This window comes from Tasmannia lanceolata, unplaced genomic scaffold, assembly GCF_043159265.1.
Source record: "Tasmannia lanceolata isolate RefF3 unplaced genomic scaffold, GAP_Taslan_0.1 ptg000002l, whole genome shotgun sequence".
NCBI classification, from domain to species: domain Eukaryota; kingdom Viridiplantae; phylum Streptophyta; class Magnoliopsida; order Canellales; family Winteraceae; genus Tasmannia; species Tasmannia lanceolata.
Genome location: NW_027518679.1, coordinates 28660307 through 28732395, shown reverse-complemented (window position 1 = coordinate 28732395; position 72089 = coordinate 28660307). Strand labels below are relative to the sequence as shown.

Genomic DNA, 72089 nt, shown 5'->3' with positions numbered 1-72089 from the left:
ACCTGCAATTAAAAAATGTCTCAGATATTATCATGTAAAAGCTCTTCTCTAGTATAAAATTGAATCTACGCATTTTATTTACCACATGGATTTCAAATATTTCAAAAGGGCAAGGGAGTGAGATAATTAGTGGCTACCAGGGATGATGATATCAGTACTAGAGTCACTGGCCAATTTTTGAAGCTCTTTTTGAACCTCAAAGACTTCCCTTCCTTCATTGAAACTACTACCAAAGGCAGTATGACAGATTATGTCTACCGTAAGCTCTTGAAATTCGATATTCATCTCTATTTCTTTACATTGTCCCTTGTCTTGAATCACCAGATCCTGCCAACGATCAATCATCGATAAAGTGCATGATGCCATTCTCTTAGTCATCACCTATCAAATGAAAATCCGTGGAGGATTAAATATCATGAAGGTGGGTCTCACTTCTTATTACCATCCGATCAAAGGTCAGATGAATTATCATTTCCCATTTCAAAATCATTTTTAATCAATTAATTCATCCTTATCAATCAAGCCATAAAAAATTGTAAATACAAGCCCAACTCCTCAAGGAAATTCACTAGTGTTTTAATGACAGTCATGAAAAGGGTTAAGTTTTTAGATCACCTCTGGGCTTTAGTTTTAATACCACACCTCTGTTCCTGTAAGGACAAATTTTTGGCCCACAGACAAAAAGAGTGATATAGAAAGAGACAGTGAGAAAAAGCATCATTCCTAAGTTACTCATCTGGAAGGACGGAATTCTCAATAATATGTTTCTAGAAGATTGGTAGTACATGCAGTCAAAATAACACATAGTTGGACCCACAGTTAGCAAAACATCATCTTAAACGAGATTTTTCCAAAGGAAAACACTTCAAAACGGGATCCCATTTAGAAAATAGAGAAGATGATTGAAAGACCTAAGATTTTGTCAAATTCAAATTGATTTTTTGCTTCTGTGGGGATTCATGACCTCTTGTCTTTTCCTCCTTACTGGGTTCCCGTTTTGTCACCCATCTAGGAGGCCAGAATCTCAATAAAATGTTTCGGTTGTCACCCATCTAAGCGAAACTGCATTTCATACAACAATTTTCGAAAGGAGAACACTTTTAAAACCGGATCCCGTTAAGAAAATAAAGAAAATGGTGAAATTGACCAATGATTTGGTCGATTTCATAATGATTTTTCGCTTTTGTGCGGATTTGCCCCACTTCTTTGTCTTCTTGCCCACGTGTCATGAGAAAGGCTCTTGTCTTTGAATACTTGGGACACCCAGTGCCACTGTACATGGCAATCAGGCCCACTGAATTCTTCTGACATCAAGTACTTCAGCCCCATTTTAGTCTTCGATACAGTAGCTCTGGGTGTCCCCGGTAATCAAAAGGGGCGGATATATCACTTCCCAATTTTAAACGTATTAAATGCATTTTTTTTGTTCTTTTTATTTATTTGACCAGTTTTTACAAAATGTTTTTAAGCCAATAGCGTATTAAACTTGAATTTTACTATCCCGGCTTTTTCCTTACATGATTTGCCAACTTTGGTTGGACCCACATTATTGGGTGATCTAAGCCATTCGTTTGTTGGTGTAGATAGGCCTGCCCCAAAAATCTTCTCAATAGGATGTTTCTGACCCTCTATCCTGCAAATGTTTCCATGAGTCATCCATTTTAACCTTCAAAGATCATAGGGTTAAGATCATCCTATAGCGAAGAATTTTCAAGGTAAGGACCTGTAAGTCCTGGCCCAGGCGTGTGTTTAGCATTGTGTGTTAGGAATGTAGTGTGTTAGGAATGACGCAATGTAGAGAAACAAAAAAAAAAAATTAAGTTAAAAGTTGAGACAAAGATTTACATGATTCGGTTTATGACCTTTAAACCTATATCCGCAAAGTGTGAAACTCTCTATCCTCAATGGTGAATGAAAAAACTCTCTTCTTTCTTATAGATACGGGTGCAATTTGGGTCGGGCTGAGTTGAGATTCTCTAAGAAATTGATTTGGAACCAACCCAAATCGGACCCCATTTTATTATAAAAGCTCAATCAAAATTCCCACAAATCGAACCGAGTTGCACCCCTATAATGATAGAGAAGTTCATGTGACGGTGGGTCCACATCAGGGTCTCATGTGGAAAACACTATATTAGTGAGATTCAATCTTTCTCTACATGCATCGAACCGAGTTGCACCCCTAGAACTAAAACACTATATTTGTGAGATTCAATCTTTCTCTACATGCATACAGGAAATGACATATCTGGGCCACCCCTTGTAGTGCAAAAAGAGTAGTCCATGGGAAGAAAAGGGGGCAAATATATCACTTTCCAAGCACCTACTGCTAAGTTAGATATAAGAACTGGAACATGTTACTAAAACAAGCACATGGTCCTAAGGTAGTTATAGTACATTGTTCTGTCCATGGTAAACCAAGGGGGAGTAGGGAATGTGAAGTATATAAATATACAACAAATAAAAAAATCTAAGATAGATTTGAAATAATGATTCATTAGATAATCAAATCTTATCAGAGTTTAAACATGCAATTACATAGTGAATAGTCAAAAGATCAACTGATGTCGGGTACTCTATTAGTAAATCCAGCGTTAGGGGTAAAATCCACTTCTCCCTTAGATTAATGATACGTGGAAATGAACCTAAATGAGGAAACCAAACTCGCCCGCTAAAGGGATGCGAGAAGGATTCTCTATTTCTCCAACTTAGCAAAGTCCTCATGAAGGAAAGAACTTCATAGGGAAAGTCCCCTATGAGCATGGCAACTCTCCAAAGGACAGTGAACCCATATAAAAGTCAATTCCCATGAGGAAACCGGGTGTTTATCTCCAAACGAAATCGCCCAATAGGAAAAGACTCCTAATCAAAGCAAGTCTCCTAAACTATTGTGAAGTCCTCCTCTATAAAAGCACCCCCAAGCTCAAAGGTACACATCTGCAGTATCCTGAATTACTAGAAAGAGGCACTCTCGAGTTCACCTGTTGCTTGTTTTCTCTCCTGTTGTGCCGATTTCTGACTTGACTGCCGGAGTGGTCTCCCGGAGTCACAACTCAAAGACCCCTAACGTGTTTTCTGTGAGAGCAGATCAATCACAGGTTGAAGCTGAACCAGCCACTGATCATGCGTAACAAATTTCTGCATCATCAGATTGGCGCTGACCGTTGGAATATTCTTCTAAATTTGAAAGATGAAGAATACCACAAACCCTCAACAAAGCGATAGGGTCACTCGAAGCAGTGTCAACCCAGACTCTACCTCAAACCAAGATCCTGTGTTGGACGAAATTAGCTTCCCCGCATAGAAGAATCCCTGGTGTCTACTATGCCCCCTCTGACTAGTCCCACGATGGACCAGCTCAATGGTTTGACTCAATAAGTAGCAGATATGCCAGGTAAACTACCAGTACTTGTTTGTAACCTGTCCCCTCCCCTCAGCCGGTTGTCACGATGGCCAATGCTAAACCCTCCTCCTCTACCCTCCCACCCCCGAGTTACTAATGTCCAAGCCAACCCCATCGACGACGAGAAGGGTGAATCACCCTCTGGAAGTAAACAACCCTTTTTGCTTCACCACAAAAAAGCCTTCCAAGAGCCTTGGAGAAAACCCCTCTTTTTTGCCCTAAACCTTCTCCTCAACCTTGAGGAGATGAACCTTACTTTTGCTTCACCACAAAAACTCTTCTAGAGCCCCCAAGTGAAAACCCCTCTTGCCTTGCCCTAGCTTTCTCCTCAAGAATAACCTTGCTTTTGCTCCACCACAAAAGCTCTCCTAGAGCCCCCAAGAGAAAACCCTCTTGCCTTGCCCTAGCTTTTTCCTCAAGAAGAAGAACCTTGCTTTTGTTTCACCACAAAAGCCCACATAGAGCCCCAGAGAAAACCCTCTTGCCTTGCCCAAGCCTTTTCTCCCCTTCTCTCCACATTTTCCTTTTTTCTTCAACACCTCTCGTTCATATACAAATCATATATAGATAGAGAGAGAGACACATCCCACTTAAAAGGGCCAAGTGGGATCCACTCCCAGAATGAAATACAACATATGATTTTGTATCACTAACTCAACAGCGAGAGAGAGGGGGGAAGCGTCAAATGAAACCCATACACAGAGAATGGAGGTCAGAGAGAGAGAGAGAGAGAGAGACCGTACCTAGAGATGGCTAGCACGATGACAATCTGAGGAGGACGGCGAGGAAAACACCCAAAAATGCATTTATGCCAAAAAAGGTGAGGTCTACACGGAAAATAAGCGAAAAAAGAAATCAAAAGAACACTGCCTAGGTGATATTGTTGGGAAAAGACCCGTGGTACCCCTCCTATTAGGCGTGCAACTCAGGTCGGGTTGGGTCGGGTTGAGGCCAACTCAAACCCGACCAGAGGTTCAACCCGACCCGACCCAAGTTCCAACCCAATGAGGTTCAACCCGACCCGACCTGATGAACCCATTTTTATCAACCTTAACCCGAACCGACCCGAGTCAACCTGAACCAACCAGACATTTTAAGCTTACTAAAATAAAAAAAGGTCGGGTATCACTCGGGTCGGGTTGCCCAAGCCCTCAACCTGAACCTGACCCGAACTCAACCCGGGTTGGGAAAACTCAACCAGAACCCGAACCCGACCTGACCTAACTTTTTTCCGGGTTGAACCCAACCCGAATTGCACGCCTACCTCCTATAACCTAAGAAAGTTAAATACACCTGGAAAATACTTAAAACTTAAAATATGGGCCTTAGAATGGTCTCCATCACTCCGTATTCTTAATAACATAGCAGGAGTCAAGAGAGTCGACAAGAGGTGTCTGAGCAATCTCTCTATCAAAGAAGTTATGCCTAAAATTAAGCTTCCATGTTACAATTTGCTACTCCCTCGCTCTGAATTCTTCATTTGCCTGAGTAGCCTTGGTATGGCTAGATTGAGCTATCTAGAAAAATTGAAACTATTTTGGCCATGGCCACTTCAAGATAATTTTTGAAAAATAATGCTATCTTGAAAGCCGTTACATATCTTTGGCTATCCATTGTTATAAATCTTCATAAATAAAGTTGCGAAATGTAATTCCTTCCATTGGGGAAGTTTGATACTTTTTTAAAAACCACAGATTGCTTTAGAAACTATAAATACCATGTCCTAAAATCCACAGCATATTTCATCACATGGAGCTAAAGGCTATTCCGGGACATGATTCTCTAAGAGTTTTCATCCATTAAACAAGCAAAATTTATTTGAATACACTATCAAATTGCTTCATTATAGAGCAGACCACATTTCAATTGCATTTAACAGGATAGCCCAGCCAACTGGTAAGACCTTTAAGATAACTAATGACATGTAGAAAAGGATGACAAAGTACATATACTACGAATGCAACTTAAAACTGAAGAGTCTGTTCCTGTTTTATACACCCAAAGGTCTAAGATGAATAGGAAGGCCAAACTCTGGCTGAAGAGTGAGTTTCTCTGCTGGCGCGTGTTTATACTGTGGGGAGAGGGTGAAGGAGAACCTCTGAAGGGTCATGGCTAGCACCATCTTTGCTTCCAACATTGCGAAATTCTGCCCAATGCAGGTTCTTGGACCAAGAGAGAATGGCATTAGAGCATTAGGATGTTTTGCTGCTTTTGAGACCCCATCTGTGAATCTCAATGGCTTGAATTCATTTGCATCCTCACCCCAATATTTCTTGTTGGTGTGGATTATTTGCAACGGAATTGTTATAACTGTGCCCTTTGGGATCATCAACTTTCCCAACATCATATCACTGGATGCCTTTCTGGTCATATAAATCGCCGGACCATAGAGCCTCAGGGTTTCCATAATTACCATGTTCACCTACAAAATTTATCAACATTGTGCTTAATATAAAATAAACAAAACTATTGTAAGTCTGTAATTTGTAAAGTGTATTGATATTGTTTTCCATCCCTTTCTTCTTATTAGTTTGTGCTTTAGGTATGTGGAAAAATAAAAAAAATCTAAAATCATCTTACCAATTTTAATTTGTTGAGCTTATCTGCATCTGGAATTTCCATACCACATTCCCTCAATACCTCCTCTCTGAGTCTCTCCTGCCATTCTGGGTATAAGCTTAACAAGAACATAGTCCAAGTTAGTAAATTAGCTGTGGTATCATGCCCTGCAAAGAAGAATGTCTTGCACTCATCCATGATTTCCTTCATGTTTAGCTTCGGGTCCCCTTTCTGCCTATCAGAGCCGGACTCTGACATTCCCATCATCAACCCAAGTAGATCATTCCCATAGCTTCCATCCTTGGAATTTAGCCTACTCTCTATTATATGTGCAAGTGTATTCCTCATTCTTCTATTGAGTTTCCATATATGAAGGTTCCACCTAGTAGGAAGATACCTGCAATTAAAAAATGTCGATATTATCATGTAAAGTTCTTCTCTAGTATAAAATTGAATCTACGGATTCTGTTTACCACGCGGATTTGAAATATTTAAAAAGAGGAAGGGACTGAGGTAATTACTGGCTACCAGGGATGATGATATCATTACTAGAATCTGTGGCCAATTGTTGAAGCTCTTTTTGCACCTCAAAGACTTCCCTTCCTTCATTGAAACTACTACCAAAGGCAGTATGACAGATTATGTCTGCAGTCAGCTCCTGAAACTCGATATTCATCTCTATTTCTTTACATTGTCCCTTGTCTTGAATCACCAAATCTTGCCACCGATCAAGCATCGATAAAGCGCAAGACGCCATTCTCTTGGTCATCACCTATCAAATGAAAAGCAATAGCCATGGAGGATTAAACTTGGTTTTTTATATCATCTCAGACTCTGAGCTTTAGTTTTAATACCACAACTACATCCCAGTCTATGTTTTCTAAGAGTCATGAAACAGATTTAAAGAGGTAATTTTGTGAAAAAAGAAGATGGATATCTGACATTGAGGTTAAATTCAGTACACAAGTTAATACTAATGGAATCTATTTTTTATCTGTTTCAACTTCAAGATGTTAAACATAAAAAAATGTCATAGAAAGGGAAATATATTGAAAATGAAAAACCCAACATCTAAGGCAACAGACAAGTGACTCAACCATCGTGTAAATGGTGCAGAAAGAGTGACTATAAGACCAAAGAAAATTGGTACCTATGTTCTCTTGAGCTTAAGATCATAATAGACTTTACAAGTCTTATAAGGCAAAAACTGGGTACCAATCTGACATTGAGCTTAACATGTTGATGAAATGTACAAGTATTTTAACAGTCACGAGAAAAAAAACTTTTGAAGGGAAATAGGCTCACGAGGAAAAAAAACTTTAGAAGGGAAATAGGCATCTCACCTTGAGCTTGTCTATGTTGAAAGCAGGGTTGACAGCCCTTCTATGCTTAACCCATTCCGATCCCTCAACCATAACCAATCCCTTCCCCATCAGGGCTGATATTGAAGGCCTTGGCTTAGGTTTGGTGAAAAAACCAAACTTGGTTGACAGTATTTCTTTGGCAAGATCAGGTTCAGTTATGCAGATCCTTGGTTCTGTCCCAAAAAAGTAAAAAAACTTCTCTCCTGCATGGTAAATTAAACTACAGTCAATCTCAAAGAATAATCATATTCATTTATCTAACCCAAATCCTCTAGAGATTAGCACAAATATAAGAGTACCATGTAATTTCACACACAAAAACCATGTAGAAAAAAGCATTTGGATGTTTAATGTTGGGTGGAGTAGAAGAAAGCAATTACTGTATATAATTACCATTATATTAAGTTAATTGGCAACGTTTCATAAATAGCTGGCTTTTGACAAATGGTCAATGAGCTTGGCCTTAGCCAACTTTTCAAATACAGATTGACTGGCCCGTTGACACACTCATGGCCCCAACAAAGGTTTATATTTTGAATTTTGATAAGTTGACTACACAAATCTAGAAGATTTACTTTTTTTTTACATGATTGTAAATTTGGAATAGCCTTTAGCAGCTGGTTAAAACAAACGAGGTGAGTTCGTCCCATTATCAAAACATGGTTAATTAAGCAGATATCAGCTCCCTGTTTTGATTTATTATGTTTAAAGTTTTGGGCATTTTTTGATTTTTTTAGTCTGATACGCCTTTCTAAGAACTTAACCCCATTTCACCTTGGCCGCGTTCTTTATCTTGGTCCGTGTTTTGCCTTACAAAGTCAATCAAAAGTCTTTGACACCAAATCTATTATGATTGGGTTTGGCCGTGTTTTGGAAAGCATCCGCATTTTTAATGTACAAAAAGAGGGGGAAAAACAGAGAGAGATGATGCCCACCATTCGTTTTTGATAGGCGTAAAACCAACCATTTTGTAACATGATAAGAGAATAGAAGAGAAGAGAGTATGACCATACCATATTGTGAGGACCATTTCGAGTAGTGGGGTGAGACCCTAGGTGTGATGTCATGACAATGAGTATCCATTACCATCTCCTCTGCATTCTTCTTCAGGCTCTTGATTTCCTCTAAAGAACCTGACATGAATGAGTATTGGGGTCCTCTTACTCCTTGCTTTGCAAATGATTTTGTTAAGGAATAAGGCCTCCATAAGAGAACTTTGAAGAGTCTCCACAGCCTTGATATCAGCAACACTACGAAAACCGCTTGAAATATGCCAACAAAACCCATCTCTATAGAGTGAGAGATGTTCTCAATTGTTTGATGGATTATATGAAGTATTGCTAGTATTTATAGGCAGGATTTCATGCTTGGCTGTCTATGTAAGGACGGTAGTGATGTTTGAATGACAAATTTTTGGCCCACAGACAAAAAGAGAGACATAGAAAGAGACAGTGTGAGAGGGAGCACCATTCCTAAGTTGTCAAACTAATCTTTTCCTGTGTCACACATCTAGAAGGACGGAATCTCAATAATATATTTCTAGAAGATTGGTAATACATGCAGGCAAAAGAAACACATAGTTGGACCCATAGCTAGCAAAACTTCATTTCAAACAACATGTTTTTCAGGGGAAAAAGATCCGGTTTAGAAAATAAAGAAAATGGTGAAATTGACCATGATTTGGTCAATTTCAAATTGATTTTTGCAATCTGGAGTTTCATGCCCTCTATCTTCTTGCCCGCTTGTCACTAGAGAGCTCTCGTCTTTTTTCCAAATAAAAAAAAAATCTCGTCCTTCTATTAGTCAAGTGATAGAGAAGTTCCTGTGAGGGTGGGTCCACATGTCTCAATGAAACTTATGTCTACAGTCTACCTAGTACTTCCGTGCTTCGTTCTCCCTTCTAGAGAAAAAAGAAAGAGAGAGATGGAGAGAGACCATACGCGGGGCTCTAAGGATTAGACAGTTGGCTTGCACATGTGGTCATGATTGTTTTAGTACTGTAAAAACTCGTGGGGACAAGGGATATTTGGGTTTACCTGCTCTTCTAGAACTAGAACACTATATTAGTGAGATTCATTCATTCACTACATCATATACGGAATTGATATATCCACGCCCTTTTCTTCCTTGTGCCACCCCTTGTAGTGTAAAAAGAGTAGTACCTGGCAAGAAATGGGGGCGGATGTATCACTATCCATGCACATGCTACCAAGGTAAATATAATAAGTGGGCCATGATACTAAAACAAGTACATGGTCATAAGGTTAGAGTACAATGTGTTAAACCATAAATTACTATGTAATTAATGCGGAACTTACCTCTGGCCATGGCGATTAGATCTTATGATTGTGAATTCCCTTGAACCGACGGTTGAAACCACAAACTTCAATGCGCCACCAACAATGAAAGAGTTTTCTTATAATCTGTAGAAGATCTTAGGGCTCGATCGTTGGAATCGTAGGAACAATTTTCCTCTCAGAGTATGGAAACTTCAGTTATAAACTACGCATGTTCTTCCATAAAGAACAACACATATTTGTAGGATTTGGGACTGTGTGTTTTTTGCTTCCCACCACACCTCAAACACTTAGTCTTTTATTAATTAAAATCACTTTGGGACTTATCTATAGACTCCCTTTGTAAATACAACTTTAGTGGATAAGCCCTCTAGTAGAATCCAAAACGTTTTTCCTGTGTGGGTCCCAACGTGGGCCACACAAAAAATGCCAACATTCTCCCACTTGGTCCACATTGGTATATATTCACAAAGCAACTTAGAGTCTTAAATACTTATTTTGAAAACTTTATGGCCACAGTTTTAGAAAATCTTCAATCCAAAATATCTTTAACTTTATCTTTATTGTACACCCTTATAGTGTATCTCAAATGTACGAATCATAGCGGCATACACCTCCAACAGGAAATGATACCTTCAATGTATCACATACACCGATTCACACTAATGCACACTTTATGTGTGGTTTGAAACTTTATTTAATAGGCTCGCGAATGGCCATGTCCACCTTTATCTGTCATTAGGGAGAGTCTGTTTTATCAAACCTTAATGCGTACACACTTTATGTATTTTATATGTATAAAACATGTAAACAGAATCATCCACTTTATGTTGCAGCTAAAAGTGACAAAATGTAATTAATCACTAATTACTACAAGACCCATATGATCCACATGTTTCGTATACAACTTAGGCGAAATCCCTTTAGTCATGGGATCCACTGTCAACTGTATAGTAGAAATGTTCTTAGCAGCCACTCGATTAAGAAAATTCTCCCTAACTTTAAGGAACTCCATGTTAGAAAAGAATACCTTGGAAGAATTATGACCGTAAATTACTAATGACTTGAAGATATAATCCACAATCATAAGCCCTACAATAAAATTCCGCAACCATAATCCCAGCATAGTTACCTCATAGCACGCAATGAACTTTGCCTCCGTAAACGAAGAAGTGTTCAGCCATTGCTCCATGCTTTTGAATGAAATGGCACCTCCATTAATAGGAAGATATACCCTAATATTGACTTCCTAGTATCATGACACCCGGCAAAGTCCGATTCTGAATATCTGATCACTTCTGAGTGATCCGACCGTCTGTATGTGAGCTTGTAATCCTATATACCCTGAAAGTACTGTAAAACCTTCTTTGCAGTGGTCCAATGATCCATCCCTAGATTTCTCTGGTAAGTCCCTAGCAACCCTACAGCATAGCCGATGTTCGAAAACTGCCAACCGTCGAAGCATAGAGAATATTTCTCATCTGTTATCTTTCCAAATCATACTTTAGGAATTGTGACTCACTGAGTTTATCACCTTTAAGGATACGTGCTATATTTGGTGAACAATTCTGCATCCAAAACCTTTTCAAAACTTTGTTAACATAGGCCTTCTGAGATAGTCCCAAGATATCTTGAGATCTATTTTCTTAATTTCAATGCCATTGACATATGAGGCTTCACTCTTATCCTTCACATCGAAGTTTGAGTTAGGACCTGTTTCACTTCACATAACATTCCTAAATTATTAGTAGCCAGCAAATATCATCTACTTATAGGACCAAAAGATAAACCCACTCGCGCTGACTTTAAGTTATGTACAATCACATCAGGAAACTTAAGGTACCACCACGGGAGTTCTGCTTTAGTCCATATATAGATATCTTTAATTTGCAAACCCTGTGACTACCACTTTCAAACAAAAATCCTTCAGTGTGGTTCATATATAACTATTCTTCTAAATTACCATTGAGGAAGGCCATTTTCACATCCATTTGATGCAACTTTAAATCAGAATGAGCTACTAAGGCCATTATAATCCTTAATGAGTCCTTTTTCTGCCTAAACTACCCAGGATTTAAGAGTTTATTGAGGGCTTGATTTCTAGTCGAATGAAGTCCAACCTTCTATCCACACATGCCAGATTAGTAAGCAAATGAAAATATCTAATTCGATGCAAACAATTTCAATTCGAGGTCGAAGCGACCAGTTCATCTTTACAGATCGATTCTACACCGGGCTTAAATTTAAGCTTGTTCTTTTCTATGCGGAACTTACCTCTGGCCATGGCGATTAGATCTTATGATTGTGAATTCCCTTGAACCGACGGTTGAAACCACAAACTTCAATGCGCCACCAACAATGAAAGAGTTTTCTTATAATCTGTAGAAGATCTTAGGGCTCGATCGTTGGAATCGTAGGAACAATTTTCCTCTCAGGTTAGGGACCCTCTTTACATGGAAACTTCAGTTATAAACTACGCATGTTCTTCCATAAAGAACAACACATATTTGTAGGGTTTGGGATTGCGTGTTTTTTGCTTCCCACCACACCTCAAACACTTAGTCTTTTACTAATTAAAATCACTTTGGGACTTATTTATAGACTCTCTTTGAAAACACAACTTTAGTGGATAAGCCCTCTAGTAGAATCCAAAACGTTTTTCCAGTGTGGGTCCCAATGTGGGCCACACCAAAAATGCCAACATTCTCCCACTTGGTCCACATTGGTATATATTCACAAAGCAACTTAGAGTCTTAAATACTTATTTTGAAAACGTTATGGCCATAGTTTTAGAAAATCTTCAATCCAAAATATCTTTAACTTTATCTTTATTGTACACCCTTATAGTGTATCTCAAATGTACGAATCATAGCGGCATACACCTCCAACAGGAAATGTTACCTTCTCTGTACCACATACACCGATTCACACTAATGCACACTTTATGTGTGGTTTGAAACTTTATTTAATAGGCTCGCGAATGGCCATGTCCACCTTTATCTGTCATTAGGGAGAGTCTGTTTTATCAAACCTTAATGCGTACACACTTTATGTATTGTATATGTTTAAAACATGTAAACAGAATCATCCACTTTATGTTGCAGCTAAAAGTGACAAAATGTAATTAATCACTAATTACTACAAGACCCATATGATCCACATGTTCCGTATACAACTTAGGCGAAATCCCTTTAGTCATGGGATCCACTGTCAACTGTATAGTAGAAATGTTCTTAGCAGCCACTCGATTAAGAAAATTCTCCCTAACTTTAAGGAACTCCATGTTAGAAAAGAATACCTTGGAAGAATTATGACCGTAAATTACTAATGACTTGAAGATATAATCCACAATCATAAGCCCTACAATAAAATTCCGCAACCATAATCCTAGCATAGTTACCTCATAGCACGCAATGAACTTTGCCTCCGTAAACGAAGAAGTGTCCAGCCATTGCTCCATGCTTTTCAATGAAATGGCACCTCCATTAATAGGAAGATATACCCTAATATTGACTTCCTAGTATCATGACACCCGGCAAAGTCCGATTTTGAATATCTGATCACTTCTGAGTGATCCGACCGTCTGTATGTGAGCTTGTAATCCTATATACCCTGAAAGTACTGTAAAACCTTCTTTGCAGTGGTCCAATGATCCATCCCTAGATTTCTCTGGTAAGTCCCTAGCAACCCTACAGCATAGCCGATGTTCAGAAACTGCCAACCGCCGAAGCATAGAGAATATTTCTCATCTGTTATCTTTCCAAATCATACTTTAGGAATTGTGACTCACTGAGTTTATCACCTTTAAGGATACGTGCTATATTTGGTGAACAATTCTGTATCCAAAACCTTTTCAAAACTTTGTTAACATAGGCCTTCTGAGATAGTCCCAAGATATCTTGAGATCTATTTTCTTAATTTCAATGCCATTGACATATGAGGCTTCACCCTTATCCTTCACATCGAAGTTTGAGTTAGGACCTGTTTCACTTCACATAACATTCCTAAATTATTAGTAGCCAGCAAATATCATCTACTTATAGGACCAAAAGATAAACCCACTCGCGCTGACTTTAAGTTATGTACAATCACATCAGGAAACTTAAGGTACCACCACGGGAGTTCTGCTTTAGTCCATATATAGATATCTTTAATTTGCAAACCCTGTGACTACCACTTTCAAACAAAAATCCTTCAGTGTGGTTCATATATAACTATTCTTCTAAATTACCATTGAGGAAGGCCATTTTCACTTCCATTTGATGCAACTTTAAATCAGAATGAGCTACTAAGGCCATTATAATCCTTAATGAGTCCTTTTTCTGCCTAAACTACTCAGGATTAAAGAGTTTATTGAGGGCTTGATTTCTAGTAGAATGAAGTCCAACCTTCTATCCACACATGCCAGATTAGTAAGCAAATGAAAATATCTAATTCGATGCAAAGGATTTCAATTCGAGGTCGAAGCGACCAGTTCATCTTTACAGATCTATTCTACACCGGGCTTAAATTTGAGCTTGTTCTTTTCATTTTGTCTAAACTCGAGGGCGAGGTTCTTTCAAGTGGGAGGGACTAATGTAGGATATTAGTGGTACATTAGTAACTTTCTTTCTATTTTTTTACTAGAATTAATATGGGTTTTTAGTTGGCAAGATTACGCTTCTAATTATAGCTGCTTTCTTATTGTGATGGGATTCTAGATCTCTCTCACATGGATTGCATTTCTTTTAAATAAGAGGTTGAAAATGTGAGTTAGAATCAATCAAGAATATTGGAATAAAATTTCACTCTTTATCTCTTCTTGTTCTCTCTCTTCTTCCTAGTGGATTCTAGGATTTTTCTTCTTCCTTTCTTCTCTCTTCTTTCCTAGTGTATTCTAAGATCTTTCTTCTTCCCTAGTGATTCTCGGGCAATTTTCAGATCGTGCGCTTCGGCTGTGTTTCCATGCTTGATCCGCTGCGCTAAAATTCTATGCCAATACCACCATTTATTCAGGAGTTATCTTGCAAGTTTTTTGGAGTTGAATAAGTTTCAATAATAGACGATAACAGTAGATAGAAATTGAAGAGTTTTGGTTGCTATCATGATATTTTATAGGAGACGTGATTAGGAGACTTTATTGAGTTATCTTGCAAGTTTTTAGGAGTTGAATAAGTCTCAATAATAGACAATAAGAGTTGATAGAAATTGAAGAGTTTTGGTTGTTATCTTGATATTTTATAGGAGATGTGACTAGGAGATTTTATTGATGTTAGTTGCTATGTTTTAGAGATTTATTACTTGTTTGACCAAGGTAGTCTTTCTAAATGTTGAATTTTCGTTTAGTGAAGAAGGGGGCGTTTTCCATCACTTTTCTATGTTTAATGGAGGTTTTAGGTCTCCCTCAAAGCAGACCTAAGTTCATTCTATTTGCTTCATCTAAGTCATCCCTAATACTCTCAACCCACCATTAAAAATAGAGAGATGCAACAAGTATCAGCCATTATTTTTCCAATCTTCTCTTGTAATCTCTTGTTCTTATAGTGGAGTTTCTCATCGTCTCGCCGTGGATGTAGGCATTGCCGAACCACGTAAATCTTTTATGTCTTCTTGTGATTGCTTGTGTTTGTCTACTTCATTTTGGTTTGCCATTGAAATTGGAGATCGCTATTTTAGAGGGGTTTTCACAACAAAAACTTCCACTTGATGTACTTCAAATGCAAGTTTCGAAACTTTGGATTTTATTTATAGAAAATGATTAAAAAATTTCTTATCTATTGGGGCTTGAGAAACTTGGCGGTTCAGCCTTTCAAGCTCCTTCTCCTCTTCCTCTTGCGGTTGAGCCTTTCAAGCTCCTCCTCTCTTCCTCTTCTTCCTTTCGTCTTCGTGTTTCTATACTTCAATTTCTGATAAGGTGAAAGCTACAACTAAATCCCAAACCATCAATAATAGATGCATTCTCGTTCTTGTTTACTTGCATTGTCTCCACTTCTTCACATCTTATCTTCCTCTGCCTCGTATCCTTCCCTCTTTAATATCTTAAGGGAAGGATAGTCTGTACAACGTTCCCACCCCTAAGGGTCTGTTTCGATGCAGTGAAACATGCCCATAATATCAGAAATGAACTAATCTGATTGATGATTACCTAGGAAGCACGGGTACTCTCCAGGGCCTCCCATACCCGTACCCGACACGTATGGGGTGCGGGTACGTTCGAGTACGCCCTGGGTACGTCCCAGGTACGCACCCCCATAATTATAAAAAAAAAAAACATTCTTCTTGTACTGGGTGGGTGTCAGGTGCGTTGGGGGTGCGTACCCGACACGTCCTGCTTCTCTAATCTGGTTTGTAAACCCTTCCTGCTTGTCCTCTCTCCTTTCCTGTACTTAGTATTTACAAGTAAATGTCTTTACTATTTTATTGTCCATTTACTTAAGATTTACATGTAAATAACGGAATACCCCCAATATGGATTTATTAAAAATAGTTTCAAGACCCAAATCTAAAAGGAAAAAAAGTCAACTCTCATGTTCTAGTACAAAATTCGCAGAAAAAGGGTTGGGTCAAAATTTTAACTTTCTTAAATTCCAAACGGTAGGGTATTTTTCAAATTTTAAAAATTCATAAAATCTATCATGTCCAAACATTACTAAATCCCAAAAGTCCGGTATAAAAAATCTCATAATTTGGCCTCTAAAAATTACTCATCTTTTCAGGCACTGGTCAACACACTGGCGACAAACTTTTTTTCACATGAATGATGTATTGATGCCTCATGTTTTGAAATATAGAACTTAATCACTTATGAAATGAAGAGTGATATTAGAATTTTTCATTTTGGTGATGTTAATGTTATTTGATTGCTCTCCAATTCTTATTTTTTAATTTATGTAAATATATAATTAAATATTAAATAATTTTATTATATTCGGCGTACCCGAAAGTACCCGCACCCGGTTTTTTGGGAAAATCACGTACCCACGTACACGTGTCGTGTCGAACCCGTACCCGTGCTTCATAGATGATTACAAACATTTCAAATGCTTTAACCAAGAAATGATATCAGACTATTAGCTTGCGTCTTGTTCTTAGTGGTATGGAAGGTGAGTCCTACTTCCTTGCTTTGAATTCTTCTTTTGCCAGAGTAGCCTTGGTATGGCTGGATTGAGCTGTTTAAGTATAAAAGATAAATAACGCCTTTTCTCAAACGACTTAAGCTTTTGGAGAAGTTGGTAAATTAACATGGTATCAAAGCCAAAGGTCCCAGGTTCAAACCTCCCGGATAGCAAATATCCACATGCGATGGTCAGCCCAAAGTGGGACCACATGTGCCACGTGTTTGCCAAGTGGGCCACACGTGCGGGGGAGTACTAAAGTATAAAAGATAAATAACGCCTTTCTCCAACAGCTTAAGTTGTATTGATATTGTTTTCCATCCCTTTGTTCTTATCAGTTTGTGCTTTATGTCAGTGAAAAATAGAAAAAATAAAAAATCATCTTACCAATTTTAATTTGTTGAGCTTATCTGCATCGGAATTTCCATTCCACATTCCCTCAATACCTCTTCTCTGAGTCTCTCCTGCCATTCTTGGTATAAGCTTAACAAGAACATAGTCCAAGTTAGTAGATTAGTTGTGGTATCATGCCCTGCAAAGAAGAATGTCTTGCACTCATCCATGATTTCTTTCATGTTTAGCTTTGGGTCCCCATTCTTCCTATTAGAGCCACTTGTTGACATTCCCATTATCAACCCAAGTAGATCATTCCCATAATTGGGTTCCCTTTCTTCCTATTAGAGCCAGTTGTTGACATTCCCATCATCAACCCAAGTAGATCATTCCCATAGTTTTCGTCCTTGGAATTTAGCCTACTCTCTATTATATGTGCAAGTGTATTCCTCATTATTCTTCTATTGAGTTTCCATATGTGAAGGTTCCACCTAGTAGGAAGATACCTGCAATTAAAAAATGTCTCAGATATTATCATGTAAAAGCTCTTCTCTAGTATAAAATTGAATCTACGCATTTTATTTACCACATGGATTTCAAATATTTCAAAAGGGCAAGGGAGTGAGATAATTAGTGGCTACCAGGGATGATGATATCAGTACTAGAGTCACTGGCCAATTTTTGAAGCTCTTTTTGAACCTCAAAGACATCCCTTCCTTCATTGAAACTACTACCAAAGGCAGTATGACAGATTATGTCTACCGTAAGCTCTTGAAATTCGATATTCATCTCTATTTCTTTACATTGTCCCTTGTCTTGAATCACCAGATCCTGCCAACGATCAATCATCGATAAAGTGCATGATGCCATTCTCTTAGTCATCACCTATCAAATGAAAATCCGTGGAGGATTAAATATCATGAAGGTGGGTCTCACTTCTTATTACCATCCGATCAAAGGTCAGATGAATTATCATTTCCCATTTCAAAATCATTTTTAATCAATTAATTCATCCTTATCAATCAAGCCATAAAAAATTGTAAATACAAGCCCAACTCCTCAAGGAAATTCACTAGTGTTTTAATGACAGTCATGAAAAGGGTTAAGTTTTTAGATCACCTCTGGACTTTAGTTTTAATACCACACCTCTGTTCCTGTAAGGACAAATTTTTGGCCCACAGACAAAAAGAGTGATATAGAAAGAGACAGTGAGAAAAAGCATCATTCCTAAGTTACTCATCTGGAAGGACGGAATTCTCAATAATATGTTTCTAGAAGATTGGTAGTACATGCAGTCAAAATAACACATAGTTGGACCCACAGTTAGCAAAACATCATCTTAAACGAGATTTTTCCAAAGGAAAACACTTCAAAACGGGATCCCATTTAGAAAATAGAGAAGATGATTGAAAGACCTAAGATTTTGTCAAATTCAAATTGATTTTTTGCTTCTGTGGGGATTCATGACCTCTTGTCTTTTCCTCCTTACTGGGTTCCCGTTTTGTCACCCATCTAGAAGGCCAGAATCTCAATAAAATGTTTCGGTTGTCACCCATCTAAGCGAAACTGCATTTCATACAACAATTTTCGAAAGGAGAACACTTTTAAAACCGGATCCCGTTAAGAAAATAAAGAAAATGGTGAAATTGACCAATGATTTGGTCGATTTCATAATGATTTTTCGCTTTTGTGCGGATTTGCCCCACTTCTTTGTCTTCTTGCCCACGTGTCATGAGAAAGGCTCTTGTCTTTGAATACTTGGGACACCCAGTGCCACTGTACATGGCAATCAGGCCCACTGAATTCTTCTGACATCAAGTACTTCAGCCCCATTTTAGTCTTCGATACAGTAGCTCTGGGTGTCCCCGGTAATCAAAAGGGGCGGATATATCACTTCCCAATTTTAAACGTATTAAATGCATTTTTTTTGTTCTTTTTATTTATTTGACCAGTTTTTACAAAATGTTTTTAAGCCAATAGCGTATTAAACTTGAATTTTACTATCCCGGCTTTTTCCTTACATGATTTGCCAACTTTGGTTGGACCCACATTATTGGGTGATCTAAGCCATTCGTTTGTTGGTGTAGATAGGCCTGCCCCAAAAATCTTCTCAATAGGATGTTTCTGACCCTCTATCCTGCAAATGTTTCCATGAGTCATCCATTTTAACCTTCAAAGATCATAGGGTTAAGATCATCCTATAGCGAAGAATTTTCAAGGTAAGGACCTGTAAGTCCTGGCCCAGGCGTGTGTTTAGCATTGTGTGTTAGGAATGTAGTGTGTTAGGAATGACGCAATGTAGAGAAACAAAAAAAAATTAAGTTAAAAGTTGAGACAAAGATTTACATGATTCGGTTTATGACCTTTAAACCTATATCCGCAAAGTGTGAAACTCTCTATCCTCATTGGTGAATGAAAACACTCTCTTCTTTCTTATAGATACGGGTGCAATTTGGGTCGGGCTGAGTTGAGATTCTCTAAGAAATTGATTTGGAACCAGCCCAAATCGGACCCCATTTTATTATAAAAGCTCAATCAAAATTCCCACAAATCGAACCGAGTTGCACCCCTATAATGATAGAGAAGTTCATGTGACGGTGGGTCCACATCAGGGTCTCATGTGGAAAACACTATATTAGTGAGATTCAATCTTTCTCTACATGCATCGAACCGAGTTGCACCCCTAGAACTAAAACACTGTATTAGTGAGATTCAATCTTTCTCTACATGCGTACAGGAAATGACATATCTGGGCCACCCCTTGTAGTGCAAAAAGAGTAGTCCATGGGAAGAAAAGGGGGCAAATATATCACTTTCCAAGCACCTACTGCTAAGTTAGATATAAGAACTGGAACATGTTACTAAAACAAGCACATGGTCCTAAGGTAGTTATAGTACATTGTTCTGTCCATGGTAAACCAAGGGAGAGTAGGGAATGTGAAGTATATAAATATACAACAAATAAAAAAATCTAAGATAGATTTGAAATAATGATTCATTAGATAATCAAATCTTATCAGAGTTTAAACATGCAATTACATAGTGAATAGTCAAAAGATCAACTGATGTCGGGTACTCTATTAGTAAATCCAGCGTTAGGGGTAAAATCCACTTCTCCCTTAGATTAATGATACGTGGAAATGAACCTAAATGAGGAAACCAAACTCGCCCGCTAAAGGGATGCGAGAAGGATTCTCTATTTCTCCAACTTAGCAAAGTCCTCATGAAGGAAAGAACTTCATAGGGAAAGTCCCCTATGAGCATGGCAACTCTCCAAAGGACAGTGAACCCATATAAAAGTCAATTCCCATGAGGAAACCGGGTGTTTATCTCCAAACGAAATCACCCAATAGGAAAAGACTCCTAATCAAAGCAAGTCTCCTAAACTATTGTGAAGTCCTCCTCTATAAAAGCACCCCCAAGCTCAAAGGTACACATCTGCAGTATCCTGAATTACTAGAAAGAGGCACTCTCGAGTTCACATGTTGCTTGTTTTCTCTCCTGTTGTGCCGATTTCTGACTTGACTGCCGGAGTGGTCTCCCGGAGTCACAACTCAAAGACCCCTAACGTGTTTTCTGTGAGAGCAGATCAATCACAGGTTGAAGCTGAACCAGCCACTGATCATGCGTACCAAATTTCTGCATCATCAGATTGGCGCTGACCGTTGGAATATTCTTCTAAATTTGAAAGATGAAGAATACCACAAACCCTCAACAAAGCGATAGGGTCACTCGAAGCAGTGTCAACCCAGACTCTACCTCAAACCAAGATCCTGTGTTGGACGAAATTAGCTTCCCCGCATAGAAGAATCCCTGGTGTCTACTATGCCCCCTCTGACTAGTCCCACGATGGACCAGCTCAATGGTTTGACTCAATAAGTAGCGGATATGCCAGGTAAACTACCAGTACTTGTTTGTAACCTGTCCCCTCCCCTCAGCCGGTTGTCACGATGGCGAATGCTAAACCCTCCTCCTCTACCCTCCCACCCCCGAGTTACTAATGTCCAAGCCAACCCCATCGACGACGAGAAGGGTGAATCACCCTCTGGAAGTAAACAACCCTTTTTGCTTCACCACAAAAAAGCCTTCCAAGAGCCTTGGAGAAAACCCCTCTTTTTTGCCCTAAACCTTCTCCTCAACCTTGAGGAGATGAACCTTACTTTTGCTTCACCACAAAAACTCTTCTAGAGCCCCCAAGTGAAAACCCCTCTTGCCTTGCCCTAGCTTTCTCCTCAAGAATAACTTTGCTTTTGCTCCACCACAAAAGCTCTCCTAGAGCCCCCAAGAGAAAACCCTCTTGCCTTGCCCTAGCTTTTTCCTCAAGAAGAAGAACCTTGCTTTTGTTTCACCACAAAAGCCCACATAGAGCCCCAGAGAAAACCCTCTTGCCTTGCCCAAGCCTTTTCTCCCCTTCTCTCCACATTTTCCTTTTTTCTTCAACACCTCTCGTTCATATACAAATCATATATAGATAGAGAGAGAGACACATCCCACTTAAAAGGGCCAAGTGGGATCCACTCCCAGAATGAAATACAACATATGATTTTGTATCACTAACTCAACAGCGAGAGAGAGGGGGGAAGCGTCAAATGAAACCCATACACAGAGAATGGAGGTCAGAGAGAGAGAGAGAGAGAGAGACCGTACCTAGAGATGGCTAGCACGATGACAATCTGAGGAGGACGGCGAGGAAAACACCCAAAAATGCATTTATGCCAAAAAAGGTGAGGTCTACACGGAAAATAAGCGAAAAAAGAAATCAAAAGAACACTGCCTAGGTGATATTGTTGGGAAAAGACCCGTGGTACCCCTCCTATTAGGCGTGCAACTCAGGTCGGGTTGGGTCGGGTTGAGGCCAACTCAAACCCGACCAGAGGTTCAACCCGACCCGACCCAAGTTCCAACCCAATGAGGTTCAACCCGACCCGACCTGATGAACCCATTTTTATCAACCTTAACCCGAACCGACCCGAGTCAACCTGAACCAACCAGACATTTTAAGCTTACTAAAATAAAAAAGGTCGGGTATCACTCGGGTCGGGATGCCCAAGCCCTCAACCTGAACCTGACCCGAACTCAACCCGGGTTGGGAAAACTCAACCACAACCCGAACCCGACCTGACCTAACTTTTTTCCGGGTTGAACCCAACCCGAATTGCACGCCTACCTCCTATAACCTAAGAAAGTTAAATACACCTGGAAAATACTTAAAACTTAAAATATGGGCCTTAGAATGGTCTCCATCACTCCGTATTCTTAATAACATAGCAGGAGTCAAGAGAGTCGACAAGAGGTGTCTGAGCAATCTCTCTATCAAAGAAGTTATGCCTAAAATTAAGCTTCCATGTTACAATTTGCTACTCCCTCGCTCTGAAATCTTCATTTGCCTGAGTAGCCTTGGTATGGCTGGATTGAGCTATCTAGAAAAATTGAAACTATTTTGGCCATGGCCACTTCAAGATAATTTTTGAAAAATAATGCTATCTTGAAAGCCGTTACATATCTTTGGCTATCCATTGTTATAAATCTTCATAAATAAAGTTGTGAAATGTAATTCCTTCCATTGGGGAAGTTTGATACTTTTTTAAAAACCACAGATTGCTTTAGAAACTATAAATACCATGTCCTAAAATCCACAGCATATTTCATCACATGGAGCTAAAGGCTAATCCGGGACATGATTCTCTAAGAGTTTTCATCCATTAAACAAGCAAAATTTATTTGAATACACTATCAAATTGCTTCATTATAGAGCAGACCACATTTCAATTCCATTTAACAGGATAGCCCAGCCAACTGGTAAGACCTTTAAGATAACTAATGACATGTAGAAAAGGATGACAAAGTACATATACTACGAATGCAACTTAAAACTGAAGAGTTTGTTCCTGTTTTATACACCCAAAGGTCTAAGATGAATAGGAAGGCCAAACTCTGGCTGAAGAGTGAGTTTCTCTGCTGGCGCGTGTTTATACTGTGGGGAGAGGGTGAAGGAGAACCTCTGAAGGGTCATGGCTAGCACCATCTTTGCTTCCAACATTGCGAAATTCTGCCCAATGCAGGTTCTTGGACCAAGAGAGAATGGCATTAGAGCATTAGGATGTTTTGCTGCTTTTGAGACCCCATCTGTGAATCTCAATGGCTTGAATTCATTTGCATCCTCACCCCAATATTTCTTGTTGGTGTGGATTATTTGCAACGGAATTGTTATAACTGTGCCCTTTGGGATCATCAACTTTCCCAACATCATATCACTGGATGCCTTTCTGGTCATATAAATCGCCGGACCATAGAGCCTCAGGGTTTCCATAATTACCATGTTCACCTACAAAATTTATCAACATTGTGCTTAATATAAAATAAACAAAACTATTGTAAGTCTGTAATTTGTAAAGTGTATTGATATTGTTTTCCATCCCTTTCTTCTTATCAGTTTGTGCTTTAGGTATGTGGAAAAATAAAAAAAATCTAAAATCATCTTACCAATTTTAATTTGTTGAGCATATCTGCATCTGGAATTTCCATCCCACATTCCCTCAATACCTCCTCTGTGAGTCTCTCCTGCCATTCTGGGTATAAGCTTAACAAGAACATAGTCCAAGTTAGTAAATTAGCTGTGGTATCATGCCCTGCAAAGAAGAATGTCTTGCACTCATCCATGATTTCCTTCATGTTTAGCTTCGGGTCCCCTTTCTGCCTATCAGAGCCGGTCTCTGACATTCCCATCATCAACCCAAGTAGATCATTCCCATAGCTTCCATCCTTGGAATTTAGCCTACTCTCTATTATATGTGCAAGTGTATTCCTCATTCTTCTATTGAGTTTCCATATATGAAGGTTCCACCTAGTAGGAAGATACCTGCAATTAAAAAATGTCGATATTATCATGTAAAGTTCTTCTCTAGTATAAAATTGAATCTACGGATTCTGTTTACCACGCGGATTTGAAATATTTAAAAAGAGGAAGGGACTGAGGTAATTACTGGCTACCAGGGATGATGATATCATTACTAGAATCTGTGGCCAATTGTTGAAGCTCTTTTTGCACCTCAAAGACTTCCCTTCCTTCATTGAAACTACTACCAAAGGCAGTATGACAGATTATGTCTGCAGTCAGCTCCTGAAACTCGATATTCATCTCTATTTCTTTACATTGTCCCTTGTCTTGAATCACCAAATCTTGCCACCGATCAAGCATCGATAAAGCGCAAGACGCCATTCTCTTGGTCATCACCTATCAAATGAAAAGCAATAGCCATGGAGGATTAAACTTGGTTTTTTATATCATCTCAGACTCTGAGCTTTAGTTTTAATACCACAACTACATCCCAGTCTATGTTTTCTAAGAGTCATGAAACAGATTTAAAGAGGTAATTTTGTGAAAAAAGAAGATGGATATCTGACATTGAGGTTAAATTCAGTACACAAGTTAATACTAATGGAATCTATTTTTTATCTGTTTCAACTTCAAGATGTTAAACATAAAAAAATGTCATAGAAAGGGAAATATATTGAAAATGAAAAACCCAACATCTAAGGCAACAGACAAGTGACTCAACCATCGTGTAAATGGTGCAGAAAGAGTGACTATAAGACCAAAGAAAATTGGTACCTATGTTCTCTTGAGCTTAAGATCTTAATAGACTTTACAAGTCTTATAAGGCAAAAACTGGGTACCAATCTGACATTGAGCTTAACATGTTGATGAAATGTACAAGTATTTTAACAGTCACGAGAAAAAAAACTTTTGAAGGGAAATAGGCTCACGAGGAAAAAAAACTTTAGAAGGGAAATAGGCATCTCACCTTGAGCTTGTCTATGTTGAAAGCAGGGTTGACAGCCCTTCTATGCTTAACCCATTCCGATCCCTCAACCATAACCAATCCCTTCCCCATCAGGGCTGATATTGAAGGCCTTGGCTTAGGTTTGGTGAAAAAACCAAACTTGGTTGACAGTATTTCTTTGGCAAGATCAGGTTCAGTTATGCAGATCCTTGGTTCTGTCCCAAAAAAGTAAAAAAACTTCTCTCCTGCATGGTAAATTAAACTACAGTCAATCTCAAAGAATAATCATATTCATTTATCTAACCCAAATCCTCTAGAGATTAGCACAAATATAAGAGTACCATGTAATTTCACACACAAAAACCATGTAGAAAAAAGCATTTGGATGTTTAATGTTGGGTGGAGTAGAAGAAAGCAATTACTGTATATAATTACCATTATATTAAGTTAATTGGCAACGTTTCATAAATAGCTGGCTTTTGACAAATGGTCAATGAGCTTGGCCTTAGCCAACTTTTCAAATACAGATTGACTGGCCCGTTGACACACTCATGGCCCCAACAAAGGTTTATATTTTGAATTTTGATAAGTTGACTACACAAATCTAGAAGATTTACTTTTTTTTACATGATTGTAAATTTGGAATAGCCTTTGGCAGCTGGTTAAAACAAACGAGGTGAGTTCGTCCCATTATCAAAACATGGTTAATTAAGCAGATATCAGCTCCCTGTTTTGATTTATTATGTTTAAAGTTTTGGGCATTTTTTGATTTTTTTAGTCTGATACGCCTTTCTAAGAACTTAACCCCATTTTACCTTGGCCGCGTTCTTTATCTTGGTCCGTGTTTTGCCTTACAAAGTCAATCAAAAGTCTTTGACACCAAATCTATTATGATTGGATTTGGCAGTGTTTTGGAAAGCATCCGCATTTTTAATGTACAAAAAGAGGGGGAAAAACAGAGAGAGATGATGCCCACCATTCGTTTTTGATAGGCGTAAAACCAACCATTTTGTAACATGATAAGAGAATAGAAGAGAAGAGAGTATGACCATACCATATTGTGAGGACCATTTCGAGTAGTGGGGTGAGACCCTAGGTGTGATGTCATGACAATGAGTATCCATTACCATCTCCTCTGCATTCTTCTTCAGGCTCTTGATTTCCTCTAAAGAACCTGACATGAATGAGTATTGGGGTCCTCTTACTCCTTGCTTTGCAAATGATTTTGTTAAGGAATAAGGCCTCCATAAGAGAACTTTGAAGAGTCTCCACAGCCTTGATATCAGCAACACTACGAAAACCGCTTGAAATATGCCAACAAAACCCATCTCTATAGAGTGAGAGATGTTCTCAATTGTTTGATGGATTATATGAAGTATTGCTAGTATTTATAGGCAGGATTTCATGCTTGGCTGTCTATGTAAGGACGGTAGTGATGTTTGAATGACAAATTTTTGGCCCACAGACAAAAAGAGAGACATAGAAAGAGACAGTGTGAGAGGGAGCACCATTCCTAAGTTGTCAAACTAATCTTTTCCTGTGTCACACATCTAGAAGGACGGAATCTCAATAATATATTTCTAGAAGATTGGTAATACATGCAGGCAAAAGAAACACATAGTTGGACCCATAGCTAGCAAAACTTCATTTCAAACAACATGTTTTTCAGGGGAAAAAGATCCGGTTTAGAAAATAAAGAAAATGGTGAAATTGACCATGATTTGGTCAATTTCAAATTGATTTTTGCAATCTGGAGTTTCATGCCCTCTATCTTCTTGCCCGCTTGTCACTAGAGAGCTCTCGTCTTTTTTCCAAATAAAAAAAAAATCTCGTCCTTCTATTAGTCAAGTGATAGAGAAGTTCCTGTGAGGGTGGGTCCACATGTCTCAATGAAACTTATGTCTACAGTCTACCTAGTACTTCCGTGCTTCGTTCTCCCTTCTAGAGAAAAAAGAAAGAGAGAGATGGAGAGAGACCATACGCGGGGCTCTAAGGATTAGACAGTTGGCTTGCACATGTGGTCATGATTGTTTTAGTACTGTAAAAACTCGTGGGGACAAGGGATATTTGGGTTTACCTGCTCTTCTAGAACTAGAACACTATATTAGTGAGATTCATTCATTCACTACATCATATACGGAATTGATATATCCACGCCCTTTTCTTCCTTGTGCCACCCCTTGTAGTGTAAAAAGAGTAGTACCTGGCAAGAAATGGGGGCGGATGTATCACTATCCATGCACATGCTACCAAGGTAAATATAATAAGTGGGCCATGATACTAAAACAAGTACATGGTCATAAGGTTAGAGTACAATGTGTTAAACCATAAATTACTATGTAATTAATGCGGAACTTACCTCTGGCCATGGCGATTAGATCTTATGATTGTGAATTCCCTTGAACCGACGGTTGAAACCACAAACTTCAATGCGCCACCAACAATGAAAGAGTTTTCTTATAATCTGTAGAAGATCTTAGGGCTCGATCGTTGGAATCGTAGGAACAATTTTCCTCTCAGAGTATGGAAACTTCAGTTATAAACTACGCATGTTCTTCCATAAAGAACAACACATATTTGTAGGATTTGGGACTGTGTGTTTTTTGCTTCCCACCACACCTCAAACACTTAGTCTTTTATTAATTAAAATCACTTTGGGACTTATCTATAGACTCCCTTTGTAAATACAACTTTAGTGGATAAGCCCTCTAGTAGAATCCAAAACGTTTTTCCTGTGTGGGTCCCAACGTGGGCCACACAAAAAATGCCAACATTCTCCCACTTGGTCCACATTGGTATATATTCACAAAGCAACTTAGAGTCTTAAATACTTATTTTGAAAACTTTATGGCCACAGTTTTAGAAAATCTTCAATCCAAAATATCTTTAACTTTATCTTTATTGTACACCCTTATAGTGTATCTCAAATGTACGAATCATAGCGGCATACACCTCCAACAGGAAATGATACCTTCAATGTATCACATGCACAGATTCACACTAATGTACACTTTATGTGTGGTTTGAAACTTTATTTAATAGGCTTGCGAATGCCCATGTCCACCTTTATCTGTCATTAGGGGCAATCTGTTTTATCAAACCTTAATGCGTACACACTTTATGTAATGTACATGTATAAAACATGTAAACAAAATCATCCACTTTATGTTGCAGCTAAAAGTGACAAAATGTAATTAATCACTAATTACTACAAGACCCATATGATCCATATGTTCCATATGCAACTGCCCTTTAGTCATGAGATCCACTGTCAACTGTATAGTAGAAATGTTCTTAGTAGCCACTTGATTAAGAATCTTCTCTCTAACTTTAAGGAAATCCATGTTAGAAAAGAATACCTTGGAAGAATTACGACCGTAAATTACTAATGACTTCAAGATATAATCCACAATCATAAGCCCTACGGTAAAATTCCGCAACCATAATGTCAGCATAGTTACCTCATAGCACGCAACGAACTTTGCCTCCGTAAAAAAAGAAGTGTTCAGCCATTGCTCCACACTTTTCAATGAAATGGCACCTCAATTAATAGGAAGATATACCCTGATATTGACTTCCTAGTATCATGACACCCGGCAAAGTCCGATTCTGAATATCTGATCACCTCTGAGTGATCCGACCGTCTGTATATGAGCCTGTAATCCTATATACCCTGGAAGTACTGTAAAACCTTCTTTGCAATGGTCCAATGATCCATCCATGGATTTCTCTGGTAAGTCCCTAGCAACCCTACAGCGTAAACGATGTTCGGAAACTACCAACCGCTGAAGCATAGAGAGTATTTCTCATCTGTTATCTTTCCAAATCATACTTTAGGAATTGTGACTCACTGAGTTTATCACCTTTTAAGGATAGGTGCTATATTAGGTGAACAATTCTGTATCCAAAACCTTTTCAAAACTTTCTTAACATAGGCCTTCTGAGATAGTCTCAAGATATCTTGAGATCTATTTTGTGAATTTCAATGCCATTAACATATGAGGCTTCACCCATATCCTTCACATCGAAGTTTGAGTTAGGACCTGTTTCACTTCACATAGCATTCCTAAATTATTAGTAGCCAGCAAATATCATCTACATATAGGACCAAAAGATAAAACCACTCGCACTGACTTTAAGATATGTACAATCACATTAGGAAACTTAAGGTACCACCACGGGATTTCTGTTTTAGTCCATATATAGATATCTTTAATTTGCAAACCTTGTGACTCCCACTTTCAAACAGAAACCTTTCAGTTTGGTTCATATATAACTATTCTTCTAAATTACCATTCTAAATTACCATTGAGGAAGGCCTTTTTCACATCCATTTGATGCAACTTTAAATCAAAATGAGCTACTAAGACCATTATAATCCTTAATGAGTCATTTTTCTACCTAAACTACCCAAGATTAAAGAGTTTATTGAGGGCTTGATTTCTAGTTGAATGAAGTCCAACCTTTTGTCCACACATGCCGGATTAGCAAGCAAATGGAAATATCTAATTCGATGCAAAGGATTTCAATTCGAGGTCGAAGCGACAAGTTCATCTATACAGATATATTCTACACCGGGCTTAAATTTAAGCTTGTTCTCTTCATTTTGTCTAAACTCGAGGGCGAGGTTCTTTCAAGTGGGAGGGACTGATGTAGGATATTAGTGGTAGATTAGTAACTTTCTTTCTACTTTTTTACTAGAATTAATATGGGATTTTAGTTGGCATGATTACACTTCTAATTATAGATGCTTTCTTATTGTGATAGGATTCTAGATCTCTCTCACATGTATTGCATTTCTTTAAAATAAGAGGTTGTAAATGTGAGTTAGAATCAATCAAGAATATTCGAATAAAATTTCACTCTTTATCTCTTCTTATTCTCTCTCTTCTTCCTAGTGGATTCTAAGGTTTTTCTTCTTCCTTTCTTCTCTCTTCTTTCCTAGTGTATTCAAAGATCCTTATTCTTCCCTCGTGGATTCTCGGGCAATTTTCGGATCGTGGGCTTCGGCTGCGTTTCCATGCTTGATCTGCTGCGCTAAAATTCTATGTCAGCACCACCATTTATTCAGAAGTAATCTTGCAAATTTTTGGGAGTTGAATAAGTTTCAATAATAGACGATAACAGTAGACAGAAATTGAAGAGTTTTGGTTGCTATCATGATATTTTATAGGAGACGTGATTAAGAGACTTTATTGAGTTATCTTGCAAGTTTTTAGGAGTTGAATAAGTCTCAATAATAGACAATCAGAGTTGATAGAAATTGAAGAGTTTCGTTGTTATCTTGATATTTTATAGGAGATGTGACTAGGAGATTTTATTGATATTAGTTGCTAAGTTTTATAGATTTATTACTTGTTTGACCAAGGTAGTCTTTCTAAATGTTGAATTTTCATTTAGTGAAGAAGGGGCGTTTTCCATCACTTTTCTATGTTTAATGGAGGTTTTAGGTCTCCCTCAAAGCAGACCTAAGTTCATTCTATTTGTTTCATCTAAGTCATCCCTAATACTCTCAACCCACCATTAAAAATAGAGAGATGCAACAAGTATCAGCCATTGTTTTTCCAATCTTCTCTTGTAATCTCTTGTTCTTATAGTGGAGTTTCTCGTCGTCTCGCCGTGGATGTAGGCATTGCCGAACCACATAAATCTTTTATGTCTTCTTGTGATTGCTTGTGTTTGTCTACTTCATTTTGGTTCGCCATTGAAATTTGAGATCTCTATTTTAGAGGGGTTTTTCACAGCAGAAACTTCCACTTAATGTACTTCAAATGCAAGTTTCGGAACTTTGGATTTCCTTTATAGAAGATGATTAAGAAATTTCTTATCCATTGGGGCTTGAGAAACTTGGCGGTTCAGCCTTTCAAGCTCCTCCTCCTCTTCCTCTTGCGGTTCAGCCTCTCAAGCTCCTCCTCCTCTTCCTCTTCTTCCTTTCATCTTCGTGTTTCTATACTTCAATTTTCTGATAAGGTGAAAGCTACAACTAAATCCCAAACCATCAATAATAGATGCATTCCCGTTCTTGTTTACTTGCATTGTCTCAGCTTCTTCACATCTTATCTTCCTCTGCCACGTATCCTTCCCTCTTTAATATCTTAAGAGAAGGGTAGTTTGTACAACGTTCCCACCCCTAAGGGTCTGTTTCGATGCCGTGAAACATGCCTATAATATCAGAAATGAACTAATCTGATTGATGATTACAGACATTTCAAATGCTTTAACCAAGAAATGATATCAGACTATTAGCTTGCGTCTTGTTCTTAGTGGTGTGGAAGGTGAGTCATACTTCCTTGCTTCGAATTCTTCTTTCTCCTGAGTGGCCTTCGTATGGCTGGATTGAGCTTTTAAAGTATAAACGATAAATAACACCTTTTTCTCAAACGGCTTAAGCTTTTGGAGAAGTTGGTAAGTTAACATGGTATCAGAGCCAAAGGTCTCAAGTTCAAACCTCCCGGATAGCAAAAATCCACATGCGATGGTCAGCCCAAAGTGGGACCACATTTGCCACGTGTTTGCCAAGTGGGCCACATGTGCGGGGGAGTGTTAAAGTATAAAAGATAAATAACGCCTTTCTCCAACAGCTTAAGCTTTTGGAGAAGTTGGTAAGTTAACATGAGCCATCTAGGATTTGCTAAAAATTTCAAACTATTTGGCAATGACCACTTCAAGATCATTTTTGAAAAATAATGTCGTCTTGAAAGCCATTGCATATCTTTGTCTATCAATTTTTATAAATTTTCATAAATAAAGCCGCGAAAATGTAATTCCTTCCATTGATGAAGTTTGAAACATTTTTGTTAAAAGAAACCACAAATTGCTTTAGGAACTATAAATACCATGTCCCAAAATCCACGGTGTATTTCACATGGAGCTAAAGGCTGTTCCGTGACACGATCTTAAGAGCTTTCATCAATTAAACAAGCAAAATTTATAGGAATGACATTGACAAAAGGGTTTATTAGAGAGGAGACCACATTTCAGTTCCATTTAACAGGATAGCCGTTGGGGCAACTGGTAAGGCCCTTTACATAACTAATGACATGTAGAAAAGAATGAAAGCAGTACATATACTATAAATGCAACTTAAGACTGAAGAGTCTGTTCCTTTTTTATACACCCAAAGGTCTTAGATGAATAGGAAGACCAAACTCTGGCTGAAGGGTAAGTTTCTCTGCTGGCGCATGTTTATACTGTGGGGAGAGTGTGAAGGAGAACCTCTGAAGGATCATGGCTAGCACCATCTTTGCTTCTAACAATGCAAAATTCTGCCCAATACAGATTCTTGGACCTAGAGAGAATGGCATTAGAGCATTCGGATGTTTCGCTGCTCTTGAGACCCCATCTGTGAATCTCAATGGCTTGAATTCATTTGCATCCTCACCCCAATATTTCTTGTTTGTGTGAATTATTTGCAACGGAATTGTTATGACAGTGCCCTTTGGGATCATCAAGTTCCCCAACATCATATCACTGGATGCCTTTCTGGTCATATAAATCGCCGGACCATAGAGCCTCAGGGCTTCCATAATTACCATGTTCACCTACAAAATTTATCAACATTGTGCTTGGTATAAAATAAACAGAACTATTGTAAGTCTGTAATTTTTAAGCTGTATTGATATTGTTTTCCATCCCTTTGTTCTTATCAGTTTGTGCTTTATGTCGGTGAAAAATAGAAAAAATAAAAAATCATCTTACCAATTTTAATTTGTTGAGCTTATCTGCATCTGGAATTTCCATCCCACATTCCCTCAATACCTCTTCTCTAAGTCTCTCCTGCCATTCTTGGGATAAGCTTAACAAGAACATAGTCCAAGTTAGTAGATTAGCTGTGGTATCATGCCCTGCAAAGAAGAATGTCTTGCACTCATCCATGATTTCTTTCATGTTTAGCTTTGGGTCCCCTTTCTTCCTATTGGAGCCAGTTGTTGACATTCCCATCATCAACCCAAGTAGATAATTCCCATAGTTTTCGTCCTTGGAATTTAGCCTACTCTCTATTATATGAGCAAGTGTATTCCTCATTCTTCTATTGAGTTTCCATATATGAAGGTTCCACCTAGTAGGAAGATACCTGCAATTAAAAAATGTCTCAGATATTATCATGTAAAAGCTCTTCTCTATTATAAAATTGAAACTACGTATTTTGTTTACCACATGGATTTCAAAATTTTCAAAAGGGCAAGGGAGCGAGATAATTACTGGCTACCAGGGATGATGATATCAGTACTAGAGTCTGTGGCCAATTTTTGAAGCTCTTTTTGAACCTCAAAGACTTCCCTTCCTTCATTGAAACTACTACCAAAGGCAGTATGACAGATTATGTCTGCCGTAAGCTCTTGAAATTTGATATTCATCTCTATTTCTTTACATTTTCCCTTGTCTTGAATCACCAGATCTTGCCACCGATCAAGCATCGATAAAGTGCATGATGCCATTCTCTTAGTCATCACCTATCAAAAGAAAAACCATGGAGGATTAAATATCATGAAAGTGGGTCTCACTTCTTATTACCATCCGATCAAAGGTCAGATGAATTATCATTTCCCATTTCAAAATCATTTTTAATCAATTAATTCATGCTTATCAATCAAGCCATAAAAAAAAGGTAAATACAAGCCCAACTCCTCAAGGAAATTCACTATTGTTTTAATGACAGTCATGAAAAGGGTTAAGTTTTTTATGTCACCTCTGAGCTTTAGTTTTAATACCACACCTACATCTTAGGCAGTCTATGTTTTCTAAGAGTCATGGAACAAATTTAAAGAGGAAATTTTGTGAAAAAGGAAGATGGGCATCTGACCTTGGGGTTTAAATTCAATATATAACAACTTAATACCAATTTGATGTTGAGCTTCACATATTGATGAAATGTACTAGTGTTTTAATAGTCATGAGAAAAAGCTTTAGAAGGGAAATAGGCATCTCACCTTGAGCTTGTCTATGTTGAAAGCAGGGTTGACAGCCCTCCTATGCTTAACCCATTCAGATCCCTCAACCATAACCAATCCCTTCCCCATCAGGGCTGATATTGAAGGCCTTGGCTTAGGTTTGGTGAAAAAACCGAACTTGTTTGACAATACTTCTTTGACCAGCTCAGGTTCAGTTATGCAGATCCTTGGTTCTGTCCCAAAAAAGTATAAAAACTTCTCTCCTGCAAAGTAAATTAAACTAGAGTCAAAGAACAATCATATTCATTTATCTAACCCAAATCCTCTAGAGATTAGCACAAATATAAGAGTACCATGTAATTTCACACACAAAAACCATGTAGAAAAAAGCATTTGGATGTTTAATCTTGGGTGGAGTAGAAGAAAGCTATTACTCTATATAATTACCATTAAGTTAATTGGCAACGTTTCATAAATAGCTGGCTTTTGACAAATGGTCAATGAGCTTGGCCTTAGCCAACTTTTCAAAGACAGATTGACTGGCCCGTTGACACACTCATGGCCCCAACAAAGGTATATATTTTGAATTTTGATTAGAAGATTTGCATCACAATTATATGTCTCTCTTGGTCTTAGCAAGTTTTGATAATGGGACGAACTCACTTTTTTTTACATGATTGTAAATTTGGAGTAGCCTTTGGCAGCTGGTTAAAACAAACGAGGTGAGTTCGTCCCATTATCAAAACATGGTTAATTAAGCAGATATCATCTCCCTGTTTTGATTTATTATGTTTAAAGTTTTGGGCATTTTTTTATTTTTTATTTTGAAACGCCTTTCTAAGAACTTAACCCCATTTACCTTGGCCGTGTTCTTTATCTTGGTCCGTGTTTTGCCTTACAAAGTCAATCAAAAGTCTGTGACACCAAATCTATTATGATTGGGTTTGGCCATGTTTTGGCAAGCATCCGCATTTTTAAACACTAGTTTCACCATTTTTTTCATGTACGAAAAGAGGGGAAAAAAAGAGAAGAGAAGAGAATATAAGTCTAAATAGGTACGGCCCACTTATTTTTATGATCCAAACCGTTCATCTATCTGGGCACAACGAAATAGGTTGTGCCCAAAAAATCATTTCCATAGGATGACCGTAACCCTCCGATTTGTAGAAGATTCCATAAATGATTTTTGGAAATCTCCATATTCAGATCAGTTCAGATCGGAGGGTTAGGATCATCCAATGGAAATTATTTTTGGGGCACAACCTATTTACGTTGTGCCCAAACAGATGAACGGTTTGGATCATAAGAAAAAGTGGGCCGTACCTAGTATTTTTAGACTTCACATGTTTTCACGGCCACCCATCATATAAATTCTTCATTAATATATATCCAAGCATGTTGAGTACATATGATCTCCTTTTCAAGTCAAGCCTTCGCCACTGTCACAGGCACAGGCATTGAGACGAATAATTGTAACTTTCTGCTTCTAATTTGTAGAGAATCCCAGATGATAGAAATTTCATAATAATTATATTCAATAAAGTTCTAGTTCAATACATCCATCTCTTGGCCCAGATTACTTGAAATAAAAAATTACATTACACCTGTGAATTGCAATGTTGAAATAAACAACAAATACAACCAATACATCACACCTGTGAATCATGTTGGAAAATTTAATCCAAAATATACATGTGAATCATGTGGTAACATTTAATCCAAAATGCACATTTATTCATGTGGGAACATTACATCCAATGGAACAAAACATCCAAATAACACCAATGTTTGAAATCACAACATCTTATTCAAATCTATTGCCACCTTTATGAAGCTCATAGCATCTGCCTGAAATCAAACAGAGAAGGAAAATCAGGCACACTGTACAAGCAATGTAATGAAGAAGAGGAAAATAACAAAGTCAACGTACCAAATGCGAAGCATGTTATTACAATATCATCCATACATTTCACGAAGCGATATCTTCGTCTTCCGCCGCTTCCTCTTCCTCCTCCTCCAGTGCACTCATCTATTAGAACCAATAAAAATTTACTTATAATTGGAGACAAAAGTACAACATGGAAAAAAGAGTGTAAGTGCATATCGAGGAGAACTGAAGATCAAACCTTGGCTTTCTTTTTACAGGTTCTTAGATTATGTCCCAACTCCCCACAACCTCCGCACTTCTGTTTCCCCATATTGGATTGGGAGAGCTCTAATGAAGACTTCAAGCGTGATGCTTCCCTTAGCCAGCCCTTGGTTTTAACAACTTCGGGGTCTCGAATACATATCCCAGGTACTTGAGTGGGAAGAGAGTTAGACTGCACTTGGCTAGCCAATACTGGTATGTGAACTTGCCTCTCTTTCTTTCTCTGCTCAATCTCAACCACCAATTCAGAGTAAAATTCATCTAACTTCTTTAAAATAAAGTCGTCATTATCGAGTTCCTCATCCACTATTCGTCATTTTGCCATTACAGACCACCTTCTAAACGGGGTTGCACCTTCGTTACCTACTTGACTTGTAGGTTCTCCACCCAACAACTGATATCTAGCATCAATTGTCCATCTTCTTAGAATGTAACGCTTGGGAATGGAATTTAATTGCTTTTGGTCAAATACGGCAAGAATATGCTTGCATAATATACCTGAAGTCTCAAACATGGAGCAATCACAAGTTGCACTAACACCATCGGAATCGTTGTACACAATCATATACTCTTTTGACATTTCATCATCCCCACGTTTCCTTCTTACATTGAAGGTAGTCTCGTTGCCAATTTTACTATGTTTCTTACCCCAATATAATCTACTACCATTAAGCTTAGCCAAAAAAAGGCCAAAAATTGTCCTTGTATAGTATTTTCCAGGATCATCTTCCAATGGGCTACCTGTAGTCATTGTCGGCTTTGAATTTTTTGACTTGAAATCCTCTTCTGTTTCTTTCCTACGATGGTCAGCAAGCGCTTTCTCATATTGATCAACAAAATCACGCAGAGAAGTCTTCTGGTTAACAAAATCATCGAAGAAAGCATTCATGCTTTCACTGCGCTGACTAGAAGTCATGCCTGCAGTGAAAGTACCTTTCCAATAGGCTGGGACCCAGTGAATCCTTAGCTCCCACATCTTACTTAGCCAATCATTCTCATCAATTTTATACTTCAAACATAATCTTCCCCATTCCATCTCACATTCATCTATATCACCCGTGTTATACCAATGGTAGTAATCCTTTGGAAAGTCACCATCTGCCTCTCTCATTGCAGGAACATGCTCAACTAAGTGCTTTGTTATGTGCCAAGAACAAAACCGATGATGTGTATTAGGGAATACATTCTTAATTGCATTTCGCAGCCAAATCCATATCCGTAATAATAGTTCCTAGAGCTTTTCCATGCATACATTGCAGCCACTGCCTAAACAACCAAGTGAAGGTCTCCTCAGTCTCATCAGCGAGGAGTGTACATCCAAACAATGTAGATTGCCTGTAATGGTTGACCCATGTAAATGGTGCAAAGGGCATCAAATACATATTGGTCCTATAAGTCACATCGAAGACAATCACATCGCTGAAAGTCATATAAGACTCTCTGGCCCTCGAATCAGCCCAGAACATAGATCTCAATGTACACTCTGAGTCCAACTCAATAGAAAAAAAGAAGTCATGCTCTTCAGCTCGTTTTCGTTGGAGACAGTCGGCCACTATCCCAGCGTCTAACCCCATATTATTTTTCTTCTTCAATCTCAAATGGGACTGCACTTGCTGTGGTGAGAGAACACCATCTGCACCATCGGATTGGACATTAATGACTTTTGCAATTCCAGCAGCCTGCAACCCAATTCCATGGTAACTATCCATCAAATTTTTAACAGTCTCCTTCTTATATAGTCGGTTGTGTGAACGATGCATGCGTCTTCTAAGTGGAGAAGTGAGTTCATGTGAATGTTCGTCTTCAAAGACTGACACTATCCACTTCTTGCCTTTCAAGTTAATCGCCATCTTCGCCTAACAATCAAACCTAACAGTGCGACGCGGAATCACTTCCTTACCTGCCTGTCTCTTGTCATTAGGATTTTTCTTCCCCTCCTTGTCACACACATACTTTCTGAATATCACTTCATTTGTCCCGGTCGACTTGTTTGTAGTAGATTTTCGCACTCCAAAACCTTTACTCAAGCCATAGGTATTATAACATATGTAGGCATCTTCAAAGCTATCAAACTCCTGCCCAACAAATGGCATTTTGTCTACACTCTTCTCGTCATTCCTTTCCTCACCATCTTCTACTTGGTTACCTTCATTTAAATCTTCCCCTTAATCTTCTACTTGGTTTCCATCATTTAATTCTTCCCCTTGATCACCTAAAATGAAGGCGTGTTCATCAATATCATTTATCAATAGGCCGCATACTTGCGACACAGCGTCCTCAACAAACCTTGAAGATGTGCCACATACTTCATCAACATCAAACACAGAAGCGAGCAACGAAGCATCATCCATTTTACTAGGTCACAACACTAGATAACAAACCAGCCAACTACCTCAAACCAGCCATAAATCACCACTAAGCCACCCATAAACCACCACCAAGCCACCCATAAACCACCACAAACCAACCATAAACCACCACCAAAGTAGCCATAAAGGAAGAAATATGTCAAAAAAAGAAAAAAAAAGAAGTTAATACGCAAAGAATGGAAGCAATTATTCAAAACAAATAACCATAACTAGCAATTCCATAATTCATTGTATCATTTACACATGATTCCATCCCTATCCACACTACATGGTTGGTTCTGTCTTCGTTTAGGGGGGGTTAGTCAGGACAGATTTAGGTGATCTTTTGCGAACTTGACGAGTCCAGCCTTAGTCGCACGCGCTTTTTTCCGAAGACTTTGAAATGGGCCATTAGTGGCAAGTTTGGGGAAAATGCGGACATTTTGCTTGTCAGGACTTAAAAGTCACGCATATATATTAAAACGGGCCATCTTAAGTTCGCCTAAAATAGGTGGAACTTGAAAAACTCCTCGAAGCGCATCATGGATCCATCTTCTCTTTCACGCCTCTCCCTCACACCGATGTTTTCCACGCAAGCCTCTGCAAGAAGATCAAACCCTAACTGTGCTGAAAGAAATTCCTCCCATCTCTCTGCAAGAAGATCAAACCCTAATGCGGTTGAAGAAAAATTTTCCCATCTCGTTGAAACCCTAACACGGAATTCTCCGCAAGAAATTCCTCCCAATAGAAACCCTAACGCCCTTCTCTACTCATGGAAGAGCAGACAACTCTCTCTCTCTCTCTCTCTCTGAAACCCTAGCGACTGAAATCACATGGGCCACAGTTTCCCTTTTTTTCATCTTTCCCTTTTTTTATTTGAAGGAGATGTGATAGTGAAGAGGAGATACGGTAGTAAGGAGGAGAAAGAATAATAGTGAAGGAGATTATGTATTTTTCTCTGGTTTTTCAAACCAGGTTTTTTGAGTTTTATCAAAATAAGATATGAGATTTTATCTTCTTATTAAATCTCATGTTCTTGAGAGGGAAAATGGGTTGTTTTGTTGGCCAATATATCAGAGAGGACGAATAGGTTTATTACTTTCTCTTGTTAATTTGATTGTCCGTGACTCTAAAAAGACCTCGTTGAAATCCCCGTAAGTTGAGAGTTCATGCATTCAAATCCAAGTCCACAGACAGTCACTGACATTTCATGAGAGTCCATGGGATATTCAAAAGCTGCAATTTTAAAATTGTCTCAGATATTATCTTTTAAAGTACTTCTCTAGTATAAAATTGAATATACGCATTGTGTTTACCACATGGATTTGAAATATTCAAAATAGAAAGGGAGTGAGGCAATTACTGGCTACCAGGGATGACGATATCAGTACTAGAATCTATGGCCAATTGTTGAAGCTCTTTTTGCACCTCAAAGACTTCCCTTCCTTTATTGAAACTACTGCCAAAGGCAGTATGACAGATTATGTCTACAGTCAGCTCCTCCAATTCGATATTCATCTCTATTTCTTTGCATTGCCCCTTGTCTTGAATCACCACATCTTGCCACCGATCTAGCATCGATAAAGTGCATGATGCCATTCTCTTGGTCATCACCTATCAAATGAAAATCCATGGAGGATTAAAGATCAGAAAGTGGGTCTCACTTCTTATTGTCATCCGATTAAAGATCACATGATAAAAGCTTCGCTACGAGTCAGGATTGTCATGTCTCTGTGTCTAGGACCAAATCATTGCCCTTTACAGTTAGGTTTTGCTTCACCTTAGGAAGATTGAAATAGTTAACCACAAAGTAAAGGAAAATGAGTATTTTTTAGACCCAACAACTTATGTCAATCAATAAGACTTGTAATAAACAAGAAAACGGTTTAGAAAGAAAATTGGGTATTTTTGAGATCCTTGAGATTAGAGCAAATACAAGCCCTTGATGCAGACATGCTTGATATTTTTAGCTTGTAGTTCTGTAAAGTGTTGGGAGATTTTGTTTTAATATTATGGATAGATTGTGCGGTGATTATTTTTTTCACGATTTTGTAGATGCAAGTGATATCCATCCTCTCTTGTTTTACTAACGGTGCCTCCTCTCTTCATTTTGCACTTCTATAGTATGCTGTTAAAGGCTGCTATAATTCTCAAAACAGCTATCAACAGCCAACGACGAAGTGTTTAATAAAGTGAGGAGTGCTATTATCAAGAGATGGAACATGAGTTATCATTTCCCATTTCTAAATCATTTTTAATGACTTAGTTCATGCTTACCAAGCCATAAAAATGGTAAATACAAGCCCAACTCGTCAAGGCATTACCCAAGTTTTTTAATGATAGTCATAAAAAGCGTTAAGAAAAAGAAACTTGCTATTTATATGACCTCTGAACTTTAGTCTTAATACTACCTCTTCATCTTCGAGCAGTCTATATTTGTTCTAAGAGTCATGGAACGGATTTAAAGAGGAAATTTTGTGAGAAAAGAAAGATTGGTATCTGACCTTGAGATTAAATTTAATACACAGCCTAATGCTAATCAATTGGCTTGCCAATTTTTTGTCTATTTCAACTTCAAGACGTTATCGACATAAAAGAAAGTCTCAGTAAGAGAAATATAATGAAAAAAAGAAAACCCAACATCTAAGACAATTGACAAGTGAGTCAACAGTCATGAAATGGTGTAGAAAGAGGGATAATACGACCAGAAAATGGGTACCTATCTGCTCTTTAGCCTAATATCTTAAAACACTATACAAGTGTTCTATTAAGATAATAAAAAATGGGTACCAACCTGACATTGAGCTTAACATATTGATAAAATATACAATTGTTTTAATAGTCATGATAAAAGACTTTAGAGGGGAAATAGGAATCTCACCTTGAGCATGTCTATGCTGAAAGCAGGGTTGAGAGCCCTCCTATGCTTAACCCATTCCAATCCCTCGACCATAGCCAATCCCTTCCCCACCAGGGCTGATATTAAAGGCGATGGCTTGCGTTTGGTGAAACCCAACTTGTTTGACAGTACTTCTTTGGCCAGCTCAGGTTCAGTTACGCAGATCCTTGGTTCTGTCCCAAAAAAGTAAAAAAACTTCTCTCCTGCCAGGTAAATTAAACTACAATCAATCCCTAGAAGGGCATGAGGAACCTCAAAGAACAATCATATTCATTTATCTACCTAGGCACAAATCCTTTACGCAAATATATGAGCACCATGACTCTTAAGTCTTAACCACCCAAGTCATGAACATAATTTTGCATACATACTCACAGAATCCTAGGGCTGGCAATTACACCTGAGAAAACGGGAATCCTGGTGGGGATTTCCCAATTTAAGCAGGGATGGGGATTAAAAAAAAATCCCTGAAGCGGGGGTGAGGGGGAGATGGGGCTGGCCCAGGCCCGCCCCGCCTCGTAATCCCTGTTTGTAAAATTACATAAAGTCAATCAAATCTTTTGACTCTCAATTTATGACCGGGTCAACCAAGTACTAGCTGATGCAGCCAAGTACTCGCTGCGTTGTGCTGAATCGGATAGAATTTGGTTTGGCCGTGTTTTGGCGAGCCTCAACATTTTGAGACACTGGTTCTACCATTTTGACCATTTGTGCAAGGAGAGAGAGAGAGAGAGAGAGAGAGAGAGAGAGAGAGAGAGAGTGCCCACCATTTATTTTTTCATAGGCATGGAACTCACCATTTGGTACTGAATCACAACCAGATAAAAGAATAACAGACAAGGGAAGAGAGTGTGACCAAACCAAATTGTGAGGACCATTTGAAGTAGTGAGGTAAGACCCTAGGTGTGATGTCATGACAGTGAGTATCCATTACCAGCTCCTCTTCATTCTTCTTCAAGTACTTGATTTCTTCTGGAGAACCTGATATGAATAGGTATTGTGGTCCTCTTACTCCTTGCTTCGCAAATGATTTTGTTAAGGAATAAGGCCTCCATAAGAAAACTTTGAAAAGTTTCCAAAACCTTGAGATCAGCAACACTACCAAAACCACCTGAAATATGCCAGCATAACCCATCTAGAGAGAGAGAGAGAGAGATGTTCTCAATTGTTTGATGGATGATATGAAGTATTGCTAGCATTTATAGGCAGGATTTCATGCTTGGCTCTCTGTGAGGTCAACAGTGATGCTTGAATGATACACATTTTTGGCCCACAGATGAAAAGTGAGATAGAGAAAGAGAACAGAGAAAGAGATTGAGCACCATTCCTAAATTGCCAACAAATCTCTTGCTGTATCAGCCATCTAGAAGAATGGAATCTCAATAATATGTTTCATGAAGATTGGTAGAACATGCAAGCAAAACACACACGATTGGACCCGTAGCATAGTTAGCAAAACTTCATTTTAAACGACGTTTTTTTCAAAATAACACTTAGGTTCACGGTTTACCACTTCGCTTAAAACTTATTATGACAAAAATACTCCGTTTTTTAAGGAAAACTTTTTAAACATATTAAATGCATTTTCTGTCCCGTACGATGCACGGGGCGACGAAAAATTATATTCTTGAAATATTTTTTAATATAACTTAAGAGCAAAACAACCCAAAATAGAATACCAAACGTTGAGGTGTAGAATTCCTTTTTTATAGGTGTAGAATGCGAAACATTAGTACAAAATTCCGTTTATAGATATAGATGAGAGATTTTAGCATTTATTTTGTCTTTAATAGAAATGGAGTACAATAAAGAGGGGTTGCAACGTGGAATATAGAACGATTTGTTTTTCTAGAAAGAACTTTTGGAATTCCAAACGTGTAAAACGGTGTGCAACATCCCCTTTAAGCGTTTTTAAATTTCGGAATGCAGTGGGGTGCCACATGGTGCCACCCCAGCTTACCACATTCAGCTTTATATATATACTAGTTGCAGACCCGTGTGCGGCATGAAATTTTTTTCCTTTCTCGATTGATGGGCGACATTAGGGGTGTGCATTAATCGGTTATAACCGAAATAACCGACCGAACCGAATTTGGTCGGTTATTTCGGTTCAGTTAAAAATAAATTCGGTTCGGTTTCGGTTTTGTTTCATAATATATTTCGGTTATCGGTTTCGGTTTCGGTTTTCATCGATTGTTTATTCGGTTAACCGAATAACCGAACAGCCCAGAATCCATACCAAAAAATGGGTTTAAAAATCGGTTTTTGGTTTATTATGCAAAAACCGAATAATGAAAACCCTTGATTTTTGAAAAGGATGTGTATATTCAGCCCTTTTTTTAAACTTGTGTAGGGACAGGGGTTGTCCCGAGTAAAACTGACGGGGTGATTAAGTTACAAGCCTTTCGTTATAAACTAAACTAAAATCTAGGGTTTTTCTTTTCATCTCTCTCTCTCTCTCTCTCTGGTCTCTGCCGCCTCTCTCTCTCTCGCCTCCCAACTCCGGCCATCTCTTCTCTCAACGCCTCTCTCTCTCTCTCTCGCCTCCACGGCTTCGCCTCCCAACTCCAGCCATCTCTCTCTCTCTCTCTCTCTCTCTCTCTCTCTCTCTCTCTCTCTCTCTCTCTCTCTCTCTCTCTCTCTCCACGGCTTGCCGGCTTTGCCTCCCAACTCCGGCCATCTCTTCTCTTAGCGGTAAAAGTCTAAGATCCTCTCCCTTCTTCTTTTTTTCTTTCTTTATCATTTTCATTTTAGGGTTTTGAATCATTTGATTTCTCTCCCCTCTTTCAGTTTTTCTTTTGGGAGTTCTTTTCCTTTTCTCTGGTCTGAGAAACTGAGAAAGGTTGGAGACTTGGAGAGCACGGCCAAAGCCTCCATCATTTTCATTTTACTTTGTTGTAAGGTATGGGTTCTTTTCCTTTTTCCTTTTTTTCCTTTTTTTGTTACTTTTTTTTTCTTCTTACAGATATTTGAAGAGTTTTCATTACTTGATTTTTGCATGTCAATATGTCATCCAAGAAAAATATTTTTCTTCTTTCCCTGTTTTTTATCTTAGTGTAGTGATATTTTTCCCCCTCTGATGGATATTTTCCCCTCTTTTAACATAAATCATTAACTTTTAAGCGTTTTGGTGTTAAAAGATTCAAAAGGGGAAAATATCACTACCTTTAAACATTTTTTTCTTCTTACAGAGATTCAATAGGGGTTTTTCCTCCACCCCTCTCCCTTTGAAAGGATTTTTTTCTTCGCATGCTCTACTGTTTTTTCTTTGATTTTATGAGGTTCTAATCCATTATATATTTTGTATATGATGTTTTAGGAGGACAAATATTTATTTATTAGTGTGGCTCATGCTTTCCTTCATTCCTCAATTTGCAGTTTTTCATTAGAACTGTTGTCTCTCTTCATTTATTTTTCATTCCGATGTTAATGATTTCATTGTAGCTTTCTCAGTTATGGATTTCTCTTTAGAATTTTGGTCATGTAATGTTTGTTTAATTGTTCTTTTGAGTACATTTTCTAAGATATCTGTTAGGGTGGAGGGGAATATCCATCAGAAGGGGGGAAATATCACTGCCCTTATCTTATATTGGTTTTTAACTTTTTTTTATCCAAGTTGGGCATCTTCTCTGATATTATGTTTCTTTCTATCATTCTTTTGCTCTTTTCCTTTAATGTGAATTTTTTTTATCAAAGAATGCTAGTTTTTTTTGTTTCCTTGTTTATCTTTTGGTCATTTTCTCATAGAAAGTCATATTTTGATTTTTTTTTTTTTTTGCTTAATTAGAATTTCTTCTTTGATCTTATGTTACTTTTCTATCATAGAATGCTATTTTCTTTGTAAGGTGGAAGTACCAACCTTGACATTTGATCCAACAGCAGCTCTTCAAAAAAGTGAGCTGCTGTTGGATCAAATATCAAGGGCGGTAACCCTACCGTATTGTTGTAAGGCCTTACACCATATAAAATCTTGCTTTATTAAATGATATGTCTCTTTAGATTAAATGTTGTAGGATACTAATTCCTACTTACATTGATTGAATGGTTTGGACTTTGGAGTACTTGATCGTATTGAATGGTTTGTGTTGCTGTCTTTTATTGTTATTGAGAAGTGGTGGTTTAATGTGTGCTTTTCTTTTTCTCCTAAGGGGCTAAGATGTCACAAGAAGGAGCTTCTACTCCTAATGTTAGCGATCAATCTTCAAACCCCATAGAATCAAGTCAAATGATTGCAACCTCACATAAGAAAAAGACCATGAAGCCAAGGTCAGATGTGTGGGATCATTATATAACATTTGTTGATGGAGAGGGTGAACACAAGTCTAGGTGTAGGTACTGTGAGAAGGAGTTTCATAGTGATCCACGAAGAAATGAAACTTCCGCACTTAAGACTCACATTTCTTCATGCAAGAAATTCCCCCCCAATATAAACACAAAGCAGACACAGTTGAATTACCAACCGATCAAGGGTCAAGAGGGGGACAGTAGCGGCACCCTTACTAACTGGAAGTTTGATCAAGAGGCTATTAGAAATGCCTTAGCTCGTATGATAATTGTGGATGACCTTTCTTTCAAATTTGTGGAGAATGAAGGTTTAGAGATTTGATGTATGTCGCTTGTCCTCGATTCCGTATTCCATCACGTTCAACAATTACAAGGGATTGCTTTCAGTTCTTCTTAAATGAGAGGTTGAAGATGAAAAAGATTTTTAAACAATCAAGTCAAAGAGTTTGTCTCACCACAGACACATGGTCTTCATTACAAAGAATTAACTACATGTGTCTCACTGCTCATTATATAGACAATGATTGGAAATTGCACAAAAAAATAATCAATTTTTGTCAAATTTCTAGTCACAAAGGTGAAGCAATTAGTAAAGCAGTTGAGAAGTGTCTACTTGAGTGGGGAATTGATAAAGTATTCACCATTACCGTGGACAATGCTAGTTCAAATGACGTTGCCGTGGGATACTTGAAGAGAAGAGTAAACAATTGGGGGACTAGTGTTTTGCAAGGCAAATACCTTCATATGAGGTGCATTGCACACATAATCAATCTAGTTGTGTGTGATGGCTTAAAAGAGGTGGGAATTTCAGTTGACCGTGTTCGGGCGGCGGTTAGATATGTGAGGGGTTCTCCGGCTAGGTTGAAGCTCTTCAAAGAGTGTGTTGAGTTTGAAATAATTCAAAGCAAGAGTTCGTTGTGTCTGGATGTTTCTACAAGATGGAACTCAACTTATTTGATGCTAAATGTAGCGGAAAAATTTGATAAGGCATTTGAGCTGTTTGACGATCAAGATCCTTATTTTAGTAGTGAACTTGATTCGGGAGATTTGAATGGGATTAGGAAGCCCGACCGTGAAGATTGGGAAGCGGTTAGGAGGATGGCGACATTGCTTCAAAACTTCTATGACCTTACCATACGAGTTTCAGGCTCATTGTATGTTACATCTAACTCTCCATTTCATGAAACTAGTGAAGTTCAAGGCCTTTTGCAACAATGGAGTGAGAGTGATGATTTTAAGTTGGTAATGATGGCGAGGAGAATGAAAGAAAGTATGAGAAGTATTGGGGCGATATTGAGAAGATGAACAAGTTAATCTATATTGCGGTTGTTCTTGACCCACGAAACAAGTTGGATTTTCTGAAGTTTGCTCTCATTGATATTTATGGAGATGAAAAAGGTAAGGAGTTGGGGGCAAAAGTGTTTGATGCCACATTTGAAATGTATAATGAGTTAAACAATAAGAACACAAGCAACACAACTCATGGCAATCAACTAGTTCACTTGGGGGATTCAAGTTCAAGTGAGAATTCTCAAAAGTCACAACCCCAAGAACCGAAACAACATGTGAGGAAGATGCTAACGGAAAAGTATAAGAAGCATAGGATCGAATCCGGAGGCGGGGATAACAAATCACAGTTAGATAGATATTTGAGTGAAGATGTCGAAGACGATAGTGACAAGTTTGATATTTTAGCATGGTGGAAACTACATAGTCCTAGATTTCCTATATTGTCGGAAATGGCTCGGAGTGTCTTGGCGGTTCCTAAATCGACCGTTGCTTCAGAGTCCGCATTTAGCACGGGGGGACGTGTTCTTGATGCATTTCGGAGCTCTTTGACTCCGAAGATAGTACAAGCTCTTGTATGTACTCAAGATTGGCTTCGGTCCTCGTCAATGCCGATTAATGTCGAAGAAGCATTAGAGGAACTTGAAACTTTTGAAAATGGTAAGCTTTGTATATTTTGATTGTTAAATTTTTAAGTGTGTTGTTGTTTCTATTTTTCCTCACCTGGAACTTGATAATTTTCATATTTGTATTGTTATTTGCAGAATTTTCAAGTGTAACTATTGGAGAATCTCCTTCAATTATAGATCCTTAAAGAGTGAAAGAATGACGTTTCAAGTTTGTGGAGTTCCCTTTTGAAAGGTTTCATCTTCTTTGTAAAACTCTATGTTAGTTGTTAATCAGTTACTTCTTATTTAGTTGGTTTCTTCATTTATGGTTCTATCAATGAGAGAATCTAACAACCTGTCAACCATGTTACCATATGATTATTCATTATCTGCATTTCTATTTCAGGATCGTTCGAAGCAAAAGGATAGAATCCAGATTTGTCTAGTCGTCGAAGGAGTGTTCCACAAAAGGATAGAATCCAAAATTTCAAATCTGGGCTTCTTAGTTTCTTATGTTCTGTTATGTTTCTCAACAACTCAACTGCTCAACATATTCTATTTGACTGTTTGTTTTTGCACACACACACACACAAATATATGGATCACATACTAATTGTGGTATGCACTATGCAGAGCACATGTTTCATTTTGATTTCTGATGCTCAACCTCTTTTGATGGTGATTGGTTTGTAACTTTATATGTAGAAACCTCACAAGCCTGGCCACAACCTCATTAGCCATTATTCTGTTGAAATTTTGAGAATGTGATGTGAATGATTAGATTTCAGAAGTTCAGAAATCATAACCCATGGGCCATGTCTGCTGAAAATATGATGGGAATGATAAGAACCCATGTTTGATGCTTCATTTTCTGATTTTCATTTTGTTTCTATTGAAAATATGATGCAAATGATCAGAACCCATTAGTGATTCTCAGCTTAAATTGAAGGGATATCTCTGTTGATTGTTGATAAGGAAATTTGTTCATTTGTTGATATTTCTACATTTATATGGAAGCTGTCAGTTTTTCTAATGCATAAATGGTTGCCAGGTGGGATATGGAATTTATCAGTTATAATTCATATGGGATTTATATGGGAGTTGTCTTTCTGTTCTTCATGAATCATGATGTTTTAAAAATATGTGCATATGTGTTTCTAAATGATGGCATTGCCATTTGCATCTTGGTCTTTGTAGTATATACAAAACTCCATGAAATTAAAGGGATTGGTACCAACTTCTACTCTACTACAGGTCTACAGCTTGAATTTGAATTTATGGATGGACTTGAATTTTATTTTACTAGCTGCGGCCTGTGGAGTATAGTTTACCAGTTGTTAAAACTTAAAACACAGCCAATAAAAGGGGGGCAAATTTATCATTCCCATTTTGAGAATTGATTTAGAGTCCAAAACTCTTCATTAGACTCAAAATTGCATTTAATTTTGAGTCCAGTAATCAGTTTTGGATGCAAAAACATATTGTTTGGTTTCGGTTAAATCGGTTAATTCGGTTTTTAACTTCGCAAATTGGAGCATATCGGTTAAATCGGTTTGGTGTTAACCCATTGGCTATAAAGTTTTCACTATTCAGCTATAACCGAACTAACCGAACAACCGAAATCATATTTCGGTTTCGGTTTGGTTCGGTTAGTACATAATTCGGTTGCGGTTTCGGTTAGCAATTTTAAGTAACCGAAATATTTCGGTTCGGTTAATTTCGCTTAAATCGGTTCGGTTATAACCGATTGAACAGCCCTGGGCGACATGACAAATTTGTCTAATTCACTCTCTAATTTGCAAATTAAAAAAATGTGAGAGATATATATTTGCAAATGCGTCTAATTCGCTATGTATAGCAAATATCTAACTGTTAATTAGGTCATTGTAAAATTTGTATAAATCCCTTGTGAAAATCAAATTCATTTAAGTAATATAAGAGCGATCATCCTGAAAATAACCTAAAGAAATCTAAGTATATTTTTTTTTAGATCTAAGTATTAATTATTATATTTAGCTTTTATATGCAATTGAGGATCTAACACATTTGATGTATATGATTGAGGAAGTCCATGAAGAAAGTTTTATAATAAAGAAGACTCAAAAATAATATTAATAATATAATAAAATTCAAAACCATATCAAATAGGCTACTATTTTGATTTTTTGATAAGTATTTCAAGGGTATCCTCTTTAGAGATGAGACTACTGAATGTTACCGTTGTTAATATTTTACATTACTCGAGACATAAGATGTAGGCTCTTGTAATCTGTCCTTGAGAAGCACAATTAGCACCAGCATCCTTCATTGGTTAGTAGATGCTTCAAGTGTCCTTTATATTCTTTAAGCCATAATGATATTTTCATGATAAATGATGTCTTAAGGTTTGGAAAACCTTATAATTTAATTAGAAGAAAAGATTAAAAAAAAAATTTAAATAAATAGGTGATGCTGAATCAGTCCCAACAATAGCACAAACCATTGCATGAGTAGAAGAATCACGAAACCACAGTATGAGAGGATTTAAAAACTCCCGTGGGGCCCATGAGAGAGTGATATTAAAATAAAAATAAGGAAAAATTATTAAAAAATGCAAAGTTTTTGTTACATTGTCAATGAAGGTAGACATTTCAAAACAATAAAAGAGGGCTGTCAAGTCTTGTCAGGGACGGGAAATGACAAGAATATCCTTCTCTTTTAAAAACCATCTTTTTACCCATCTCTCTCCTGTCGGGTCTTGTCAGGGACGGAAAATGACAAGAATACCCTTGTCTTTTAAAAACCTTCTTTTTACCCATCTCTCTTTCTGCAGGAATTTTATATGCTGCAAACAGTGGGGCTCACTTCAAAGGATGATCCAAACCGTTCATTTGTTGGACCATGACGTATATACTATATAGGATGTACCTGCATATCTCCATATGAAGATCCTAACCCTCCATTTTGTACAAGGACTGTACACATCCAACTTAACCCCTAATGTTTAAAAAGTTACAAGTAAACCCCCTGTGGTTCAATTTGTATAAGGTAGGCCCCCTCTTTTGAAACACTGTCAATGCTAATGAAGACCCCATACAACCCTCGAAACCCCATACCCGAATCCAAACACTACCAAAATCACAGTGGGCCCACATTGTTTGGATCATCCAAAGCGTTTATTTGATGGGCCCTCACATATATAGAATGCCCATTCTACTGGACTCCATTCGGAAGTCCGAAAATGTGGTTGAAAGTTCGACTCGGAAGTCCGAAAAAAGTTTCGGACTTCCAAATGTAGTCCAGTAGAATGGGCATTGTACCGGACTCAATTCGGAAGTCCGAAAATTTGTTCGGACTTTCGAGTAGGGCTAGCAGCCGATGGTACGTCCTCAGATTGAAGAGTTAGGATGATCCGATGGAGCTTATTTTTTCGGCACACCCTATATATGTGAGGGCCCATCAAATGAACGCCTTGGATGATCCAAACAATGTGGGCCCACTGTGTACCTCGGAACCACTAGGGAACCACACATTTTATACCACATTTTGAAGGGTTAGGATGATCCGATGGAGCTGATTTTTCGGCACACCCTATATATGTGAGGGCCCATCAAATGAACGCCTTGGATGATCCAAACAATGTGGGCCCACTGTGTACCTCGGAACCACTAGGGAACCACATTTTATACCCCGGAACCACTACGGAACCACATTTTATACCTCGGAACCACTCATGGAACCACTTAACACCTCGGAAAAACTATAATATGGTTCCCAAGTGGTTCTGAAGCCTATGTAATGGTTCCAAAAGGTTTAAAACACTCATGATCAGTTTTAAAATACTATTAGAATGTCCCAATCACAAGTAATACTCTTGGAACCATCATTTAGACTCTTAGAATCACTTAACACCTCGGAACAATTATAATATGGTTTCCAATTGGTTTCGGAGCCTATGTAATTGTTCCAAAAGGTTTAAAACACACATGATCAGTTTCAAAATACTATTACAATGTCCCAATCACAAGTAGCACTCTTGGAACCATCATTTAGACTCTTGAAACCACTTAACACCTCGGAACAACTACAATATAGTTCTCAAGTGGTTCCGGAGCCTATGTAATGATTCCAAAAGGTTGAAAACACTCATGATCAGTTTCAAAATACTATTAGAATGTCCCAATCACAAGTAGCACTCTTGGAACCATCATTTAGACTCTTGAAACCACTTAACACCTCGGAACAACTATAATATAGTTCTCAAGTGGTTCCGGAGCCTATGTAATGATTCCAAAAGGTTGAAAACACTCATGATCAGTTTCAAAATACTATTAGAATGTCCCAATCACAAGTAGCACTCTTGGAACCATCATTTAGACTCTTGGAACCACTTAACACCTCGGAACAACTATAATATGGTTCCCAAGTGGTTCCGAAACCTATGTAATAGTTCCAAAAGGTTTAAAACACTCATGATCAGTTTCAAAACCAATTTCATACTATTAAAATGTCCCCATCACAAGTACCACTCTTGGAACCATAATTTAGACTCTTGGAACCACGTAACACCTTGGAACAACTATAATATGGTTCCCAAGTGGTTCCGGAGACTATGTAATTTTTTCAAAATATTTATAACACTCAGGATCAGTTTTAAAACCAATTTCATACTATTGTAATGTCCCAATCACAAGTAGCACTCTTGAAACCATAATTTAGACTCTTCGGACCACTTAACACCTCGGAACAACTATAATATGGTCCCCTAGTGGTTTCGGGGCCTATGTAATGGTTCCAAAGGTTTAAAACACTCATGATCAGTTTCAAAACCAATTTCATACTATTAGAATGTCCTCATCACAAGTACCACTCTTGGAACCATAATTTAGACATACTTGAAGCTATGTTTATCACCCAAGTAGTTTAGTAAGTAATGGTATTTGTTTTGGGAAATGTTGTCCACACTACTGTATTTTGATGAGGGCACTCCTCACTTAATTAAAAGTACAGTATGGCCCCCACATAGGATGATCCAAACCGTCCATTAGATGGGCCACAGCCTAAATAGGTTGTGCCCCAAAAATCATTTCCATAGGTTGATCATAACCCTCCGATCTGAATGTTAGAGGGTTAGGATCATCCCATGGTGCGGGCCATACAGTACTTTTAATAAAGTGAGGAGTGTCCTCATCAAAATACGGTAGTGCGGATAACATTTCCCATTTTTTTTCCAAAGAACAATGGCTGGTTTTTACGTTGGCAATGGCTGTTTCTCACGTTGGAACTTGCTTGGGGAAGAAGAAAGAAAAAAAAAAGGTGGTAGGTGAAATAGCTTAGGGATTAGAGCCTACATAGTTGGTGGGAAAAAGCAAAGGGGGGGGGGGGTATTTTCGTCCTAAATGGTCTATTTTCGTACAGCCATTTTTATAGATTTGAAATGTCCACCCTTTGTTCACAATTTAGCATAAACTTTGCATTTTTTTAATAATTTTCCCTAAAAATAATATGCAAAAATAAAAATTTCCAAATTGCATACGAATTCTACAATATATTAAGGAGAACCCAATCTCTACATCTAACTAAAATTTAGAAAGTCTACAAATCCATAAAAAAAAGAGAGCAAATAATAGATTATTCTCTCTCAGCTTAATTTTAAAAAAAAATCATTTCCTTAGCTGGTAGTTTAAAAAAAAAATAGAAAAAGATAAAATGGTCTATCCCCAAATTAATGCACAAAAAATCTGAAACGAATGTATGCTAAAAAGTTTTTTCGGTATAGAAAGAGTGCTGCGTGTATAGGAGGGGATACACAGAATTGTGGTGTATATTTTTCTTTCTCTTGAGAGGAGCTATACACAAGAGTTCCGTGTATAGAGAGGGGACACGTGGCACTACCACGTCATCCCACATTCAGCTTTACTTGGGAAGTTAAAAGGAAACCGATCATCAGACCCTCTTCCTCGTGAAAAAAAAATAGGGAAATATGAACTTGTTTTTAGAGTTTTATATGAGCAAACTTGAGAGAGAGAGAGAGAGAGAGTGGAATGGTGCCAGTTTCTAAAACATTCAAAGAATGAGAGACTATTTAGGAAGAGATAAGGATTATGGGAATATGAAAAGATTTAATAAATATAGCAATTATTTAGGGAAGATTGCAAATCCTTCTGTAATCTCTAGAATTAATAAGATTTAAGGCAGATAAATGCATTTAAATGCGTTTTGAGAGACGTGTGAAACAGTATGCCACATCCCCTTAATGCGTTATTAAATTTCGGAATGTAGTGGGGGTGAAACGTGGCGCACCCTCAGCTTCCCACATTCAGCTTTACTTATATATATATATATATATATAGATGATAAAATTTTAAACGTATTAAATACTTTTTTCATATTTTTATTCATTTGACCATTGTTTTACCATTTTTACCCAATACCGTATTAAACTCGAATTTTCCCACCTTGTTTTCTTACTATATCACCTTTTGCTAACTATGGTTGGACCCACTTTATTGGGTGATCCAAACCATTCATTTGTTGGCGTAGATAGGTCATGCCCTGAAAATCTTCTCCATAGGATCTTCCTGACCCTCTATCATTTAAATTGTCTAAGAGTAATCCATTTTAACCTTCTAAGATCATAGAGTTAAAAGCATGTTTTAGAAGATTTTTCGAGGTATGACCTATATAAGTCTGGGTCCAAGTGTGTATTTAGTGTAGTGTGTTGGATTGATGCAATGTAGATAAACAAAAAAGAAAAAGAAAGGGGAATGATACAAGCACAACCATGTTTAATTTGCTATTTTCACTGACGTATTTGGTCTTTTAGTATTTAAAGATGTCAAATGGTTATTACAGTTCCCAAAAAGCTCTCAAAAAAAATCCCGTCTTTCTTGGTAGAAACGGTTGCAATTTGCGTAGAAACGGTTGCAATTTGGGTTGGGTTGAATTGAGATTTTGCTAAAAATAAAGGGAAATGTTATCTGCACTACTGTATTTTGATGAGGGCACTCCTCTTTTTCTCAAAAGTACGGTATGGCCCCACCATAGGATGATCCAAACCGTCCATGAGATGGGCCACAGCCTAAATAAGTTGTGCCACAAAATCCATTTTTATAGGCTGATCCTAACGTTAGAGGGTTGATCCTAACCCTATATAGATCGGAGGGTTAGGATCAACCTATGGAAATGATTTTTGAGGCACAACCTATTTAGGGTGTGGCCCATCTCATGGACGGTTTGGATCATCCTATGGTGGGGGGTCATATCGTACTTTTAAGAAACAGAAGAGTGCCCTCATCAAAATACAGTAGTGCAGATAACATTTCCCAAAATCAATTGGAATCAACCCAAACCAGACTCAGTTTTATGGTAAAAGCTCAACCAAAATTGCCAAAAATCGACCCGAGTTGCATCTAGACGAAATGATAACAGAAACGTTTACTATAAATTTCTTTAAAATTTGTATTTTTCACTTTTATCTAAATTATGTTACTCACCATAAATGTTGTGATTTTTAATATTAAATTATTAAGATAAGGAAATGATTTCAGCACAAACATGTTTTGATACATGCGCTCATGTATCTTGTCGGAAAAGCCATCTCTTTCTCAACAATGCCTTTCTCATTTGATCCAATAGCGTTCCGTTAGATAGGAACATATTCTTTTATTATTTAATTTTTAAAGGTTATTACGGTTCCCAAAAGAGCTCGTAGAGAGAATTAAATACTAAATGACAAGACACATGCACGCATGTATAAAAACATGTCTATACTGACAGTACTATAAAAACGTGTGTGGACAAAGGATGTTTGGGTTACTTGCTCTTCTAGAACTAAAACACTATATTAGTGAGATTCAATCATTCACTACATGCATATAGGGAAATGAAATATTTGAATATATCACTTACCAAGCACGTACTGCCTTTGTTTTTTTTTTTTTTTGAAATGGCAAAGATATAATATAAAAAAGGCGGGCACCGAGATGGACCACACCCAAATGAACAGAGAATGAAAAGGAAAGAAAGATACAAAAAAAGCAAAAAATAAAAAAATACTGAATAAACTACGGAGGGAGAATATCAAACCACTCCAACTTCATACGACCAACTCCAATTCTAGCCAACCCATCCGCCTCCCCATTAGAAATCCTCCGTACATGATCGAAGGCAATAGACGAACCAGAGATTAGATCCTCAATTTCATCAAAAAATGATAAAAATCTCCAAGGAGGCGTCACCACTCTTTTCAACCAAAGAATCACATTGAGTGAATCACCCTTCACAATGGTATTATCCAAGCACTCTCTATCTAATCTCTTGATACCATGATATGCCGCCATCTCTTGATACCATGATATCCCCAAAGGGCCGGAATAGGCCCACACAACTTCACCACTGTCATTACGGAACAAACCTCCAACCCCAGTCCAGATCGAGCTTGTTACTCGACTGCTAGTCCCTTTAGGGACTCGCCCTATAGAATGAATAAGGGTTGGAGAGGAACGCCGGTCCCTCAATCCAAAACTCGAACCATATTCAAAATTCAATTTACACTTCCCAAAAGGAGGAGCCTCCCAACGCTGAATAATCCGAGGCCGATTTTCTCTACTGAAGCAAACTACCCTCCATCCCTCCCATAGATCAAATGTCGATACAAAGCGGAAGGACGGAAGACATTTCACCCAAGATATCGATAGTGCAATAATTCTCACGTAAAGCCAAAGAGGCGATTTGGCAATCCCTTCAAAAACTCTAGAATTTCTCTCTTTCCAAATCACCCACCATGTCGCAAGCAAGCATATATTCCACAAAATCGTTCCTTTCTTACTCCATGGCACAAAACTCCATTGTTGCAGCAAACCTGGAATAGATAATAGAAACACCCAAGCAATCCCAAACCTCATAAATAGGAAAGCACATATCTGACACGTGAATGAGCAATGCATGAAAAGATGATCGACGGATTCCCCATCTTCCAAGCATAGAGGACAATGGTCAATAAGCAACATATCACGCTTTCGTAGAAAGTTTACCGTTTGAATCCGATCGCAACATACTGCCCACCCGAAGAAACAAACTCTAGGTGGTCATTGAAATTTTCATACCTTGGATGAGATGGAGGATACACCATTAGGCATTAAGATCAAATAAAAAGAATTGATAAAGAAGATGCCCGAAGATTCCGCGGTCCATATTCTTTTATCCAAACCGTTCCTCTTAATGTAACACCCATCAAGAAGCTCAAGAAAATGGGATGCCGACTCTAACTCCCTATCAAAGAAATTCCTCCTGAAAACCGGTGTCCAAACAAGTACACCCCCAATAAGGGTAAGACAATCCCCCACAAAAGCCTATTTAACGGAAGTAACTATATATAGGGAATAAATCCATAAGAGGCTTCTCCGCACACCACACATCATTCCAAAATTTTATTCTATCCCCCGAATAGACTCTAAACCTAATGTTCAAGTTAAAAAAATGAGCCATTTTCAAAATATCCCCTCACACTGTCAAACCTTGTTTCTTAAAGCAATCACCTGATTCCCAAAACCTCGGTAACCAACCATATTTACTCCCAAAAACTCTAACCCACAATTGAGAGCATTCATCGCCAAATCTCCATAACCATTTACCCAACAGAGCATGATTAAATTCTTTAACTCTCCTAATGCCTAAACCACCATTTTTAATGCGTAGGCAAACTTTATTCCAACCCTCTAACGTAATACCTTTTTCTCATCATTTCCTCCCCATAAAAATCTTCATTGAATTTGTTCAATCCTCAATGCTACACTAATTGGGCACTTGAACAGGGATAAAAAATAGTTGGGGATATTGGTCAACACCACCTTGACCAACGCAAGCCTTCCCCCCTCTAGAAACCATATTCCTTTTCCACGTGTGCAACCTTCTTTCAATTCTTTCAACAATTGGTTCCCATAAAAATTTGTTCGGTCTACTAACCCCCAACGGAAGACCCAAATATGAGGATGGTAAATTATCCAACCGACATTCCAGAATTTTTTCCAATCTAATAGCATTACCCTACGGAATGTTTAAAGCATACATTCCAGACTTGTGAAAATTGGATCTCTGTCCAGTAATTAGCTCATAACATCTCAAAGTGGATTTCAAATTCAACACTTGACTCCTATCCGGCTCACAAGACAGAAGAGTATCATCAGCAAATTGAAGATGTGACACCACTACCTTCTCACTTCCAATATTGAATCCATTAAATAAACCCTTTAGACATCAACCTACTAAGAGTCTCGGCCACTAAAGAAACAAAAAAGGGGATAATGGATCCCCTGTCTAAGACCACGGGATGATTTAAAGAATCCTTTTGGGGACCCATTAATCAGAACTGAGAACCAAGCCGACAAGACACAACCCCTAACCCAACCTCTCCATCTACTACCAAACCACATTATACCAAGCAAGTAATCCAAGCAATCACATTCCACCCTATCATAAGTCTTTTCCATATCCAGGCATCCAGCTTGTACAATATTCCTCCCATGCCAAGCTTAACATATGAATCAATAGCCTCATTGGCTACAAGAGAACAATCTAAAATCTGCCTCTTGGCAACAAAAGCAATATGGCAACCAGATATAATATATGGAAGTACCACCTCTATACGCTCCACTAACACTTTTGCCAGCAATTTGTACAAGCATCCAACTAGGCTTATAGGGCGGTATTCAGATATTTTAGATGCACCAGCAATTTTTGGGATAAGGGTAATAAACGTTGCCTCGGTCCCTTCGTCCAACACCAAACCATCATAGAATTCTTCAAAAAATCTAATAATGTCCCCTTTCACGTACCCCAAACAAGACTGAAAGAATGCAAGACAGAAACCATCAAGACCAGGGGCCTTATCTCCACACAGGAAAAAAACCCATTTTCTAATCTCCTCCTCCTCGAATGGATACTCCAGAGCCATTCGTTGGCTCAAACTCAATTCACTAAACACCAAATCCTCAGAAAGTGGTCCAGTAGTGCCATCAGACAAATACAGGTCAAATACATGGATATATAAAAATTTTGGATCACATTAGTAACTTCTTCCTTCCCCAACACTCTAACTCCATTATTCATCAATGACTCAATCCTGTTTCTCCTTCTTCTGGCACTGGCCATTGCATGGAAATAAGCCGTATTTTTATCCCCCTCCTTTAACGATTTCACTCTTGATTTCTGCCTCCAAGTAATTTCTTCATGGAGCACCACCCCTTTATGTTCTTCTTTAACTCTCCCAAATTCCTCCCTCAAGTTATTATCTCCCAAACCCTCCAACATTATTATCTCTTCAATTCTATTTTCCAGCCATACCTTTCTATCTGAGTCAGCTAATCTCCTCTCTGCCACCCATTCCTTCAGCTTCTTCTTAACATATCTAAGTTTCTTCCCAATAACCACATCTGCCGAACCCTCAACCAAGTGAGATTCCCACCAATCTCCCAATCTGATCTCCATATGCGGGATCTGAAGCCACGCAATCTCAAACCTAAAAGGAGGGGATCCCCAGGATTCCAATCTAGGATCCAAGAGAAGGGGACAATGGTCAGAAACCGAATGAATAATTGCCTTTTGAAAAACTTCAGGAGCCAAGTTCAACTAGCCAGGACAAATGAGGTGCAACTCAAGCGGGTTGAGTTCCGGTTGATGCCAACCCTAACCCGACTCGAGCAACCATTTGGTCAACCCGACCCGACCTGAGTTACCCTTTTAGCTAACCCAAACCCGACCCAACCCGACCCTACTAGAGATTTTTAGCTTAAAAAATTAAAATAATAATAAAAAAGTCCGGTTGCACTCGGGTCGGGTTGCCCAAGCCCTCAACCTGAACCCGACCCGAACTCAACTCGGGTTGAGAAAACCCAACCCGAACCAGAACCCAACCCGAGTGGAAGCCAACCCAACCCGGCAATTTTCTCGGGTTGAACCCGACGGGTTCAGGTTGGGCCCGCCCGAGTTGCACCCCTAGACATACCTCACAGACATACCAAGCACATACTACTATTAAGGTAGATATAATAAGTGGGCCATGTTACTAAACCAAGCACATGGTCCTAAGGTAGTTATAGTACATTGGTTTGTACATGGTTTTCCAAGGGAGATTTGGGACTCTGATCCATGTGACTAGTGGATCCTACAAGCACATGTTTAGCATTCCCTTTAAGGGCAACTTACCATTTATTTATGATAAGAAGTCAGAAGATGGAGACAGTTAAGGGCTGCATTCAAAGTAGGAAATATGATCCATTGGACTAGTGGATCCTTCACACATTAGAAAGATACTATATAGCCCACATGTCTACTATCAAGTGTACAACAGAGAGAGGGATTGACCCCGGACCTAAGTAGGTTGTAGTTGTAACCTGGAAATCATCTCCATAGGATGATCCTAACTATATGGTGTAGTTTGTCTACATATTAAAGGGTTAGTATCATCCTATGGGGATGATTTCTGGACCCATCTATTTGCATTGGGGCCTAACAAATGAAGGGTTTGGATCTTCGAACAACGCGGGCTCCTGTGTAATTTTAAAAAAATGCGTTCACCTACACATAGGTGCCATAATCTTTGTAGGGCTTTTTCTGGTAGGAGAAGTTGAAAAAAAAAACATTGCGATTGAGATAAAAGAGGAGATATTATAGCTCAAGTAGTAAGTCCACATACTTTTTTTTTAAATACATTGCAGCCTACCTTGTACAAAGATCTAAACTATTCAGCCGTTTGGCCTCAATGTAAAATAGGTTGTGCCCCCAAAATCATCTTTATTAGATGATCCTCAGCTTTCAGAGAATGCCTATTTACATTGGACCCCAACAAATCGGAGGGTTAGGATCAGCTTTCAGAGAATGCCTATTTACGTTGGACCTCAACAAATTAACGGTTTGGGTCTTCGAACGGAGTGCCCTATAGGATGGACTAGAGAAAGAGGTCAGAGGGGGGCGAATGAGAACGAGCAGGCGGGCGAATTTATGAGTGTGTGCTTCTACTTTCCCACTTTTTGTGCATCAAAATTCAATAGTCAAAAGTCAAAACAGACCCATAGGAATTCTCCAATTAAGCTCTCTTTATTGAACGGAAAATTGTCAATTGGTGACATCAAAATGACAAAATTGTGGATGGATGACACCCTTTTGAAACCTTGTGAACGGAGGTCAAAACACCTTTTTCGGACATGGCCTTTTACCTATATACCCCTCAGGGCAAAAAAACCCATCATTTTAATTTTTCTTCATTTTTAACTGTTGAGAAGCTTTTCTTTTTCACTTTTACTTTTCCCTTTTTTTCATTTTTAACCACCTGCAACCTATCTTCTCCGACGTGAATCTTAACCCATTTTCTCTGGTGTGGGGCGGTTTCCTGCGCTAATCCACACCTCTTTTATCCTGCATCGATTGTATTCCAGCGAGGTCGTCATTTTTTCCAGCGTGTCCCCATCGTCTCAGGTATGGTAGGGTGTCATGTTTCGATTTTTACTTTTACTTTTATTTTCCTTCTATTAAGTTATCTGTTAGATCTTTTGTTTGATTTTCACTGTTGAGAAGCCTTTACATCTAGGGTTTCATTTTTCATTTTTTTTCTTTTATTTTCCTTCTATTAAGTTACATTTGTGATTTATTGTTTCATTTTCACTGTTGGGAAGCCTTTATACATCTAGGGTTTCATTTTCATTTTCATTGTGGAGAACCCCCTTTTAATAATCTCCCATTTCCAGTGTTAAGAACCCTTTTGAGATTGATAATCCCCCACTTCTATTGTTGAGAACTCCATTTTCACTGTTGACAACCCCCTCTTGAGATTGATAATCTCCCATTTCCAATGTTGAGAACCCCCTCTAGGCAGTTCATAATCCCTCATTTCTAGTGTTGAGAACCCCCTTTTTTAAACTGATAATCCCCCATTTCCAGTGTTGGGAATCCTCTTTTGAGATTGATAATCCCCCATTTCCAGTGTTGTGAACTCCCTCTAGGTAGATTGATAATCCCCCATTTCCAGTGTTGAGAACCCCCTTCTGAGATTGATAATCCCCCATTTCCAGTGTTGAGAACCCCCTTTTGAGATTGATAATCCCCCATTTCCAGTGTTGAGAACCCCCTTCTGAGATTGATAATCCCCCATTTCCAGTGTTGAGAACCCCCTTTTGAGATTGATAATCCCACATTTCCATTGTTGAGAACCCCCCTCTAGGTAGTTGATAATCCCCCATTTTCAGTGTTAACAACCCCCTTTTGAGGTTGATAATCCCCCATTTCCAGTGTTGATAACCCCTTCTAGGTAGTTGACAATCCCCCATTTTCAGTGTTGAGAACCCCCTTTTGAGAATGATAATCCCCCATTTCTAATGTTGATAACCCCCTCTAGGTAGTTGATAATCCCCCATTTCCAGTGTTGATAACCCCCTCTAGGTAGTTGATAATCCCCCATTTTCAGTGTTGAGAACCCCCTCTAAGTCGTTGATAATCCACCATTTTCAGAGTTGAGAACCCCCTTTTGATATTGATAATCCCTCATTTCCATTGTTGAGAACCCTCTAGGTATTTGATAAGCCACACATTTTCAGTGTTGAGAACCCCCTTTTGAGATTGATAATCCCACATTTCCAGTGTTGAGAACCCTCTAGGTAGTTGATAAGCCACACTTACAGTGATGGTAACCCCCTCTAGGTAGCTGTGATAACCCAATGTGGAGTGTTGTGTTTGAAACCCCATTCAGTGTTATGAAAACTGTGATAACATGCTGGGTGATACTTGATACCCTCCATGAGAGACTTGATCACCCCCCTTAGTAATGTTGGTAACCCCTCTCCAGATTGTTGATAACTCTTTTTATAGAGAGTTGAAAACCTTCTTTCTAAGGATCGATAAGTCATTTCTAAATTGTTGACAATCCCCCTTTTGGATCCTACTTCAGATACTAATTATTTGTCTCTTTTCTACACTTGAGAATCACATTTTGGAGTTCTGAACCCCATTTAAAGAAACATGGGATTACAATTAATTATGTTCCATTTGTTTTGTCACAGTGATAATATATATAGTTGGATTGGGAAAAAGGTAGAGTCTGCAATGAAGACGCGTGTAAGTGTACTCTTTTTGTTGTCATTTTAGATTGTTAGTCAATAGAATGCTCTTTTATTCTCTAATTATATTAATAGGCAAAGGGGACTCAGACTCGAAAGTCTAATAGGAAGCTCGCAATGGGTTTAAAGGAGGAGTTGAAAATCAAAGGTGAGAAGGGAAAAATGAAACTGAAAGGTGAGAAGGGAGAAATCAAACTGAAAGGTGAGAAGGCGAAAATGAAAATGAGAGATGAGAAGGGGATAATCCAAGTGAAAGGTGAGAAGATGAAAACCAAAGTAAAAGGTGAGAGGAGGAAAATGAAGAAGATAAATGTAAGTGTATTTGATCTTTACCGTTTTAATCTTAGTAACTTGATAAAAGTGCAAGGTCTGATTATTTATTTTATTTTACAGGCTCCATATGTCCCTGTATGATGTTCTCCATCGTGCTTTAATAAGGAGATGCAGAGTATACAGTTCTAACACTGCCATTATGATGCTATAGGTAAGACTCCTTTCAAGGACTTCATCCGCCTAGAAGAGAATCCCCAAGAAGAGGTTGTCATCCATAAGCCTCTAATTAGAGCACTACACAATAAGTGGGTTCCGGTGACGAAGACATTCACACTAGGCGTATCGCAGTTCCATTTAGGACCAGCAATGTTGCATTAGCTTTAGGCCTTCCACTTAGAGGGAAAAAATGAATTTGGTGAGGGTTGCATGGATGGACAAGAGTAAACCCACTCCTTTATTACCTGGGTGGCCATTTCCTAGAGGATCTATTATGGCATCTGTACTTGCAGAGGAAATCAAGGCTTTAGTTGGTCTAGAAGACCAACCCTTCATAGATAAGTGTGTGAAATATGTACTGCTACACCTATTCGCTACTATGTTATTCACTCAGAGTGCACATCGGGCCGACCAGTTGTTCTGGCCCTATATCGATGATTTAGAAAATATGTGCAACTACAACTGGGGGAAGTAATATATGATTGGTTAGTCGAATATTTAAACAACGTAAGCGTGGTAAGAGGTAAATATCTTGGTGGTTGCTCTCTCGCATTATAGGTAGCCTTTGTTATTTATCTTATTATTAATAAACTATTAACAAATTATGTCTTCTCTGTGCAGGTGTGACTTTTGAGCATACGAAGTTGTGGATACCAAAAAATCATGATGCCCGTCCACATCTTCTGAAGTGGAACTGGAAAGGAAATGAATCGAGGAAGTATTATGTGATTAAGCATGGGAAGATAGACAAATCTGAGGTGTGACCCTATCTACTAGATACAGTATTAGATAAACTCTAATATCTTCTGATCTAACAACTTTATTGAATCATTAGGTGGTGGTCACATTGACGCCACGAGAGGACGAACTACGGTACATTCCCGATCAGGTATCGCGATAGAGCTCTTTTATATTATGGTTTATTTCACTTGGTAATGTTTACAAATTTTGTGTGTTGTATCCCTTAATCGTATATTTGGAACCCGAGGAAGCATGAGTCATTGGCCAGGTATAACCATTAGGGCAGTCCCCTACAATCCCAGCATTGATCGGAACACCTGTGGTTGAAGGAAGGGACACCGTAGTTGAGGAGGGTGGTGAGGAGGGCATTGAGGATGGGAGGATCAAAAGAGAGTGGGAGAAGATAGGAGAGGCATGGGAGATTATAAAAAAAAGAGGGTATAGAATGAAGAGGATAATGAGAGGTTAAGAAGAGTGAGGGTGGAGATTGAGGATGGGAAGGAGAAGTTAAGAATAGAGAGCATGGAGATTGCAGCTGAGAGGGAATTTTTATAAAAGGAGTGGGAAGCGATGAGAAGAGACGAGGATGAGCAAGATGAAATGGAGAAGGAAGAGTTGAGAAAAGATGGAGAAAAAAGAAGAGAGGAGGAAGATTCTACAAGGATGAAGGCCTTGAGGTTAAAAAGAAGAGGAAGGGAAAATTGGCGATGGGGGACAGCAAAAGCGAAGGAATAGGAATAGGGAGCATTGAGAGGGGAGTGAAAACCGATGGAAGGGATATGAAACCAAGCTACGCCAGGGAAAGCCCCTATGCAGCACCCCCATTGATAAAGAAAAAAAAGTGAGGGGACGACGAAGAAAGTAACACAGAGGAAGAAAGATCTAGTGGAGAAGAAAGATGAGGTGAAGAACAAGGATGGGGAGTTGGGAGAGGACGGGGGGAAGGGTAGGTGAACTGATCTCATTGAAAAGTTGAGAAAACAGGACCAAAGGCAAGTAGATGTGTTTCCTATTAACCATTATTCAAAGTTAGATACTTGCTTCCTCTAACCTTTGTATAATTTTGCAGTCGTATTCTCATGACCATTGACGGGGTAAAAGTTTTGGCCGAGGATCTCGAAACCTTGTGGAACCTGAGAGGAGTCCTCAGTGGCCAAGTAAGTGTCATTTTTTAAAGCGTTGTCTTCATTACCCATGATTGAGGTTATTAACATATAACAATAAGTTTTTTTCAAGTTCTAGGTGTTGGATGTATATGGGAAGTATTTGTACGCCTCCAACAATGTCTTGACTTCAGGGCGGATTGTATATCTTCCTTCATCGCTGCATAAAAGAGATTTTTTTATACGTATACATGTTACGTTACAACTTATCCATCATTTAGTTTTCCCACAAAATTCATTTCGTTGTACAGTTATATAAGACTTCAGGGCGTGAATCAATGGATGACCAACAGAAGTTGGAGTGCGATGGGTTGGTGAATGGACTATTGCGTAGTACACTTAGGCATATGCCGTTGGAAGATATTCGGATGCTCTTAATCCCATGTTGTCAAGACTTTCACCGGGTTCTTCTGGTGCTTGATATGGTGAACAAAAATATCGTCGAGTTCAACTCATTGGAAGGGGACTCATTTTAGGAACAAGCATCTCCCACTGTAAGTAAATTAACATATTTCCTGACATTTAAAGTTACCTACATATGTACAACACTCAATTTTCCTTCTTTGTCTTAAATTCGGGTAGCATTCATCAAGGAATATTTGAAGGGCCGGGATTGCAACATCGATGACTTTGCATATTCTCATATGGATGGCTTCCCACAACAGAACAATGGGTGGGTACAAACTATGCACTTTGGATTTTTTGTACTATTCTTATCTCATTCGTAATTAGTTTAAAAGTAACTCTATTTACTGTATATTTTTTTTACAAGGTTGATTGTGGCGCTTTTGTGCTAGAAGCGATCGAGCATCTCTATCATTGTCACCCACTCAACTTTGGGCCAACAAACATTCCTCAATTCTGACTTCAACTCTGTCAGAGATTTTTACAACGAGACTTGGGGACTGCGAACTTCTATAGGAAAACCTTTTAATGTTCATAGATGTTACATGTTTTGATGATCGTGGTAAAAACTGTGTTTTTTAATGGAGATAGGTACAAACTATGGCAGGGGAACTTGTATGCATTTTTTTAAATGGCAGGGGAACTTGTTTGCGAATCGCGGGGGAAGTTTTAAATGGCAGGGGAACTTGTTTGTGAATGGCTAAGGAACTTGTAAAATTAAACAGGTTATGATGTAGGTTTGTGTTTGTGTTTCAAGTTGAATAGGGTGTCTGTTTCTGTTTGTATGTCAAGTTGAACAGGATTACGGAATGTAAATTCTAAATAGGTTATGTTATGATGTATTTTTTTGACTATATGAATCTAAACATACTTACAGGTTAAGTAAAGAGGTTTTTATGGTCCTATGATGTGTTTTTTAGATTTATTTAATTGTTGATGGTCCTATGATGTGTTTTTGAATTCCAGTAGCTCTATCACCCCAGGGAATTGGTTGGTAACCCTTTTTTTAGGTTGATAACCCACTTTACAATGTCGGTCACCCCATAAAGTGGGAGGTTGGTAAGCCTAATTTCCAATTCCAGTAGCTTTATCTACCCACGTAATTGGTTGGTAACCCATTTTTTAGGTTGATAACCCACTTTATAATGTCGGTCACCCCATAAAGTGGGAGGTTGGTAAGCCTAATTTCCAATTCCTGTAGCTTTATCTACCCAAGCAATTGGTTGGTAACCCATTTTTTAGGTTGGTAACCAACTTTACAATGTCGGACACCCCGTAAAGTGGAGGTTGGTAAGCCTAATTTCCAATTTCAGTAGATTTATCTACCCATGTAATTGGTTGGTAACCCAATTTTTAGGTTGGTAACCCACTTTCCATTGTCGGTCACCCCATAAGGTGGGAGGTTGATAACATGGATTCCAAATTCCAATAGCTTTATCAACCCTGGGAATTGGTTGATAACCCATTTTCTTTGTCGGTGACCACTTCCTAATGTTGGTAACCCCGTTCTGAGGGAGTCGATAACCCGGTTTGTGAATTCCAGTAGCTTTATCAACCCAAGGATTGGGCTGATAATCCAATTTCTGTGTCGGTAACCCACTTCCTAATGTTGATAAGCCCGTTTTGAGGGAGTCGATAATCCAATTTCTGTGTCGGTAACCCACTCCCAGTAGCTTTAATACCCAGGGAATGGGTTGATAATCCATTTTGTGTCGATAACCCACTTCTGAATGTTGGTAACCCTATTTTGAGAGAGTCGATAACCCGGATTGTGAATTCTAATAGCTTTATGAACCCAAGGTGTGGGTTGATAATCCAAATTGTGTGTTGGTAACCCATTTCCGAATGTTGGTAACCCCGTTTTGAGGGAGTAGATAACCTGGATTCTGAATTTCAGTAGCTTTATCAACTTAGGGGATGGGTTGATAATCCCATTTTGTCTGTTGGTAACCCCACTTCCGAATGGTTAATAACCTATTTTGAGGGAGTTGATAACCCTAAGTCTAAATTCCAGTGGCTTTATCAACCAAGGGAATGGGTTGATGATCCCATTTTGTGTGTTGGTAACCCCACTTTCGATTGGTTGATAACCAATTTTGAGGGCGTTGATAACCCTAATTCCAACATCTAGTAGCTTTATCAGGCGTTGATAACCCTAATTCCAACATCCAGTAGCTTTATCAACCTAGGGAATGGATTGATAATCCTATTTTTGTGTGCTGGTAACCCAATTCCGAATGTTGAAAACTCTATTTTCAGGGTGTAGATAAGCCTTTGCAGGAGAGCAACAACTAAATAGAGAAGAAAGAGCATGTCTATATCCAAAATAATTGTTTGTGTATTTATGTTCCAATTACAACCATTCTTTACAAAATAACAAAAAAAGTCATCACAATATCTAAGTACACTCAAAAAAATTCAATTACAACTTCTCCTCGAGAGAAGTCCCCACTTTAGTATGCCCGGAACACACCCTTACACAAAGAAGGGAGCTTGGCAATGTGCGCCCCCGACCTACTGAGTATGGGTGCAGAAGGCCCAGTAACAGTTTGGTCAACTTGTTATCTTACCACGGGAGGTTCTTTGCAACTTCTTCTATTGTGGCCAAGTTGTCGACATCGGGTGCATTTGTAATGTAATCCATCTTTCAATTCGCGATCCATTCTTCTTGTACGCGACTTTCCGAGTGGTCGCTTTGCAATCGGCGGTAATATTGTCATCAAGGATTCGATATTTAATTCCCATTGGGCCCTATCTAGCGTCGGGTGCAAAACCTCAACATACGTATCTCGATATCTCTCTACATGAAAACATTTTTCGCAGTAATCATACACATCGAATTCTGTGATGCCAATGGCTGTCATGGCATGTCCGTACGGAAGTCTAAATATTTGGAATGCAAGACAACTACACGTGTGAAGTTGCAAGTTTACGCCATCTGTATGTTCAAGGGACCGTACTTCATATTCATGAACCCCAACTCGATAAGTTGCATACTAGCGGCTCTCTTTTCTCGCTAATGTCATAAGTTCTTCTGCGTAATGAGTCAACTTTGTTTGCCAACTACGACCCAATTTCTGACGCTTTTGAATGAAGTCAGCAGTCTGATGTCTAGTATGCTATACCAATGATGCAATCGACAATCTTCTCGCATCCTTCAAGACAGCATTGAAACACTCTGATCTATTGGTAGTCAATACATCATACCTATCCCCCTTAAAATAAAAACTAGCCTAGTGTTCCTTCGCAATGTCACTTATCCACATGTATGCACGTTCATTTCTCACCTTAATCTTCTCCATTGTTTCTCTGAACACTCTCCAGTAGACCATCCTTGAACTCGGATCGCAGATTGGAAGCGAGGTGACGCATGCAATAACTATGATGAGAATTGAGAAATATATTAGGCACTGCCTGCAACAACCCCTTCTGTCGATCAGAGCATATGGTGGATACGTTCATCTCCGCTGCCAATACGTACTGCCTCAGCAACATACTGCCAATACGTACTACACGTTCATTTCTCTAAACACACACTCTCTCAAAGTCCGTGCAAACACACACTCTCTCAAAGTCCGTGCGGCTTTCCAAAATAATCTCTTTAGTAGAACATCTTTGAACTCGGATGGCAAATTGGCAGTGAGGTGACACATGCAATAACTATGATGAGAATTGAGAAATATATTAGGCATTGCCTGCAACAACCCCTTCTGTCGATCGGAGCATATGGTGAATACGTTCATCTCCGCTGCCAATATGTACTGCCTCAGCAACATAAAATACCACCCCCAACTGTCTTCGCTCTCCGTCTCAACAACCCTAAATGCTAGTGGATATAAACCGTTGTTACCATCGACCCCGATTGCAACTAATAAGATTCCTAGATACTTCCCGCGCAGATGTGTCCCATCAACCAAAATTATAAGTCTGAGTGTTCGATGAAAAAACCGTATGCTGGGACCAAATGTCCAAAATAAGTGAACAAATATGTCATCTCCCCTTGGTCGTAAATCTCTGGCTCTGAAAAAACGCATATAGGTGCCGAGATTTCTTCTCATCATCTGAACTGCAAGTGCAGGCAATATTCGATAAGAGTCCTCCACATTCCCACACTTAATCGCAAGTATGATGTTCATCGCGCTGTACACTTTCCAATAGCTTTTAGTTACACCCCAATGCATCTTGATATATTCTCGTATGATCCCCGTCCTCACATCATTTGGGCGAGCGAATAAGCGTAAACTTGTTTGAGCAACCCAAGCTGCTATGACAAGAGAGTGATCATTGCCCCTTAATTGAGTTGTACATGTATGGTCAGGGACAAACGACTTCACTAACACACAAGTCATATGATTAGTACCCGTTATATGCCATTTTCAACCCTCTTCCTTGCATCGAACGGCATACTTCTTCGGTGTTGACTTTGACCTCACGAACATAAACCTCTGTCGAATAGCATACTCTTTCACAACCTTCTTGAAGTGTTTCATATTAGAAAACATTGCCCCAACTGTTAACTGCTCAAACTAAAGATTATTAGCATCTACATCATGGGCCCCAACAAACATCTCATCTGCTTCCATTGGCCGACTACTGTCAGTCGGAACCGGTTGAGAACCCCATCTGATAGGAGAATCCGCACTAATAGGCTAAGCACATGGACTAACACCGATCTTTCCATGATCGTCCCCCTCATCCTTCTCCTCATTATCATCATCGTAATCATCATCACTACCATCATCATTATCATCATCATTTCTTTCTTCTTCTAAATCTAAACCCTCACACAGAAACCATCTTCAAAGATATTGCTGAAGTCCACTTCAAGATTTCCCACATTTTGGAAGTCATCGTACCTCCAGTAACATGGTTGGCATGCAAATCACTTGCCAATGTTTCATTTAAGTCAATTTGAGACCTGCATAGTTCGGCAATATATAATCAGGTTCGATCCATATGATTAATTCATAAATTTAAATATGGAAGTCTTGAAAGATTGCTAAAGAACTACAATACGTTAGGCCAAGTTTTGCTGGAGCACCTCCGATCTCTTCACTTACATATCTCCCATCAAATTCACTTTCGTAGTCTTTTTGCAAGTCCACTTCAAAACGCAAACATTTTTTGGACGGAATCCAAGTAGAAGGAATGCTACGATTAAGAGAGGGTCTACGAGTACAAAGATTGTTTGGGGGAAGCATTGACGAATTCAAAGAATTAATACCATTGTCAATTATTCTCTTCGTTATGTATATCATCACAGAATTGAACATGTATCTGTCAAACATCCTCAACATTGTTTGGAGGACATCATCGACGTTAATTAAAGTGTATATATGGATCGACAACATATCGACATTTTATCGATAGTAAAACCTGCCTTTCTATAACACCAATTCTTTGGATTACAGCTTGAAATTCGTCGAAATTGATTCCGCGGCTGACCGATAACAATGTCTTCTTACCCTCGATATATTCCCAAGAAACATCATCCTTCAAATCTCCATCATAGTGCAAAAGAAGAGAAACCATTATTTCAGACATTTTTCTAAATTTGTAAACAGGGGTCCTAAACAGAGTTTATCAAGTCTCTGAAAGGGGTTATCAAGTTGTTGCTAAAAGAGGCTTTTCATCTCTCCTTGAGGGGTATTCAAGTGTACACAATGGGTTATCAAGTTCATAAAATGGGGTTATGGACTCTAAACGGGGGTTTCACTACCTCAATGGGGGTTTGCAAGTCAGTACACAAGGTGTTCTAAGGGATTATCAAGTACCTAATGGGTGTTTCAAGTCCGTATAGAGGGTTCTGTAAAGGATTATCAAGTAGCAAATTAGCGGTTTTCAACTCTCTACACAAGGGGGTCTTCAAGTACCTAAAGGATACCAAGTACATAAAATGGGAACTATCAAGAATGTACAAGGGCTTTTCAACCCTCTCCAATGGGGTTACCAAGCCTCTCCCGGGGTGTATCAAGTGTCAAAACAGGTTTATCATGTAAATAAATGGGGGTTAGCAACAATAGATAAGGGATTATCAAGTGCAAAAAAATTGTGATTCATGTACAAAAGGGTTTACATAAACCATCTATATTCGGGTCATCAAACACTAGTAGCAACTCTATCAGGGTACCAACTCTATAAGTGGTTCAACTCACTTGTAGCAACTCTATAAGAACGGTTACAAAGATAACAGAAGCACTTGCCCTAAGTCATCATTTTAAAAGGGTTATAAGACGGGGTTATCACACACAATAAAGACAGGGTTATCACACAATGATGCTTATCAAACAGATTAATCGAAGCACATACCCTACGAGAGTAGATAAGCTACTAAACTTTAACCCACGTTTGGATACCCACAAGATTTAGATTTGGATTTAGTTGATATTTTGAACTGGATCAGATCTTTAGATTTCCAAATCAGCTACAATAGTGCAAAAAATTCTGATTTTCAAATTTTTTCTGTGAGACATTATTTGGAAATCAATATTTGTGGCAACTTCCTTCACCGTTGCTGCTCCTCGACGTTGCTACGGCAGCAGCGAGACATCCCTCCCCTCTCTCTCTCTCTCTCTCTCTCTCTCTCTCTCTCTCTATATATATATATATATATATATATATATATATATATATATATATATATATATATATAGAGAGAGAGAGAGAGAGAGAAAACGGTTCCTACACATATGTGTAGAGAGTTCTCTACACACTAGCTTAAAATACAGTGGGGGCCCACATTGTTTGGGTGATCCAAGCCATCCATTTTAAAGGCCCTTACAAAGAAAGGGTGTCTACAAAAAATCAGATCCATAGGATCATCCAAACCCTACGATTTGTGGAGGTAAAATGGATGTCTTTAAACCTTCACAAATTAGTCCATTTTTTGCCTCCACAGTTCGAAT

General features: G+C 38.5%; 5 protein-coding genes across 5 annotated transcripts; 2 read left to right on the top strand and 3 right to left on the bottom strand.

The window, feature by feature from the left end:
* Positions 1-5181: 5181 nt before the first annotated feature.
* Positions 5182-8664, bottom strand: LOC143855788 (cytochrome P450 709B1-like). Its single transcript, XM_077365869.1, has 5 exons — positions 8340-8664; positions 7306-7529; positions 6484-6734; positions 5984-6359; positions 5182-5825 (listed from the first exon to the last, which is right to left on the bottom strand). The coding sequence occupies exons 1-5, from the start codon at positions 8611-8613 to the stop codon at positions 5394-5396; spliced, it is 1557 nt and encodes a 518-aa protein (XP_077221984.1). The 5' UTR covers positions 8614-8664; the 3' UTR covers positions 5182-5393.
* A 14052-nt stretch (positions 8665-22716) lies between these two features.
* On the bottom strand, positions 22717-26213 carry LOC143855719 (cytochrome P450 709B1-like). Its single transcript, XM_077365816.1, has 5 exons — positions 25889-26213; positions 24856-25079; positions 24034-24284; positions 23534-23909; positions 22717-23375 (listed from the first exon to the last, which is right to left on the bottom strand). The coding sequence occupies exons 1-5, from the start codon at positions 26160-26162 to the stop codon at positions 22944-22946; spliced, it is 1557 nt and encodes a 518-aa protein (XP_077221931.1). The 5' UTR covers positions 26163-26213; the 3' UTR covers positions 22717-22943.
* Positions 26214-31943: 5730 nt separating this feature from the next.
* LOC143883628 (cytochrome P450 709B1-like) lies at positions 31944-42256 on the bottom strand. Its single transcript, XM_077386975.1, has 5 exons — positions 41983-42256; positions 33765-33988; positions 33037-33287; positions 32533-32908; positions 31944-32375 (listed from the first exon to the last, which is right to left on the bottom strand). Exons 1-5 carry the CDS (start codon positions 42254-42256, stop codon positions 31944-31946), a joined length of 1557 nt encoding a protein of 518 aa, XP_077243090.1.
* A 3021-nt stretch (positions 42257-45277) lies between these two features.
* Positions 45278-45727, top strand: LOC143890275 (uncharacterized). The gene has a single exon (XM_077394908.1). It carries the CDS (start codon positions 45278-45280, stop codon positions 45725-45727), a length of 450 nt encoding a protein of 149 aa, XP_077251023.1.
* Positions 45713-48303, top strand: LOC143883616 (zinc finger BED domain-containing protein RICESLEEPER 2-like). Its single transcript, XM_077386964.1, has 3 exons — positions 45713-47352; positions 47457-47553; positions 47707-48303. The coding sequence occupies exons 1-2, from the start codon at positions 46707-46709 to the stop codon at positions 47504-47506; spliced, it is 696 nt and encodes a 231-aa protein (XP_077243079.1). The 5' UTR covers positions 45713-46706; the 3' UTR covers positions 47507-47553; positions 47707-48303.
* The last annotated feature ends 23786 nt before the right edge of the window (positions 48304-72089 follow it).

Excerpts from the sequence above, each read along its gene's own strand:
- LOC143855788 (XM_077365869.1), bottom strand. The coding sequence starts at position 8,613 with ATGGGTTTTGTTGGCATATTTCAAGCGGTTTTCGTAGTGTTGCTGATA. Across the intron at positions 7,530-8,339 it reads GAAATGGTCCTCACAATATG|GAGAGAAGTTTTTTTACTTT; the intron begins GTATGGTCATAC and ends TTTACCATGCAG. Across the intron at positions 5,826-5,983 it reads AGCTCAACAAATTAAAATTG|GTGAACATGGTAATTATGGA; the intron begins GTAAGATGATTT and ends TAAATTTTGTAG.
- LOC143855719 (XM_077365816.1), bottom strand. The coding sequence starts at position 26,162 with ATGGGTTTTGTTGGCATATTTCAAGCGGTTTTCGTAGTGTTGCTGATA. Across the intron at positions 24,285-24,855 it reads TCAACATAGACAAGCTCAAG|GTGATGACCAAGAGAATGGC; the intron begins GTGAGATGCCTA and ends TTCATTTGATAG. Across the intron at positions 23,376-23,533 it reads TGCTCAACAAATTAAAATTG|GTGAACATGGTAATTATGGA; the intron begins GTAAGATGATTT and ends TAAATTTTGTAG.
- LOC143883628 (XM_077386975.1), bottom strand. The coding sequence starts at position 42,256 with ATGGGTTATGCTGGCATATTTCAGGTGGTTTTGGTAGTGTTGCTGATC. Across the intron at positions 33,288-33,764 it reads TCAACATAGACAAGCTCAAG|GTGATGACTAAGAGAATGGC; the intron begins GTGAGATGCCTA and ends TTCTTTTGATAG. Across the intron at positions 32,909-33,036 it reads ATCATCATCCCTGGTAGCCA|GTATCTTCCTACTAGGTGGA; the intron begins GTAATTATCTCG and ends TTTTAATTGCAG.
- LOC143890275 (XM_077394908.1), top strand. The coding sequence starts at position 45,278 with ATGTCACAAGAAGGAGCTTCTACTCCTAATGTTAGCGATCAATCTTCA.
- LOC143883616 (XM_077386964.1), top strand. The coding sequence starts at position 46,707 with ATGAACAAGTTAATCTATATTGCGGTTGTTCTTGACCCACGAAACAAG. Across the intron at positions 47,353-47,456 it reads ACTTGAAACTTTTGAAAATG|AATTTTCAAGTGTAACTATT; the intron begins GTAAGCTTTGTA and ends TGTTATTTGCAG.